At 43.3% G+C, this 57,117-nt stretch overlaps 1 protein-coding gene, 1 non-coding gene and 1 pseudogene across 3 annotated transcripts; all 3 read left to right on the top strand.

Annotated features, from left to right (window-relative positions):
* The first annotated feature begins 25,584 nt into the window (after window positions 1–25,584).
* Window positions 25,585–25,689, top strand: LOC119926061 (annotated as a pseudogene).
* Window positions 25,690–26,177: 488 nt separating this feature from the next.
* LOC119926072 lies at window positions 26,178–26,363 on the top strand. The gene has a single exon (XR_005449985.1). It is a non-coding gene; the product is annotated as a U2 spliceosomal RNA (small nuclear RNA).
* Window positions 26,364–31,264: 4,901 nt separating this feature from the next.
* SEC11C (SEC11 homolog C, signal peptidase complex subunit) lies at window positions 31,265–51,015 on the top strand. 2 transcript variants are annotated; one of them, XM_038743852.1, is made up of 6 exons: window positions 31,265–31,359; window positions 41,450–41,559; window positions 44,330–44,479; window positions 46,514–46,633; window positions 50,332–50,389; window positions 50,829–51,015. In XM_038743852.1, exons 1-6 carry the CDS (start codon window positions 31,318–31,320, stop codon window positions 50,880–50,882), a joined length of 534 nt encoding a protein of 177 aa, XP_038599780.1. In that variant the 5' UTR covers window positions 31,265–31,317; the 3' UTR covers window positions 50,883–51,015. The 2 variants fall into 2 exon arrangements, with proteins under 2 accessions (XP_038599780.1, XP_038599779.1); XM_038743851.1 differs by having other exon boundaries at window positions 31,303–31,368.
* Window positions 51,016–57,117: the final 6,102 nt, after the last annotated feature.

The following is a 57,117-nucleotide window of genomic DNA, read 5'->3' as shown; positions in this document are numbered from 1 at the left end:
CCAGAAAGGAGGGAAAATAAGGTGAGGAGATGAGAAGTTAGCCTCCCCTGGAAGAGATGAGAAGTTAGCCAGGGGAGGCTTCCTGGAGGAGATATGGTTTTAGTAGAGCTTTGAACGTAGAGGGAGTGGTTGTCTGTCAGCTACTGAAGGAGTGGGAGCTCCAGTTCGTAGGGAGTATATGATCAAAGGGCGCTGTACTCTCCCAAGTGCTTAGTACAGTGATCGGCATACAGTAAGTAATAATAATAATAATGATGATGGCATTTGTTAAGCGCTTACTATGTGCGAAGCACTGTTCTAAGTGCTGGGGGGGATACAAGGTGATCAGGTTGTCCCACGTAGGGCTCACAGTCTTAATCCCCATTTTAGAGATGAGGGAACTGAGGCTCAGAGAAGTTAAGTAACTTGCCCAAGGTCACACAGCTGACAAGTGGCGGAGCTGGGATTCAAACCCATGACCTCTGGCTCCCAAGCCCAGGCTCTTTCCACTGAGCCATGCTGTTTCTCTAAGTGCTCAATAAACATGATTTAATGAAAATGAATGACCGTGAGGGAGACAGAGCGAAGCCCACTAAATTGGTTGGTATTAGAGGAGTGATGATATAACTTCCTAGTAAGAGGTCAGGCTGGCAAAGTTATGGACATACTGATAAGTGGTTTTGACATTTCTAATTCCTGTTCATCACACTGGTGTGATTGCTGCTAGTCTACCAGCTGACTATAACTTTTCTGCATCACCTGAATTTTGCTTCCCTGTATCCTTAAACTGGGTTCTCCTCATTAATCAATCAGTCAATGAGCACTGTACTCAGTACTTGGGAGAGTATTCATTCATTCAGTCATATTTGTTGAGTGCTTACTGTATGCAGAGCACTGCACTAAGCATTTGGGAGACTACAATATAACAAAAAACAGCCACATTCCTTGCCCACAATAAGCTTACAGTACTATAGAGTAGGTAGACACAGTTCCTGTCCACAAGGAGCTTATAGACTAGAGGGAGAGACAAACATTAAAATAAATTACAAATGAATATGTACTTAAGTGCCATGGGAGTGGACTGAAAATCCAAGTGTTTAAGGAGGTTCAGACTCAAATGTATAAACAACACAGAAGGGAAGGCAAATGGGGGAAGTGAAGGGTTAATCAGGGAAGACCTCCTAGAGGAGATATGACTAATTGGGGCTTTGCAAATGAGGAGAGTGATGATCTGTCGGATATGAATGGGGAATGAGTTCCAGAATAGGGAATGAGTTCTAGGCCAGAGTCAGGATGTGGGCAAGGAGTTAGTGGCGAGAAAAATGAGATCGAGGTACAGTGTGTAGGTTGGCATTAGAGAAGAAAAGTGTGCAGGCTGAGTTGAAATAGACCAGTGAAGTAAGAAAGGATGGGGAGAGAGCCGATTGAGTGCATTAAAGCTGATGGTGAGGAGTTTCTGTTGCATCTGGAGATGGATAATGGTTTTTAATAATAATAATAATAATGGCATTTGTTAAGTGCTTACTATGTGCAAAGCACTATTCTAAGTGCTGGGGAGGATACAAGGCGATCAGGTTGTCCCACATGGGGCTCACAGTCTTCATCCCCATTTTACAGATGAGGTAACTGAGGCACAGAGAACTTAAGTGACTTGCCCAAAGTCACACAGCTGACAATTGGAGGAGCAGGGATTTGAACCCATGACCTCTGACTCCCAAGCCCATGCTCTTTCCACAAGAGAGAGCTGTCATTCACCAGTTCACCATATAGTGGATGTAGCTATCCTGCTGTTGTCCATTCCAACAATATCCAACCTTGGCTTCGCTGACTCTGTCCTCTCCTAGTTCTCCTCTTATCTCTCTAACCCTTCATTCTCAGTCTCCTTTGCAGGCTTCTCCTCTGCCTCCCATCCCCTAACTGGGGGTCTCCCAAGATTCAGTTCTGGGTTCCCTTCTATTCTCCATGTACATTCATTCCCTTGGAGAAATTCTCTCCCATGGCTTCACCTACCATCTCTATGCAGATGATACCCAAATCTACATCTCTTCCCTGATCTTTTTCCCTCTCTCCAGTCTCACATCTCCCCTTGCCTTCAAGACATCTCTACTTAGATGTCCTCTGTCACCTCACATTTAACATGTCCAAAACAGAGCTCCTTATCTTCCCACCCAAACCCAGTCCTCTCCCTGACTTTCCTGTCACTGTAAGATGGCACCACCATCCTTCCCGTCTCACAAGCCCAGAATCTTGATGTCATCCTTGACTCCTGTCTGTCATTCAACCCACATATTCAATCCATCACCAAATTCTGTCAGTTCCACCTTCACAACATCACTAAAATCCACCCTTTCCTCTCCATCCAACCTGCTACCACGTCAATACAATCACTCATCCTATTCAGCATGGCTCAGTGGAAAGAGTACGGGCTTTGGAGTCAGAGGTTATGGTTCAAATCCTGACTCCGCCAATCGTCAGCTAGTTGACTTTGGGCAAGTCACTTCACTTTTCTGGGCCTCAGTTCCCTCATCTGTAAAATGGGGATTAAGACTGTGAGCCCCATGGGGGACAATCTAATCACCTTGTATCCTCCCCAGCGCTTAGAACAATGCTTTGCACATAGTAAGCGCTTAACAAATGCCGTTAGTATTATTGTTATTATTCCACTTAGATTACTGCATCAGCCTCCTTGCTGACCTCCCAACCTCCTTTCTCTCCCCACTCCAGTCATCATCATCATCAATCGTATTTATTGAGCGCTTACTATGTGCAGAGCACTGTACTAAGCGCTTGGGAAGTACAAATTGGCAACATATAGAGACAGTCCCTACCTAACAGTGGGCTCACAGTCTAAAAGGGGGAGACAGAGAACAAAACCAAACATACTAACAAAATAAAATAAATAGAATAGATATGTACAAATAAATTAAATAAATAAATAGAGTAAAAAAATATGTACAAACATATATACATATATACAGGTGCTGTGGGGAAGGGAGGGAGGTAAGATGGGGGGATGGAGAGGGGGACGAGGGGGAGAGGAAGGAAGGGGCTCAGTCTGGGAAGGCATCCTGGAGGAGGTGAGCTCTCAGCAGGGCCTTGAAGGGAGGAAGAGAGCTACCTTGGCCGATGGGCAGAGGGAGGGCATTCCAGGCCCGGGGGATGACGTGGGCTGGGGGTCGATGGCGGGACAGGCGAGAGTGAGGTACAGTGAGGAGATCAGCGTGGAGGAGCGGAGGGTGCGGGGTGGGCTGTAGAAGGAGAGAAGGGAGGTGAGGTAGGAGGGGGCGAGGTGATGGACAGCCTTGAAGCCCAGGGTGAGGAGTTTCTGCCTGATGCGCAGATTGATTGGTAGCCACTGGAGATTTTTGAGGAGGGGAGTGATATGCCCAGAGCGTTTCTGGACAAAGATAATCCAGGCAGCAGCATGAAGTATGGATTGAAGTGGAGAGAGACACGAGGATGGGAGATCAGAGAGAAGGCTGATGCAGTAGTCCAGACCATACTTCATTCCGCTGCCTGAATCACCTTTCTACAAAATCATTCAGGACATGTCACGCCACTCTCCAAAAATCTCCAATGGTTGCCTAATCACCTCCATTTCAAACAAAAACTCCTCACCATTGGCTATAAAGCACTCCATTATCTCGCCCCCTCCTACCTCACCTTGCTTCTCTTTTTCTGCAACCCAGCCCACATACTTCGCTCCTCTAGTGCTGATCTTCTCACTGTGCCTCAGTCTCGCCTGTCTCATCGATGACCTCTGGTCCACGTCCTGCTCTGGCCTGGAATGCCCTTCCTCCTCAAATCTGACAGATAATTACTCTCCCCCCCTTCAAAGCCTTATTGAAGGCACATCTCCTCCAAGAGGCCTTCCCAGACTAAGCCTCACTTTTCCTCATCTCCCACTCTCGACTTGCTGCCTTTGCTCTTCCCTCCACCTTCCAGGCCCACAGCACTTAGGTATATATCTGTAATTTTATTTATTTGTATTGATGTCCTTCTCCCTCCCTCTAGACTGTGAGCTTTTTGTGGGCAGAGATCGTCACTGTTTATTGTTGTATTGTACTTTCCCAAGTATTACAATGTAAGTGCTTAATAAATTCAATTTAATGAATGAGGTACAGAGAAATTAAGTGACTTGCCCAAGGTCACACCTCAGTCAAGTGGTGGAGCTGGGATTAGAACCCAGGTCCTTCTGACTCCCAAGCCCATGCTCTATCTGCAGAGCACTGTAGTAAGTGATAAAACACTGGATTGGCAACCAAAGAAGACCTCCAACCCAGGAGGTCTTGAGAACTGGTCTGACAGTCACCTGTGTGTGTGTGCATAGGGTTAGTTGCTCAGGGGCATAAAAGCAGTCTTCAGGCTGGACGATCCCTGGAGGTCCTTTCCAGTTGTGCCATTTTAGGATGCATGAAGAATAGCAAAGACCCACAGGTCCAGGGACCCAAAAGAAAATAGGCCAAATCTAAGAAAAATCAGAAATAGATGTGCAGAAATGTTAATAAAAATTTAAAATATGACTCATGGCATTCTGACTGTGATTTTTCAAACTACATCTGCTTATTGCCTCCAGATGAATCATCATTATGACATTTTTAAGTTTGGGAAAGTTTAATGAAAATCTTTTATGTTGATTAAATGTATGAGCAGGTCTGAGGGGCTTTTAAACCATTCCCCAAGACACCTTTATTCCACCTATGATCACCATAAGTAATGATCAAGAAACTAAATTCAGTAAAATGATGCTTTTTGACTGACCAAAAGTGTACCTACCTTATTTCAGTGAAGAAAGCTCTAAATTAAGGCACATGGGCACTGAAACAGAAACCTCTTAGATTGTCAATTCCTTGAGGACAGGGATTAAGTTTACTAACTCTGTTATCTTCTCCCAAGCACTTAATATAACACTCTTAACAGGGCACATGCTCAGTAAATACTATTGATTGATAGATTGAGATACAGTTAGCCACATAGAGAACAACTGAAATATTTTACTCTGGACAACAATCTTAAGGATATAAGGTAAAATCTTATTAGTCCAAAATTAAAAGGATTAATCAGTCAGTGGTATTTTTTGAGCACTTACTATATGTTAGGCATTATCCTTGGCAGTTGGAAGAATACATTAGCACGACATATGTTCCCTTACGTCAAGGAGCTTACAACTGAATGGAGAAGACAGAAATGATTTACAGCTAGTGAGAGTAAGAGGAAGAAACAAGGTTAAAACTGGAAGTAGCGTGGCGTAGTGAGTAGCAGGATGGCTAAGTGGATAGAACACGGGCCTGGGAGTTAGAAGGTCATGGGTTCTAATCCCAGATCCATGACCTGTCTGTTGTATGACCTTGGGCAAGTCACTTCACTTCTCTGGGCTTCAGTTACATCATCTGTAAAATGGGGATTAAGACTGTGAGCCCCATGTAGGACAGGGACTGTGTCTACCCTGATTACCTTGTATCTACCCCAGTTCTTAGAACAGTGTTTGACGCATAGTAAGAGCTTAACAAGTACCATTATTATTGTTATTAATATTAAGTAGTACAATGACAGCTGACCAAATAACCAAATAGGCAAGTAAATATATTAATAAAGTAAATCTGTGCACTGAGGATAGGAATAAACCGCAAGGGTTTAGTGTGGTTTTGGTTTGATGTGATTGAGGTGTTATAAATTGACTGGGAAAGACTTCTGGAAGAGGTGGGATTTTAGGAGGGCTTGGAAGATGGGACTCAGGAACAGCAGTCTTCGAATCAGACAGTTGTGGATTATCCAATATTTTTAAGTGCATCTGATAATGGTGGGGTACTTTGGGATCAACAGCTTAGCCTCAGTCTTGAGACTTCAGGAACCAGAGCTCATTTTGAAGTGCACACATGGGGCTCACCGTCACGGTCTTAAGGGCCTTCTTACTTTGAGGGCTCCTTTCATGGCCAAACTGAGGGCAGCATAGGCTGATGCTGGCTTGTTTCACCATTAATTGATGAGCTGTTGCTTTGGAAGCCTCTGCTTTATCACCCCCATGGGCTAGCTATTTTTTCAGGATTCTTACTGATCCTGTCCATCTTACAGAGTGCCCCGAGTGGCTCTTTAGTCAGAAGCCTTCAGCCCTGATGACATAGCCCACCCGACTGAAATTTGTCTGATCTCATAATTCCCAGGGCAGTGCTCTTCCCACTAGACCTACAGCTAAACATGTGGTAGTTGGGAGCAGTAATTGCTTTGAATTATGTGCCGTTTTGAGTGAAATATTATCATCATAAATGGGATTATACTTGGGGTCATTAAACTAAGCAAAAGGATGGAGAGGAGACAAAGTATGAAAATTTTATCCTTATGTCCTCTATGGATGTGTTTGTTCAGATTCCTAATAAATAGGGAAGCAGCATGAACTAGTGGAAAGAGCACAGAACTGGGAGTCAGAGGACCTGGGTTCTAATCCTGACTCCACCACTTGCCTGCTAATTGACCCTGGATAAGTCTCTCAACTTCTCCATGCTTCAGTTTCCTCATCTGTGAATTTCTGGCATTTCATTACCTGTTCTCCTTCCTACACAGACTGTCTGACCAAATTAACTTGTCTCTATCCTAGTGCTTAGTACAGTGCTTGACACATAGAAAGGCCTTAACAAATACCATTTAAAAAGAATATAGTAAAAATCCCAGAAATGGCTTCTAAAGAAAACCAAGAAGTCCTGAAAACACATCTGAAATAAGTCTCGAGGAAGCAGGTAATTATGAATGCAGCTTTTCCTTTGATCTGCAGTCACTGAGCTGCATTTGGAATATGCCTCTTGAGAACTCTAATCTATATTTTTCCACCCAGTTTCCCATTGGAGTCACACACCCCAGAGCTGAGTTTCTCTGTTGTGCAGATAACAAAATGTCTTGTCTTTATGTAAACTCCCAAATGGCAAGGTAACTTTTAATTAATTTTTAGAAGTCCAAATAATTTGTTAGGGCACCTAAGAAAGATCTACAGTCCAGATATTTTAGTCAAATATTGAGAGAATGTGTAGATTTGTTTCTTTGATCAGAATACACATAACCTTTTACAATCCAGAGCCAGAGTCCCTGGGCAGTCAGAACACACAGAGAGATACAAGAACCTGCTGGCTCCCTTTACAGCAAAATAAAATCTCTCTAAGAACTGTACCTGGTTCAGTGGAATTGACATGGATACAACACACACATACACTCTCTCTCTCTCTCTCTCTCTCTCTCTCTCTCACTCTCTCTCTCTCTCTCTCTCTCTCTCTCTCCCTCTCTCTTTCCCCCTCTCCCTCTCAAACACAGTTTACCTGATGTGGTTATTCCTATTCAAAAGTTCATTGATAAAGACAACACCTCAAGACTTTTCTTGAAGACATGAGAGTATTTGGACATGGTAATGTGAATGTATAAACTGGACAGAGTTTATGACCTTTGAAGTAAATTCCAAATTGCCTTCATGGTTTCTAAAATTTACCACTAATATCCTTCACTTAACTGCCCCCATCTACCTCCCCACTTTGTCACCATGTGTTTCTCTCATATCAGCCTCCTTGTGTCCTCCTCTGAGAGATGACACAGAGGCTGAATCAATCAATTTATAGAGCCCTTTGAAGTGCTAAGCTCTTGAGAGAGAACAAAGTTAACGTGGCACATCTTCTTTGTCCATATCAGCTTGCAATTAATGCAGGAGACTGACAAAATTATTTGCAAATATTGCAAACAGGGGGAAGAATATAGCACAAAGCAATACAAATAAATCAAGATGAAATAGCCAAATAAATCACTGACTGTACAAATAAATATATAAACAAAAATATGCACATACACATGAATATTGTGGAGAGAAGTAAAATACCTAAGGGCTAAGGAGAGTGTTGTTTGATGCACCTAGAGAGTTGTCAATTAACCAGAAAAGACTTCCTGGAAGTGGAGGGGTTTTCAGAGGGCAAGAACTGTGATGTGGCTGATTTGTAGGACAGGAATTTCCAGGTGGGGGAAAACAGCATGAACTTGGGGGCGGAGGTGGGAGAGTTGAGAGTGAGGTAGAGCTAGAAGGTGAGGTTGGGAAGAGCATAGAATGTGTGATGGGGCTACCTTGTAAAGAGAGTCAATTTGTAAAATGGTTAGAGCTGGTGGAGAATAGTGGCTTAAATAGGGGTGCCCAGATTTCAGAATTTAGGTGGGGAGGTGGGAGAAGAGAAAGAAAAATAGTGAGGCAGAGTGAGGAAGAGAGGCAAAGAGCGAGAGCAAGCAGAGAGAAAAGGCAGGCTTGGACAGAGGGATGGGGAAGTTAGTAGCTTTAATGTAAAATTGAGTGCTTACTATGCAGTAAGCATGGTCACTGTCCCACTCAGTGTTCACAATCTAAGCTCAATATGTCCAAAACCGAACTCCTCATCTTTCCTCCCAAATCTCTCTTCTCCACCTAACTTTCCCATCACAGTTAACACAACCATCATCCTCCTTGCCTCTGAAACCCATGACCTTGGCACTATCCTTGACTTCTCCTTCTCTTTCAACCTCCATATTCAGGCGGTCACTAAATCCTTTCAGTTTTTCCTCCACGACATATCAAGGATCCTCCCTTTCCTCTTTGCATCAAGCAGAAACCCCCTACCATTGGTTTTAAAGCACTCAGTCAGCTCTGTCCTGCTCTCTTTTCCCACACTGCTCCAATTCACAACAGTCAATCCTCTCTCACTCTCCTATGCACTGTCTGGTTCTCATCTCCCCTGCCTCTAACCTCCTTCTCAGCCACAACTTTCTCTCCACCTGATCTACCAGATCAGAGCACTTCCCATGAGGCTTCCCCAATTAATTTCTGTTCTGCTGAGGTTACATTGCCCCATAACTACCACCTCAGCACTTGTGCTGTAACCATTCATTCATTCATTCAGTTGTATTTATTGAGCGCTTACTGTGCTTGGAAGAGTACAGTATAATAACAGTAGACATATAGCAACAGGGGGGCGACAGACATTAATAGGCATACATAAATAAATTGCAGTTATATTCAGTTATAAGCATATGTGTTGTGAACATATGCGCTTGTGTACTCACAACCACCAGTTGCGCTTCTGTACATTTAACTTAAGCATTCATTCAATCGTATTTATTGAGCGCTTACTGTGTGCAGAGCACTGTACTAAGCGCTTGGGAAGTACAAGTTGGCAACATATGGAGACGGTCCCTACCCAACAACGAGCTCACAGTCTAGAAGGGGGAGACAGACAACAAAACAAAACATGTGGACAGGTGTCAAGTCATCAGAATAAATACAAATAGAGCTAGATGCACATCATTAAGAAAACAAATAGAATAGTAAATATGTACAAGTAAAATAAATAGAGTAATAGATCTGTAGAAACATATATACAGGTGCTGTGGCTAAAATCCCTATCTCCTTTTCCTTCTCCCTTCTAACTGGGAAGAATTTTGGTGTTTGTCTCCCCCTCTGCTCCTTGAGGGCAGGGTCAAGTCTTCTAAATCTATTGTCATCCTCCAAGTACTTGGTAGACTTTCAGCAATAGTATTATTTATTGATTGATCGATAGTGGAAGTATACAGACATAGGTACCCTCCCCAGTGCCCTGGGTTCTGTGAGGCTGGGGTTGGTTGGTGCCGGCATGGATGGCCATGTCCCTCTTGAGAGACAGATGGGGGTGGCAGGCACACACACCGTGCATGTGTGTGTGCACAGGCACACCTGCAACACACAGTATCCACCAGGGAAGTCTCCACTGGAGACAGGTAAGACAGACGGCAATTCTTCCCCGAGGTACTTTTCTGCCACTCCTGCTCCAGGCGGACCTGTTGTTGTGTTGCCACCACAAGGGCTCTCTGAGACTTTCTGACCTTGGGGCATTGTCACAAAGAGGAGCCTCATGGAGCAGGAGCCCAGCTGGGGAAAGACTGACACAACAGCAGAAAAACAATGTGGGAAAGCATAAACTGGCTTTCCCCTCCCTCCTCGTCTTTGCCCCTGCTTAGGTTGTGGTGATGGCAGTGAGTTCAGCAGTGGGGAACCACAGCAGCCTCCCCGTTTTTCTCCAGGGGGACACCATATTCCCCGTGTTGACCTCAAGTCTCTGCCCTGCACTGCTCCTTGGAGGTCAAGGGAATGCTATATATTTAGCACCTTGAGGGCAGAAATCCTGGCTAACCACTCTATTGTACTCTTCTAATTGCTTAATACTATGCTTTGCACATAGTAAACACTTGATAAATACAACTGATTGAGAAATGGCCACAGAAGGCAAGGTTAGCCACAGCAGTAGCAAAGACTGTACCCCAGTCATGCTGCCCCTACTTAATGCCACTGCCACCCTCAATCAATCAATCATATTTATTGAGCACCTTCTTTGTGCAGAGCACTGTACTAAGAACTTAGGAAAGTATAGTGCAACAGAGTTGGGTGAGGAGATCCCTGCCCAAAAGGAGGGAGAGAGGACTCTCTCTCTTGCTCTCACACACACACATACAAATCCCCTACCCCAGTTCTAGATAGGGAAACACTGAAACAAGCTCTATAATACTAATAATTATTATTATTATGATAATAACAGTAGTGGTATGCTGGCTACATCAGGGAACATGTGCCCTCCTGCAGATGCAGATACCACCCAAAGCAGGTCCTGGTAGCCATAATTAGGATGTCAAGGTGGTAATTTGAAGAGCAGGAGGTCTGGTCACTTTTCCCAATCTCCTCATTCTATCTCCTCATATAGGAGTGGCTCTTTTTTCAAGAGCGCCCAACCCTGCTCCAGTTGTCTTCTTTGCTGAAATGTTTCCTCATCTCACCTTCCCCTCAAATCTGTCAATGGCTTCTGGTCTTGGGCCAGCTCAGAAGCTACTCACAGATCCATCATTCTTTTCTCTTCCCCTTGAATTTGGTCTTACTGTCCCATGATCCTGCTCCTTTTGTCATAAGTAAGGACTTGGGGGGCTGAAGAGGTGTTCCTGCTGAGAAGAAAGCTTTGGAGAAATGGGCCAGCACTGAGACTTTAAGCTCACAACCCTTAAAGGGAGGTTTTGGACAAGAGTCCACATTTCAGAATGTAAGCTCGTTGTGGGTAGGGAACGTGACTACCAACTCTGTTGTACTCTCCCAAGTGCTCAGTACAATAATCTAATCACAGCAAATGCTCAAAAAATGTGATTGCTCTTTTTCCCGTTCTTTTTTTTTAAGTGGTACCTGTTAAACACTTACTTTATGCCAAGCCCCATACTAACCACTTGGTTAGGTACAAGAAAATCAGATAGATAAAAGATAATCAGGTTGGATGAAGTCCCTGTCCCACATGGGACTCACAGGCTAAGTAGGAGGGAGGAGGATTTAATTCTCATTTTACAGATGAGAAGCAGCATGGCCAAATGGGTAGAGCACAGGCCTGGGAGCCAGAAGGACCTGGGTTCTAATCCTGTCTCTCCAACGTGCTGTATGACCTTGGGCAAGTCACTTAACTTCTCTGTGCCTCATTTACCTCGTCTGTAAAATGGAAATTATGATAGTGAGCCTCATGTGGACTGCAGACTGTGTCTAACCTGATTATCTTTTACCTACTCCAGCTCTTAGTACGGTTTCTGGCACACAGTAAGCACTTAACAAATACTAAAAAAGGAGGAAAGTGAGGCACAGAGAAGTTAAGTGACTTACCCAAGGTCACACAGGAGACAAGTGGGAGCGCCAGGATTTGGACCCAGGTCTTCTTACTTCCAGATCAGTGCTCTTTCCACTAGGCTGCATTGCTTCCCTATGGAACTAAGTCGCTTCCTGTCTGGAAGTTCAACAGTTAGGGAGGCAAATTCATTTTATGAGACCAACAGGGGACTGAGAGACTGAAATGGTGCTGTCACTGTCTAAAAGAGTGACGCACCTCCCTAAGCATCAAGCCTACAGCCCCGGAAAGAGTGGAGACATTATCATCACTGACATCAAGTATTTATTGAGTGCCCTCTGTGAACAAAGAACTTTATTAGGTGCTTTGGGGAATTAAAGAATGAAAACTGGACCTCACCCTCAAATAACTTGGACAAAGTGTTTTCAGTCCCTCAGTGGCATTTATTAAGTGTTTATGGTGTGCAGGATACTATTCTAAGCATTTCATTCATTCATTCAATCGTATTTATTGAGCACTTACTGTGTGCAGAGCACTTGGGAGTGTACAATTCAATACATTTGGTAGGCACAATACTTGTCCTTAAGGAGCTTGCAGTCTGGAAGAGGAGACAGACATTAAAAAAAGTTTCAAGTAAGGGAAGCATGTCGATGGGCCTTCCCTGACTAAGCTCTCCTTTTCTCTTCTCCCGCTCCCTTCTGCTTCACCTTGATTTGCTCCCTTTATTCATCCCCCCTCCCAGCCCCACATATGTACATATCTGTAATTTATTTATACTAATATCTGTCTCCCCCTCTAGACTGTAAACTCATCGTGGGCAGCGAATGTGTCTGTTATATTGTCATATTGTACTCTCTCAAGTGCTTAATACAGTGCTCTGCAGACAGTAAGTGTTCAATAAATATGATCGATTGACCATTTCCCAGGGCAGGGATCTCAAATGGACCCCTGGTCCCTCTGTTCCTCAAACCCCAACACCTTCCTGTTTCCCGGCTTCATGGTGTTCTGACTCCTCCCTTGCCTAAAGACTTACCTTGCTTAACTTCATAACTCACAAACCTGATGCACCGTCACTGCTGGCAAAAACATACCTTGGCAAATGCAAAACCACTAATGATGTCGAGTGACATTCTGCTCAGCATCTGTTCGGTAACTGATTCCCAGCTTCCATGAGCGAAGCTGACATGTTTATGAATCCATTCTCATACATCAGTCTGGAATCTTATTCAGGGCTGAAGAAGACCACTGCTATCCTGGGGCTAATGTTAAACTATGTACCTGGTACGTTTCCCACTTTGATTCATTGGTTTATTTAAATTCTACAGAGACTCTTTAGGGTGTCAAGAAATTTTAGAGGCTGTCCCCATGATACCTCTACCTCCCCACTCCATCTTGGCAGCCCTGTTCTTATCTGGGTTCTGTGTCAATTATTCTGTTTAAATGTTATTTAGGTTTCCTCTCTCGTAGTTCATCTCATGATTTTATAGCTATGAGCTTCTGATTCTCTCTTTCCCCACTCACTGCCTCTCTATCTCTTTCTCTGTCTTTCTGTGTCTCTCTCTGTTTCTGTCTCTCTCCGTCCATCCCTTCTGCGCTTTCTTCTCTGTGCTCTCCTGCACCCTCCCACTTATGGCTAAGCTGCTGCCTTTTTATGGTTATTTGTTAAAACACTTTCTATGTGCTAAACCCTATACGTAGCACTAGGGTAGATCCGATAGAAGCAGTCTGGATAGGGTCCCTGTGCAACATAGAGTTCAGGATATAAAGGGGAAAGGGAACAGATATTGAATCCCCATTTTACAGATGAGGAAACTGTGGCCCAGAGACATTAGGTGACGTTACCTAAATTCCCTCTTTCAAATTCACCCTGAAAAACAACCTATTTTGAGAAACTGAAATCCCTTAAGACTCTTGTTGCCTTAATTAGGTATCTTTAGCCATAAATCTATCCCCACAAGGTAAATCCACCCTAATTTTCTGAGCTCAGGTAATGTACTTTCCCCGGACATCTTTTCAGAGTTTTGGGGAGCCTAGCTTGCATTCTGCCCTCATCTCAGTGACGATCCATTGCCTTCCACAACAAACAAAGCCTCCTTCAAAATGCTCCATCAAGCTTCCCCATTTTACCTCTTAATCCTCTAAACTCACTACTGTCTAACTTGCACTCTTGCTCACTCTGTTTCCCCAACCTGGGACTTCCTCCCCTCCACCCCAAAGTTCCAGCCCTCAGGCCTTCCCACGTTCAAAGCCTTCTAAAACCCCACATTCCTCAGGAAGTGTTCCCAGATTAATTCCCAACACCCAAACCAACTCAATACAAAAGCTGCCTCTAATGCTTATATATTTTATCAATATCTACCCTCAGCACTGTTATATTACAGAGGCAGCGTGGCTCAGTGGAAAGAGCACGGGCTTTGGAGTTAGAGGTCATGGGTTCAAACCCCGGCTCTGCCAATTGTCGGCTGTGTGACTTTGGGCAAGTCACTTAACTTCTCTGTGCCTTGGTTACCCCATCTGTAAAATGGGGATTAAGACTGTGAGCCCCACGTGGGACAACCTGATCACCTTGTATGTACCCCAGCACTTAGAACAGTGCTTTGCACATAGTAAGCGCTTAACAAATACCAACATTATTATTATTATATAGGCAAATATAGCCTTCATTATGCATTATTTATTCTGCTTCCACTGTCTGTAACTATCTGCACATATGTCTTCCCCATTAAAGGGGAAGCTCTTTGTGGGATGAGAACATGCCTACTGTACCTTTCCATGAATTTAGTACGGAGAGGTCACTGCTCCCTCCTTCCCCCACAAAAACTCCTCGGACTCCAAGGGGCCCCCACTTTTCCCAGCCAGGAAGGTGAGGATGCAGCGGCAGGCTGTCCTCTGAACTTCTAAAAGGTTGGGAAGACTGCCTGTGGCTGTGGCTGTGGATGTTGGACTCAGTAACAAGGAGCCTGAAACACTGCTCCTCTATTTGCAGTTGTGTTTATCATTGTCCTCTTTTCTTTTCATCCTTCTTGATGTGTCTGTTGCTCATCCTCTCCATTTATTCTTAGATTGTCAGCACGTTGGGATCCAGAAGCCATGTCTTAATTCTCCCCCAACCCCCACAGGGTTGTTTTTCCCAAAGCAGTGTTCCGCACTTAATAAATAATAATAATAATAGTAGCATTTGTTCAGCGCTTATTATGTGCAAGGCACTGTTCTAAGTGCTGGGGAGTATACAAGGTGATCAGGTTGTCCCACATGGGGCTCACAGTCTTAATCCTCATTTTACAGATGAGGTAACTGAGGCACAGAGAATTAAGTGACTTGCCCAAAGTCACACAGCTGACAAGTGGCGGAGCTGGGATTAGAACCCATGACCTCTGACTCCCAAGCCCGTGCTCGTTCCACTGAGCCACGCTGCTTAGTACAACTCCAGTGTATTCTACTTAGTGGATACTCAATAATTGCTATTTACTGCAGGATTCAGAGATCTTGACTTGGATGTGAAATCGGGTTTCTGTTCCTCAGACTCAGATTCAGGCCTATTTTCAATACATTGTACTGGTTTGAGGACCATTTCAAGGTTATAGACGATCTAAAATGTTGCACAGTTAGGAGGGTGTGGACCTTCAGACAAACATATTGATACCAGTTCAAGCCCACGAGCTGATCAGTGACTCTCCAGCCCATTTCCTGAAAGAAAAATAGCTAGGTTTGACTTTTCAATCTCCTGTTAATCCACAGTCTCAGCTCAGGCTGTTCTAGCTCAGGGAGAAAATATAAATAGATCTAAGAAGAGCTTAGGTAAATTCACAGGTGATAGATCCATGAGTCCATGGTAGGTCAGCGGAAGCAGCATGGCCTCATGGATAGAATAAGGGCCTGGGAATTAGAAGGACCTAAATTCTAATCTGCCTCTGCCACTTGTCTGCTGTGTGACCTTGGGTAAGTCACTTAACTTCTCTGTGCCTCAGTTACCTCACCTGTAAAATTGAGATTAAGACTTTGAGCCCCATGTGGGACATGGACTTTGTCCAGTCCGTTAGCTTGTATCTACGTCAGCGCTTAGTAATAATCAATCAATCAATCAATCGTATTTATTGAGCACTTACTGTGTGCGGAGCACTTTACTAAGCGCTTGGGAAGTACAAGTTGGCAACATATAGAGACAGTTCCTACCCAACAGTGGGCTCACAGTCTAAAAGATAATAATAATAATAATGATGGCATTTATTAAGTGCTTACTATGTGCAAAGCACTGTTCTAAGCTCTGGGGAGGATACAAGGTGATCAGGTTGTCCCATGTGGGGCTCACAATCTTCATCCCCCTTTTTACAGATGAGGTAACTGAGGCACAGAGTAGTTAAGTGACTTGTCCAGAGTCACACAGCTGACAATTGGCAGAGCCAGGATTTGAACCCATGACCTCTGACTCCAAAGCCCGGGCTCTTTCCACTGAGCCACACTAGTACCATGTGTGGCACAGAGTAAGCACTTAACAAATACCATCCATTAGCAGTAAAAGCAAAAAGTATTAGAGAGGACTCTGAATTTCTGACTACAGTGTAGGATGTCCTGGAGGGCAGTCATTACGCTGTTCCTCTAAGTATTCTGTGCTGCCACTGCTGGAAGCAGAATTCAGGGCAGAATTCTGTCACTGCTCGTGTCCTTATGTTCTCATGGGATTAGGTGGCAGAAGAGCAGGAGGCCAGCTAAGCCCTGTTCTAGATCTGTTTGTATTTTCTTTTGACTTCCATGTCCCTACATCAGTTTAGCCCAGGAAAGGGACAAGGGAATTCTGGGCAAGTATGGTTCTCCAATTCCATACCTCTGGTTTCTGGGTTCACGGGTTTGGGAGTCAGAGGTCGTGGGTTCTAATCCCGGCTCTGCCATTTATCAGCTGTGTGACCTTGGGCAAGTCACTTAACTTCTCTGCGCCTCAGTTATTTCATCTGTGTAATGGGGATTAAGTCTGTTAGCCCCATGTGGGACAACCTGATTACCTCGTATCTATCCCAATGCTTAGAACAGTTCTTGGCACATAGTGAGCGCTTAATGCCATCATTATTATAGTGATAATATATATCCACGTGCCTCACCCATGTTGGGCTTTCTCTCTTTGTCTCTGTCTGCAAATGAGATTACCATTACCGAACCCCTTGCGGTAGCCAAGGTCTTGTCCGCCAAAAGCGAGAGTTTCATTTCTTAATAATGTACGGACTGGATACAGGCAAATAGGAAGGCTCTAAACCACCTCTCTTTTGAGGTGCCCTTATACTGGCCTGACCTCCAAAAGGAGACTTCTGGGGAATCACGGGAAATTTAGCTTCCAAGTTGGTGTGGCTCACAGTGTGGTTTTTAAATGTTTTCCACATTGCTTCTCCACTACCTACAAGTGTCACTCTCTTATTTTAAGCCCTCTGACCGAGGCACTGCAGGCCAATCATAATGCATTGTCCAGAAAGCTTGCAAAGTCAGCTTCTCACATTCAGTCATCTGGACTTAGGGCAAAACAGCAGCTGCCACCCAGGTCCTACACAGCGTGTCGCACCAGGCATGTGTGAAATGTAATGCAATTGCATCTTCTGCAATATTTTGAGGGAGAGCATCCATTTATTCATTCAATAAATTCGAGGGCTTACTGGGTGCAGAGCACTGTACTAAGTCCTTGGGAAGTACAGTTCAGCAACAAATGGAGACAATCCCTCCCCACAAAAGGCTCACAGTCTAGAATGGGAGAGACAGACATCAAAACAAGTAAACAGGCATCAGTAGCGTCATTACAAATAAATAGAATTATAGATATGCACACATCATTAATAAAAATAAATAGAATTATAATTATAAATATGTCACAGTCTAGAATGGGGGAGACAGACATCAAAACAAGTAAACAGGTATCAGTAGCATCATTACAAATAAATAGAATTATAGATATGCACACATCATTAATAAAAATAAATAGAATTATAATTATAAATATGTCAGTCTAGAATGGGGGAGACAGACATCAAAACAAGTAAACAGGTATCAGTAGCATCATTACAAATAAATAGAATTATAGATATGCACACATCATTAATAAAAATAAATAGAATTATAATTATAAATATGTACATAAAATAATAATAATAATGGCATTTGTTAAGCAGTTACTATGTGCAAAGCACTGTTCTAAGCGCCGGGGAGGTTACAAAGTGATCAGGTTACCCCATGGGGCGCTCACAGTCTTAATCCCCATTTTATAGATGAGGTAACTGAGTCCCAGAGAAGTTAAGTGACTTGCCCAAAGCCAAACGGCAGACAATTGGCAGAGCCAAGATTTGAACCCATGACCTCTGACTCCTAAACCCGGGCTTTTTCCATTGAGCCACAAGTGCCGTGGGGAGGGGCGGGTAGAACGAAGGGAGTGGGTCAGTGCAATGGGGAGGGGAGCAGAGGAAAAGGGGGCCTTAGTTTGGCTTAGAAAAGGGCTTAGTTCTGCACCACCATTACCTCTGGCCTCTGACTGAACTCTCTGGACATATCATTTCTAAGACTCGAGATATCATCTGGCTGATATGCCACTTAGTGTGTCACTGCCATTTTAGAGAAAGGTAGCAGCCCGGACACTTTCTAGAAGAGCAGAGTTGCAGCCCTCTTTGAGAGAAGCTGTGCAGCAGCCATCTGGAAGAAGAGCCAGGGACTGCTTATCTTTGAAAAATTCCAGTGACTACTATCCCTGAGAGGTCCAATACAGCCACCCAGTCCAACTGCCCAGTGCCCTGAAGGGACAGTTTACCTCACTTTTACTCTCCCATCAATTGATTGATTTCCCTCTGAAGCAGGCTGTAAAAGTATTGGGACACTTGTAGCATATGGATTAGCCAGGCTAGGTGTGGAATTGATATCACGTCACTGCAAGAGGCTGGGCAGGCTAAGGAAGGATGGAGGGAGGAGATGGTCTAACAGACCTACCTCATTCATTCATTCATTCAATCGTATTTATTGAGCACTTACTGTGTGCAGAGCACTGTACTAAGCACTTGAAAAGTACAATTCAGCCAAAGATAGAGACAATTCCTGCCCAACAACGGGCTCACAGTCTAGAAGGTGGGAGGGAGACAGACATTAACACAAGTAAACAGGGATCAATAGCAACAATATGAATAAACAGAATTATATATACTCACCATGTTGCCAACTTGTACTTCCCAAGTGCTTAGTACAGTGCTCTGCACACAGTAAGCGCTCAATAAATACGATTGATGATGATAAACAGAATACCTCAGTTTGGGGAAGTCAATGAAATGGAAGCTGAGCACAGGAGGGGTGGTTTCACAATCTGACAGTTGCTGGCATCAGCCCTTCCCATTTACCCACCTGCACTGTCCCCTGAAATAACTATCTTGCCTGCATTTCCCTGCTCTGATGCTCCTTTAGTTTACCTGGTCTGTTCTGTAGTGTGGCGAACAGCTGTATGGTTTTATTTTCTGTTATTGTTTATATGGGAGCTTGATTTTGCCCTTGGCTTTCAAAAGAAAGTGGAAAAGCCCTCCCCTTCTTATCCCTACCCAACCTTACAAAGCCAATCCGTGATGGCTTACCCAATGGACAAGGGCACGGTTATGACAGAGATATTCAGTTGGGACCAGAGACTACTATTTTCCCTACTAGCCATCTCACTATCTAAGCCACTGGGCACAGGAGGATCAGGCAGCAGAGTGTGGATGGCTCAGTGCATTCCGTCATCATGACCACAAGCACAACTCAAGCGCAGGTCCTGCTGGTGGTTAAGCCTACCCAGTGCTTAGAATAGTGATTGGCACATAGTAAACGCTTAACAAATACCACTGTTATTATTCCTCTCCCAATTACTGATGTCTGTGCAATGCTCACCCTCCAGACTGTAAGCCCTTTGTGGAGAGGGAACGTGCCTGCCAACTCTGTTGCATCATATGCTCCCAGTTGCTCAGTACAGAGCTCTGCATACACTAAGCACTCAGTAAATACCATTGATTGACTGAAGGGCAACAGGCCAGAAGAATTGAACTATTGTATTTTCATGGCTAAAGTCTGTAAGAGAATCTCTCCCCAAGTGGCTTAAACTCATGGATGACGTCTCTTTGTTGTCAGTGTCATCTTCAAACCTAGGGGCAACTATACATGGATATCAATATTGACCGTGACAACACCTTTGCCAATATCTGTCCACTGGAAATGGAATTTGCACCAAACCTCATGTAAGAAAATGTCATTGAAGGGCCTATTTGATGTTAAAAATGGATTTTTTTTGCATTATTTGAGTTTTTATTAGACTTGGAATAACTCAGACCAAGTGCTTTATGAAGCTAACATGCGATATGCAACATCACTGAAAAGATCATTTTAATTAAAAAACAACTGATGAATGTCCACCCCTGTAATTGCAAACTTTTAATTATCAGCCATTACTCTCCCAAACACAGTGGTCTAAATAACCCTGTCTGGGGGGGAAACTTTGCTTATGGGAGTAGCCAAAAATTCAATAGAGTGGCTATTGGCTCTGTCTGTTTTCCGGCACCAGTGTTCCTCACAGATGAGAGGATCTTTGAATGGTGATTGCTTTGGGAATCTAAAGGTCATCGATTTAGCTATATTTGAGGGAGCAGTCATTCCTGTGCTGTAGACGAAATAAAAAACAAAACAGGGAAATGGCTGAGGAATGATTAGCAATTCTGTCAGCGGCAGAATGAAAGCCAGACACTGACTTCCAATAAGAATGACTAAGGTACCTGGAGTCCTGAGTCAGACAGGCCTGCTAATGATGCCGGGTGTCAGCCTTCTTGAATCAATCACTCACTACTTTTTCAGCCTTTTGAATGTGGAGAATTTTCTAGACGGGGCTAGGCCCTGGTATCCACTAATCTATAGTGAATTTAACTTAAAGAGTTTTAGGGAAAAAACCAAGGAAAGACAAAGACATCAGGAAAGCAAGGCACTGAATGGTAAGATTTGGGAGAGGGGGCACCAAATCACAAGGGAGACAGGATGGTTGGAAGACAACAGGAGCTAATTGTGGGTAGGAAATGGTGCAATAGTATAGAGGAATGCAAATTAACACCTATTTGATAGTTTACTGCTCTCTCTACCTTCAAAACCCTCCTAAAATCACATGTCATCCAAGAGGCCTTCCCAGGCTAAGCCCTTTATTTCTTTTATCTGCCCTTCCCTCTGCATCCAACCATGCACTTGGATATTCATTCCAGCACCACAGTGTTTTTATAAAGATCCTTACACTGTACTATTTCACCTCTCTCTAATCCATTTTAATCAATTAGTGGTATTTATGGAATGTTTAATATGTGCAGAACACTGTTCTAAGCGCTTGGGAGAGTACAACAGAATTAGCAGACATATTCCTTGCCCATGGTGAGCTTATGGTCTAGAGGGAGAGAATGACTAAGTCATTTATAATTAATAATTCAAAGGTATGTACAGAAGGGTTGGGGGTGAGGCGACTAGTAAATGTCCAAAGGTCACAGATCCAAGTGCCTCGACCAGTCAGCACTTAGTACGGTGCCTCAGCACCTAGTACAGTGCCTGGCATATAGAAAGCACTTAGCAAATACTATTATTTTTTTATGATTATTGTTATTATTATTATTATTATTATTATTAATGCCTCTCTGCCCCTTTAGACTGTAAATTCCTTGAGGCCAGGGGCCAAGTCTACCGACTCTGTTGTATTATACTTTCCAAAGTGCTGAGTACAGAGTTGGTTACACAGTAAACACTCAATGTTATTGATTGAATGATTAATTGGGAGCACTTAAAATTCTTTGGGGGTGGGCTGCATCTTTTACTTCTAGCACATTTCTCTGCACCCAGTAACTGCACCATAAATGCTGTGGATGATGGTTATTCAAATGCCTAGGGAGTTTCTAAACTAATCATCAACTCTGGTTCTATTGACCTTTGTTCAAATGGAGATGATGGGGTTTTTTCAGGATCTCAAAATCCTCTTTATTGTGGTCATGACCTAAATCCCTTATTATCACAATAGCCTTTTTGCATGCCCCCTGATAAATTTTACTCTGTCTTTAATCCAGTCAATCAATCATATTTATTGAGCTCTTACTGTGTTTTGGGGAGAGTACAATATAACAGAATCGGTAGACACTCTCCCTGCCCACAATACACTTATAGTCTTGTCACAATACACTGACATTTTGATGTTTCTTTTTTTTTTTTTTTGGAAGTCCTGCTCAAGACCTGGCATGAACACTTGCCCAAATGTTTGTGGAGGTATTTTATCCCACTCTTCACTCACTGTCATTATTAACAAAATTAGTGTTACTATTATACTTAGTTATTATTATACTGCCTGGTGTGGTAAAGGATCAGACACCACCTTTTTACAATATAATGGGGGAGATGGGACAATCACAAAACCTTAAAATTTCAGTCACCCATATTGCCCCCCTTAAGTTGGTTCTTCTGCTCTCCTATTCTCCTTCCCTCTCCCCCTTTCCTCTTTCCCATCCCCCCTCCCTTTCCTCTTGAGTTGGTTCTTCTGCTTTCCTTTTCTCCTTTCCTCTCCCCCTTTCCTCTTTCCCATCTCCCTTCCCATTCCTCCTTCTCTCCCCTATGTCATGCCTCCCTTCCTTCCTCCCTTCCTCCCTCAATACTCTGGCACTGCCAGATGTTCTGTGGCAGGGATATCCAGTCTTTGGCCGGCGAGTCACAAACTAACGTTTTCGGTTGCTATGTGGTTCACATATCTTTGCCCCATTGTTAATTATTTCACCAGTGCCGCTGCTCCAGAACCCTTTGCGGCCAGGCCCCTGCCCACTTAACCTGGGCCAGTGGGGCCATGGAACCAATCCCCAGTCCTGACCTTGCTGTCTCTTGCTCACTTCTACTCCCCTCCCACCTCAGGGTACTATTCATCTGACTGTGGCTCTTGGACACGTTATGTTTTGGGTTTGTGGCTGGTCAGTTCCTGAGGTCACCCCTACTATACACAGTAAAGTAGCCCCAAGATCACATCCTTGCAAAGTCTGGCCAGCATCCCTGGCTCCACCATTACATGCAGCTTGAACTCCCTCCCATCTTTAGATTTAGCTCCACTGCCAATCCTCACACTTGTAAGTCACTCCCTCTTTTCCTCCTCCTCCTTTCTCCCATCCGCTCTCCCTGACCCTCCACTCTTCCTCTACTTCTTTCCAACTTTCTCCCTGCCCTCTCTTTCTTCCTTCCTTTCCCCCATCCCATCCCAACTTCCTCCCCATCCCCACTTCCCTTTCTCCCCACATCCTCTGTCTTTCTTCCCATCTCCTCCAATCAATCAAATCAATCAATGGTATTTATTGAACACTTATGATGCTCTGAGCCCTCTATAGGCACTTGAGAGAGAACAGTAGAGTTGATCCCACCTCCTCCATCTCTTTCTTCCCACCTCCTCCCTCCTTTTTTCCCATCTCCTCTTCACCTTTCTTCCTACCTCTTCTCTCCTTTTCTTCCCACTTCGTCTTCCTCCCTTATTGTTTTCCCTTTTTCCATTCATTCTCCCTTCCCCTCACTCTCTTTTCTCCCTTCATTCATTCATTCATTCAATCGTATTTATTGAGCGCTTACTGTGTGCAGAGCACTGTACTAAGCGCTTGGGAAGTACAAGTTGGCGACATATCTTCCTTCTCTTCACTCTGTTTATCCCTCTTTTCCTAATACAAATAGTGATGGTATTTGTTTATTAAGTGCTTACCATGTACCATGCACTGTGCTAAGTATGAGAAATGGTGGTATTTATTAAGTGTTACTGTGTACAAATCAGTGTACTAAACATTGTGAAAAAGTGTACCAGTTGGAATTAGTCCTGGACCCTGTCACTTGAGGGGCTTACAATCTATGACTAAAGGTTGGGGAGAGGGGCTGGAGACAGACACATCAGAGGCATTGAAACAATAAACATTAAAACAGCATAAGAGATGGCAAATACACAACATAAAATAAAAACAAAAGTCAGGAGCGGGCAGTGGCTGGAGGAACAGGATTTCTGGCTTCTCGTGATTCAGAGTGCACAGTATACCATAGCAACAGCTACTGTGGCCACTTGCTTTCTGAGGTTTTAAGGAGGCTTCATAGTTATCTTCTTTTTCACCAGGGAGGTGCAAAGCAGGATGAGATGTGTGGGGTCTACTTGGTGATGCAGAAGGGAGTTTATGACAGTTCCAGAGAGGCACACAGCATGCCAGGCGCCAGCAAAGAGTATCTCAGCCTCAGCTAAGCACTGGGGCAGATGCCAGATCATCAGATTGGACACAGTCCCTGTCCACACAGTGATTACAATCAATCGATGTATAGTTATTGACACTCTCTGTGTGCACAGCACTGTACTAAGCTCTTGGGGGAGTACAAGTCAACAGTATGCACATATGTAGATATATGTAATTGTATTTGTATTAATGTCTGTCTCCACCACTCTAGACTATGAGCTCATTATGGGCAGGGAATGCCACTGTTTATTGTTGTAGTGTACTTTCCCAAGCGCTTAGTACAGTGCTCTGCACACAGTAAGCACTCAATAAATGTGATTGAATTAATGAATTAATTCATTAATTAATTAATGAATACCAGACACATTCCCTGCCCAAAGCATGGAATCTACTCCACAGTCAGAGGCCTCCTATGGTCCTGGTCTCCTCGTTTATGGTCAGTCTTCTCATTCAGTCAATCAGTGGTATTTATTAGGTGCTTAGGGGGCTGAGCAGCGATTGCCACTCTTTATTGTTGTATTGTACTTTCCCAAGCACTTAGTACAGTGCAGCATGGCTTAGTGGAAAGAGTAAGGGCTTGGGAGTCAGAGGTCATGGGTTCTAATTCCGGCTCCGCCACTTGTCAGCTGTGTGACTTTGGGCAAGTCACTTAAATTCTCTATGCCTCAGTTTTCTCCTCTGTAAAATGTGGATGAAGACTGTGAGCCCCACGTGGGACAACTTGATCACCTTGTATCTACCCCAATGTTTAGAACAGTGCTTGGCACATAGAAAGCGCTTAACATTAGTAGTAGTAGTAGTAGTAGTAGCTAGAGAAGCAGCGTGGCTCAGTGGAAAGAGCCCGGGCTTTGGAGTCAGAGGTTGTGGGTTCCAATCCCAACTCCGTCACTTGTCAGCTGTGTGACTAGGCAAGACACTTCACTTCTCTGTGCCTCAGTTCCCTCATCTGTAAAATGGGGAAGAAGACTGTGAGCTCCCCGTGGGACAAGCTGATCACCTTGTATCTACCCCAGTGCTTAGAACAGTGCTTCGCACATAGAAAGTGCTTAACAAATATCATTATTATTATTAGTAGTAGTAGTTAGAGAAGCAGTATGGCTCAGTGAAGAGAGCCCGGGCTTTAGAGTCAGAGGTCGTGGGTTTAAATCCGGATCCACCACTTGTCAGCTGTGTGCCTCTGGGCAAGTCACTTCACTTCTCTGTGCCTCAGTTCCCTCATCTATAAAATGGGGATGAAGACTGTGAGCCCCCTGTGGGACAACCTGATCACCTTGTATCTACCCCAGTGCTTAGAACAGTGCTTGGCATATAGTAAACACTTAACAAATGCCATTGTTATTATTGTTATTATTATTATCATTTATTCTCTGTGCCTCAGTTCCCTCATCTATAAAATGGGGATGAAGATTGTGAGTCCCCCGTGGGACAATCGGATCACCTTGTAACCTCCCAAGCGCTTAACAAATACCATCATTAGTAGTAGTAGCAGTAGTAGTAAGCTACAGAAGCAGCGTGGCTCAGTGGAAAGAGCCCGGGTTTTGGAGTCAGAGGTCATAGGTTCAGATTCCGGCTCTGCCAACTGTAAACTGTGTGACTTTGGGCAAGTCACTTAACTTCTCTGTGGCTCAGTTATCTCATCTGTAAAAATGGGGATTAAAACTGTGAGCCCCCCGTGGGACAACCTGATCACCTCGTATCCTCCCCAGCACTTAGAACAGTGCCTGGCACATAATAAGTGCTTAATAAATGCCATCATTATTAATATCGCTTCTCGGCCTTTTGGCTAAGATCAAGCGTAGTATCTGTTCTTAGTTTAATATCTGATACGTCCTCTATCTGGGGACAATATATTAAATTGTCCTCCCCCTTCTAGACTGTGAGCCCGCTGTTGGGTAGGGACCGTCTCTATATGTTGCCAACTTGAACTTCCCAAGCACTTAGTGGGGAAGCAGCGTGGCTCAGTGGAAAGAGCCCGGGCTTTGGAGTCAGAGCTCATGGGTTCGAATCCCGGCTCCGCCACATGCCTGCTGTGTGACCTTGGGCAAGTCACTTAATTTCTCTGAGCCTCAGTTCTCTCAACTGTAAAATGGGAATTAAGACTGTGAACCCCACGTGGGACAACCTGATCACCTTGTATCCTCCCAGCGCTTAGAACAGTGCTTTATACATAGTAAGCGCTTAATAAATGCCATCATTATTATTATTATTCTCTGTGCCTCAGTTACCTCATCTGTAAAAATGGGGATTAAAGCTGTGAGCCCCCCCGTGGGACAACCTGATCACCTCGTATCCTTCCCAGTGCTTAGAACAGTGCTTTACACATAGCAGGCACTTAACAAATGCCATCATTATTAATATTGCTTCTCGGCCTTTTGGCTAAGATCAAGTGTAGTATCTGTTCTTATCAGTTTAATATCTGATACGTCCTCCCCATTTTAGACTGTGAGTCCGCTGTTGAGTAGGGACCGTCTCTATATGTTGCCAACTTGTCCTTCCCAAGCGCTTAGTACAGTGCTCTGCACACAGTAAGCGCTCAATAAATACGATTGAGGAGGCCTTCCCAGACTGAGCCCCCTCCTCCCACTCTCCATCCCCCCCGCCTTACCTCCTTCCCTTCCCCACAGCACCTGTATATATGTTTGTACATATTTATTACTCTATTTATTTTACTTGTACATATCTATTCTATTTATTTTATTTTGTTAATACATTTTGTTTTGTTCTCTGTCTCCCCCTTCTAGACTGTGAGCCCACTGTTGGGTAGGGACTGTCTCTATATGTTGCCAACTTGTCCTTCCCAAGCGCTTGGTACAGTGCTGTGCACACAGTAAGCGCTCAATAAATATGATTGATTGAATAAATCAATAATCAATTGATTATTATTATTATATATTATTATATTATATTATTATTATTATAAATAATAAATCAAGGCCCTACTGTGAGCTCACCTCCTCCAGGAGGCCTTCCCAGACTGAGCCCCTTCCTTCCTCTCCCCCTCGTCCCCCTCTCCATGCCCCCATCTTACCTCCTTCCCTTCCCCACAGCACCTGTATATCTGTATATATGTTTGTACATATTTATTACTCTATTTATTTATTTATTTATTTTACTTGTACATATCTATTCTATTTATTTTATTTTGTTAGTATGTTTGGTTTTGTTCTCTGTCTCCCCCTTCTAGACTGTGAGCCCACTGTTGGGTAGGGACCGTCTCTATATGTTGCCAACTTGTCCTTCCCAAGTGCTTGGTACAGTGCTCTGCACACAGTAAGCGCTCAATAAATACGATTGATTGATTGAATAAATACGAATGAATGAATTATTAGTAAGCGCTTAATAAGGTTAATGAATGAATGGAGCCATAAGTCCCGCCCCCTCCTAGCCAACAGCCAATGAGCAGGACACACGGCACGGTCGCTCGGAATTTGTAGGCGTCTCTCATTCAATCGTATTTATTGAGTGCTTACTGTGTGCAGAGCACTGTACTAAGCGCTTGGGAAGTGCAGAGTACTGTACTAAGCGCTTGGGAAGTACAAGTTGGCAACATCTAGAGACGGTCCCTACCCAACAGCGGGCTCACAGTCTGGAAGGGGGAGAGAGACACCAAAACAAAATATATTGACAAAATAAAAATAAATAGAATAGAAAACATTCATTCATTCATTCAATCGTATTTATTGAGCGCTTAACGGTTGTCATGTTTTAATGCACCCATTTTTCTGATCCGTCCCGTAGAAAGGTAAACGAACCCCCTCACGGTGGGGGTGGCTGAGGGGCCCTCCCACGCCGATATTTATTACTCTATTTATTCATTTATTTATTTTACTTGTACATATCTATTCTATTCATTTTATTTTGTTAGTATGTTTGGTTTTGTTCTCTGTCTCCCCCTTTTAGACTGTGAGCCCACTGTTGGGTAGGGACTGTCTCTATATGTTGCCAACTTGTACTTCCCAAGCGCTTAGTACAGTGCTCTGCGCTCAGTAAATACGATTGATTGATTGCCCTACTGAGAGCTCACCTCCTCCAGGAGGCCTTCCCAGACTGAGCCCCCTCCTTCCTCTTCCCCTCCTCCCCCTCTCCATCCCCCATCTTACCTCCTTCCCCTCCCCACACCACCTGTATATATGTATATATGTCTGTACGTTTGTATTACTTTATTTGTACATATTCATTCTATTTATTTTATTTTGTTAGTATGTTTGGTTTTGTTGTTTGTCTCCCCCTTCTAGACTGTAAGCCCGTTGTTGGGTAGGGACCGTCTCTATATGTTGCCAACTTGGACTTCCCAAGCGCTTAGTACAGTGCTCTGCACGCAGTAAGCGCTCAATAAATACGATTGATTGATTGATTCTGTTGTCCGTCTCCCCCTTCTAGACTGTGAGCCCGTTGTTGGGTAGGGACCGTCTCTATATGTTGCCAACTTGGACTTCCCAAGCGCTTAGTACAGTGCTCTGCGCTCAGTAAATACGATTGATTGATTGCCCTACTGAGAGCTCACCTCCTCCAGGAGGCCTTCCCAGACTGAGCCCCCTCCTTCCTCTTCCCCTCCTCCCCCTCTCCATCCCCCATCTTACCTCCTTCCCCTCCCCACACCACCTGTATATATGTATATATGTCTGTACGTTTGTATTACTTTATTTGTACATATTCATTCTATTTATTTTATTTTGTTAGTATGTTTGGTTTTGTTGTTTGTCTCCCCCTTCTAGACTGTAAGCCCGTTGTTGGGTAGGGACCGTCTCTATATGTTGCCAACTTGGACTTCCCAAGCGCTTAGTACAGTGCTCTGCACGCAGTAAGCGCTCAATAAATACGATTGATTGATTGATTCTGTTGTCCGTCTCCCCCTTCTAGACTGTGAGCCCGTTGTTGGGTAGGGACCGTCTCTATATGTTGCCAACTTGGACTTCCCAAGCGCTTAGTACAGTGCTCTGCGCTCAGTAAATACGATTGATTGATTGCCCTACTGAGAGCTCACCTCCTCCAGGAGGCCTTCCCAGACTGAGCCCCCTCCTTCCTCTTCCCCTCCTCCCCCTCTCCATCCCCCATCTTACCTCCTTCCCCTCCCCACACCACCTGTATATATGTATATATGTCTGTACGTTTGTATTACTTTATTTGTACATATTCATTCTATTTATTTTATTTTGTTAGTATGTTTGGTTTTGTTGTTTGTCTCCCCCTTCTAGACTGTAAGCCCGTTGTTGGGTAGGGACCGTCTCTATATGTTGCCAACTTGGACTTCCCAAGCGCTTAGTACAGTGCTCTGCACGCAGTAAGCGCTCAATAAATACGATTGATTGATTGATTCTGTTGTCCGTCTCCCCCTTCTAGACTGTGAGCCCGTTGTTGGGTAGGGACCGTCTCTATATGTTGCCAACTTGGACTTCCCAAGCGCTTAGTACAGTGCTCTGCACACAGTAAGCGCTCAATAAATAGGATTGATTGATTGATCGCTCAGTAAATACGATTGAATGAATGAATGAATGATTGAGATTATTACTCTATTATTACTCTATTTATTTATTTATTTTACTTGTACATATCTATTCTATTTATTTTATTTTATTTGTGTTAGTATGTTTGGTTTTGTTCTCTGTCTCCCCCTTTTATACTGTGAGCCCACTATTGGGTAGGGACCGTCTCTATATGTTGCCAACTTGGACTTCCCAAGCGCTTAGTACAGTGCTCTGCACACAGTAAGCGCCCAATAAATAGGATTGATTGATTGACTGATCGCTCAATAAATACCATTGAATGAATGAATGAATGATTGAGATTATTACTCTATTTATTAATATTACTCTATTTATTTATTTACGTATTTTGCTTGTACATATCTATTCTATTTATTTTATTTTATTTTATTTTTTGTTTGGTTTTGTTCTCTGTCTCCCCCTTTTAGACTGTGAGCCCACTATTGGGTAGGGACTGTCTCTATATGTTGCCGACTTGGACTTCCCAAGCGCTTAGTACAGTGCTCTGCACACAGTAAGCGCTCAATAAATAGGATTGATTGATTGATTGATTGATCGCTCAATAAATACGATTGAATGAATGAATGAATGATTGAGATTATTACTCTATTTATTATTACTCTATTTATTTATTTTACTTGTACATATCTATTCTATTTATTTTATTTTATTTTTTGTTAGTATGTTTGGTTTTGTTCTCTGTCTCCCCCTTTTAGACCGTGAGCCCACTATTGGGTAGGGACTGTCTCTATATGTTGCCAAACTTGGACTTCCCAAGCGCTTAGTACAGTGCTCTGCACACACTAAGCGCTCAACAAATAGGATTGATTGATTGATTGATCGCTCAATAAATACGATTGAATGAATGAATGAATGATTGAGATTATTACTCTATTTATTTATTATTACTCTATTTATTTATTTATTTATTTTGCTTGTACATATCTGTTCTATTTATTTTATTTTATTTTTTCTTAGTATGTTTGGTTTTGATCTCTGTCTCCCCCTTTTAGACTGTGAGCCCACTATTGGGTAGGGACTGTCTCTATATGTTGCCAAACTTGGACTTCCCAAGCGCTTAGTACAGTGCTCTGCACACACTAAGCGCTCAACAAATAGGATTGATTGATTGATTGATCGCTCAATAAATACGATTGAATGAATGAATGAATGATTGAGATTATTACTCTATTTATTTATTATTACTCTATTTATTTATTTATTTTGCTTGTACATATCTGTTCTATTTATTTTATTTTATTTTTTGTTAGTATGTTTGGTTTTGTTCTCTGTCTCCCCCTTTTAGACTGTGAGCCCACTATTGGGTAGGGACTGTCTCTAAATGTTGCCAAACTTGGACTTCCCAAGCGCTTAGTACAGTGCTCTGCACACAGTAAGCGCTCAATAAATAGGATTGATTGATTGATTGATCGCTCAATAAATACGATTGAATGAATGAATGAATGATTGAGATTATTACTCTATTTATTTATTATTACTCTATTTATTTATTTTGCTTGTACATATCTATTCTATTTATTTTATTTTATTTTTTGTTAGTATGTTTGGTTTTGTTCTCTGTCTCCACCTTTTAGACTGTGAGCCCACTGTTGGGTAGGGACTGTCTCCAGATGTTGCCAACTTGTACTTCCCAAGCGCTTAGTACAGTGCTCTGCACATAGTAAGCGCTCAATAAATACGATTGATGATGATGACTGTCTCTATATGTTGCCAACTTGGACTTCCCAAGCGCTTAGTACACTGCTCTGCACACAGCAAGCGCTCAATAAATACGATTGAATGAATGACTGAGTGAGGGCGCCCTCGCGTCCCCCCCGACCCCACGGAATTCTGGGAGTTGTAGTCCGGCCGCCCCGCGCAGGCGCCTTCCGTCAGGGCGGCGGGGGAGGGCCGCGGGACTACAACTCCCAGCGGCCCGAGGAGGGGCCTGTGTGCGCACGCGCCCTCGTCTCCCCAACGTGGGGAGCAAGGCCTCAGGCCTCAGGCCTCACCATGGACGTCTTCGGGGACCTGCGGAGGATGAACAAGCGGCAGGTAACGGGGGTGATTATGATTATTATTACTATTATTATTATTACGCATTCATTCAATCGTATTGAATCAATCGATCGTATTGATTGAGCGCTTACTTCCCCTTCTAGACTGTGAGCCCACTGTTGGGTAGGGACCGTTTCTATATGTTGCCAACTTGGACTTCCCAAGCGCTTAGTCCAGTGCTCTGCACACAGTAAGCGCTCAATCAATACGATTGATTGATTGATTGATACTGCGTGCAGAGCACTGTACCAAGCGCTTTGGCAACATATAGAGACGGTCCCTACCCAACAGCGGGCCCAATCAATCATCAATCAGTCGTATTTATTGAGCGCTTACTGTGTGCAGAGCACTGGACTAAGCGCTTGGGAAGTCCAAGTTGGCAACATATAGAGACGGTCCCTACCCAACAGTGGAATCAATCAATTAGTCGTACTTATTGAGCGCTTACTGTGTGCAGAGCACTGTACTAAGCGCTTGGGAAGTCCAAGTTGGCAACGTATAGAGACGGTCCCGACCCAACAGCGGGCTCAATCAGTCAATCAATCAATCGTATTTATTGAGCGCTTACTGTGGGCAGAGCACTGTACTAAGTGCTTGGGAAGCCCAAGTTGGCAACATATAGAGACGGACCCTACCCAACAGCGGGCTCAATCAATCGTATTTATTGAGCGCTTACTGTGCAGAGCACTGTAGTAGGCGCTTGGGAAGTACACGTTGGCAACATATAGAGACGGTCCCTACCCAACAGCGGGCTCAATCAATCAATCATTCAGTAGTATTTATTGAGCGCTTACTGTGTGCAGAGCACTGTACTAAACGCTTGGGAAGTACACGGCAGCATATAGAGACGGTCCCTACCCAACAGCGGGCTCAATCAATCATTCAATCGTATTTATTGAGCGCTTACTGTGTGCAGAGCACTGTACTAAGCGCTTGGGAAGTCCAAGTTGGCAACATATAGAGACGGTCCCTACCCAACAGCGGGCTCAATCAATCAATCATTCAATCGTATTTATTGAGCGCTTACTGTGTGCAGAGCACTGTACTAAGCGCTTGGGAAGTACACGTTGGCAACATATAGAGACGGTCCCGACCCAAAAGCGGGCTCAATCAATCAATCGATCAATCGTATTTATTGAGCGCTTACTGTGTGCACAGCACTGTAGCAAGGGCTTGGGAATTCCAAATTGGCAACATATGGAGATGGTCCCTACCCAACAGTGGGCTCACACTCTAGAATGGGGAGACAGACAACCAAACCAAACATATTAACAAAATAAAATAAATAGAATAGATATGTACAAGTAAAATAAATAAATAAATAAATAGAGTAATAAATATGTACAAACATATATACAGTTGCTGTGGGAAAGGGAAGGAGGTAAGACGGGGGGGATGGAAAGGGGGACGAGGGGGCTCAGTCTGGGAAGGGCTCACAGTCTAGAAGGGGCTCGTGAGAAGCAGCGTGCCTCAGTGGAAAGAACACGGGCTTTGGAGTCAGAGATCGTGAGTTTCAATCCCGACTCTGCCGCTTGCCAGCTGTGTGACTTTGGACAAGTCACTTAACTTCTCTGTGCCTCATTGACCTCATCTGGAAAATAAGGATCAAAACTGGGAGCCCCCTGTGGGACAACCTGATCACCTTGTAACCTCCCCAGCACTTTGAACAGTGCTTTGCACATAGCTTAATAAACGCCATTATTATTGTTATTATTATTTATTGAATGCTTACTGTATGCAGAGTGCTGGACTAAGCGCTTGGGAAGTACAAGTTGGCAACGTGTAGAGACGGTCCCTAATAATAATAATTGTGAGCCCACTGTTGGGTAGGGACCGTCTCCTGTGGGACAACTTGATCACCTTGTAACCTCCCCAGCGCTTAGAACAGTGCTTTGCACATAGTAAGCGCTTAATAAATGCCATTATTATTATTATTTATTGAGTGCTTACTGTGTGCAGAGCGCTGGACTAAGCGCTTGGAAAGGACAAGTCGGCAATGTGTAGAGACAGTCCCTAATAATAATAATTGTGAGCCCACTGTTGGGTAGGGACCATCTCTATATGTTGCCAACTTGTCCTTCCCAAGCGCTTAGTACAGTGCTCTGCACACAGTAAATGCTCAATAAATACGACTGAATGAATGAATAATGATGGTATTTATTAAGTGCTTACTATGTGCAAAGCACCGTTCTAAGCGCTGGGGAGGTTACAAGGTGCTTGGATTGTCCCAGGGGGGCTCACAGTTTTAACCCCCATTTTACAGATGAGGTAACTGAGGCACAGACAAGTTGTTATATATGTATATATGTTTGTACATATTTATTACTCTATTTATTTTATTTGTACATGTTTATTCTATTTATTTTATTTTGTTAATATGTTTTGTTCTCTGTCGTCCCCTTCTAGACTGTGAGCCCGCTGTTGGGTAGGGACCGTCTCTGTATGTTGCCAACTTGGACTTCCCAAGTGCATAGTACAGTGCTCTGCACACAGTAAGCGCTCAATAAATGTGATTGATTGAATGAATGAATGAAAGTGACTTGGCCAAAGTCACACAGCTGACAGTTGGCAGAGGCGGGATTTGAACCCATGACCTCTGACTCCAAAGCCTGGGCTCTTTCCACTGAGCCATGCTACAGCGGGCTCACAGTCTAGAAGGGGGAGACAGACAACAAAACAAAACATGGAGACAGGTGACAAAACACGTAGAAAGGTGTCAAAATAGAACAAATAGAATTATAGCTATATGCCCATCATTAACAAATAGAATAGTAAATATGTACAAGTAAAATAGAGTAGTAAATCTGTACAAATATATATATACAAGTGCTGTGGGGAGGGGAAGGTTTGAATCCCAGCTCTGCCACTTGTCAGCTGTGTGACCTTGGGCAAGTCACTTCACTTCTGTGGGCCTCAGTTCCCTCATCTGTAAAATGGGGATGAAGACTGTGAGCCCCACATGGGACAACCTGATCACCTTGTAATCCTCCCCAGCGCTTAGAACAGTGCTTTGCACATAGCGCTTAACAAATGCCATTATCATTAATATTATTATATTATAATACATTATAATATATTATAAGTAATATATAAATTATGTAAATATACATGCTACATGATATAATTATATTATTATAATTAATAATAATAATGGTATTTGTCGTGCACCTACTGCATGCCAAGCCCCGTTCCAAGCGCTGGGTCATCAGGTTGCCCCACGTGGGGCTCCCAGGCTTCATCGCCATTTTACAGATGAGGGAACTGAGGCCCAGTGAAGTGACTGGCCCAAAGTCCCACAGCTGGAAGCAACGTGGCTCAGTGGAAAGAGCCCAGGTTTTGGAGTTAGAGGTCATGGGTTCAAGTCCCGGCTCCACTAATTGTCAACTGTGTGACTTTGGGCAAGTCACTTAACTGCTCTGGGCCTCAGTTACCTCATATGTAAAATGGGAATTAAGACTGTGAGCCCCCCATGGGACAACCTGATCACCTTGTAACCTCCTCAGCGCTTAGAACAGTGCTTTGCACACAGTAAGCGCTTAACAAATACCATTATTATTATAAGTGGTGGAGGTGGGATTTGAACTCATGACCTCCGACTCCTCACTGGCCTTGTTCTTGCCCGTCCCGCCGTTGACCCCTGGTCTACGTCATCCCCCTGGCCTGGAATGCCCTCCCTCCACAAATCCGCCAAACTAGCCCTCTTCCTCCCTTCAAAGCCCTACTGAGAGCTCACCTCCTCCAGGAGGCCTTCCCAAACTGAACCCCCCTTTTCCTCTCCTCCTCCCCTCCCCATCGCCCCCACTCCCTCCCTCTGCCCTACCCCTTTCCCCTCCCCACAGCACTTGTGTATATGTGTACATATTTATTACTCTATTTTATTAATTATGTGTATATAGCTGTAATTCTGCTTGCACATAGTAAGCGCTTAATAAATGCTATCATTATTATTACTTATCTATTTTGATGGTATTGATGCCTGTCTACTTGTTTTGTTATCTGTCTCCCCCCTCTAGACTGTGAGCCCATTGTTGGGTAGGGATTGTCTCTATTGCTGAATTGTACTTTCCAAGCACTTAGTACAGTGCTCGGCACACAGTAAGCGCTCAATAAATACGATTGAATGAACGAATGAATTAATAAGCCATGCTGCTTCTCTATGATGGGGTGATTCATTCATTGTCTTATTTATTGAGTGCTTACTGATGGGGTCATGGGGGGTCTCCGGGGCATCGAAGCTTTGGGAGCACAGGCTCTGGGCAGGCAGTCTGTTTTGTTGTAGCATGCGCTCCCAAGCGCTTAGCACAGTGCTCTGCACGCAGTAATGGCTCAATAAATACGATGGACTAAGGGGAGAGGCCGCAGGAGAGGCCGCACCGGCCGGATTCCTAAGATCAATGTGATGCCGTCGGTTTGTCCTCCGTTGGAGCCCCGAGGGGTTCAATCCAAGCAATCAGCGGCATTTATTTATTGGCATTTACTGAGCACAGAGCACTGTACTGAGCGCCTGGAAGGAGTCCACTCCAACAGAGGTGGTAGACACGACCCTTACCCCTAACGAGCTTGCAGTCTGGAGGGGGAGAAAGACATTAAAATAAAGGACAGATAAGGAAAATATGAGTAAAAACTCTTTGGTCGATTTGAGGATGTGTACATAAGTAATGCGGCGCTGGGGTGAAGGTGAATGTCAATTATGTAAGGGGGTAATAATAATAATAGTAATAGTGGTATTTGTTAAGTACTTACTCTGTGTCAAGCACTGTATTAAGCGCTGGGGTGGACAGTCCCCGTCCCACGTGAGGCTCACAGTCTCAATCCCCATACTACAGATACGGTAACTGAGGCACAGAGAAGTTCATTCAGTTGTGTTTATTGAGCACTTACTGTGCGTGGAACACTATACTAAGCACTTGGAAAGTACAGTTTGACAGCAAATAGAGACAGTCCCTACCCAACAACGAGCTCACAGTCTAGAAAGTGACTTGTCCAAAGTCACGTAGCAGACATGTGGCAGAGCCGGGATTGGAACCCATGACCCTGTGACTCGCAGGCATCTGCGCTATCCACTATTTTTATCCTGCCTGCTTCCTCAGCATTATCCCTACTTTTATCCTGCCTGCTTCCTTAGCGTTATCCTTGACTCAAATCTCTCCTTCAGCCCGCACATCCGATCAGTCACCAAATCAAGTCGGTTCTACCATGACATTATTTCCAGAATCTGACGCTTCTTCTCCATCCAAATGATTATCATGATGATCCAAACACTTATGTCCTGTGCTGGATACTGCGTTAGCATCTAGACTGTGAGCTTGTTGTGAACAGGAATTGTCTCTTTATTGTTACGTTGTACTCTCCCAAGCTCTTAGTTCAGTGCTTTGCGCAGAGTAAGCGCTCAATAAATATAATTGAATTAGCCTCCTCACTGACTTCTCTTCCTCCAGCCTCTCCCCTCTCCAGGCTGTTGTTCAGTCTGCTGCCCAAATCGTTTTTCTAAAGTCATTCTGTGCCTGTTTTCCCACTCCTCAAATACTTCCAGTGGTTGACCATCTACATCAAGCAGAAATTCCTCGCCGTTGGCTTTAAGGCGCCCAGTCAACTCTCTCTCCTCCACCTAACTTTGTTCCCCTCTCACCATTCATTCAATCGTATTTATTTAGCGCTTACTGTGCAGAGCACCGTCCTGAGTGCTTGGAGAGTACAATTCGGCAGCAGAGACAATCCCTACCCAGTGGGCTTATAGTCTACAGCTCAGCCCTTCCACTTTGGTCCTGTGTAGAACCAACCAACTCACTGCCTGCTCTCACTTGCCAACCTCTTGATTACACCCTCCCTTCTGCCGGGGACTCGGCCCCCTTTCCCCTCTTCATATGTGACAAATCACCAATTTCCCCAACTTCAAACCCTACCAAAATCGTTTCTTCCTGGAAACTCCCCTGATCTCTCCTCTCCCCATCAATACAATAGTCAGCACAAAGTAAGCCCTCACATCTTTGCCCCCTTGCTGCCTGCTTCTAAGATGGCCCAAGTGTAATGTCTTCTGATCTTCCTGCCCACCCCTGTCTTGAACAGTTCAGCAGGTTCCCTCCCTGCATTGAAGCAATTGGTTTGGCTTGCCAGAAACCCTTGCACACATGAGTTTCTAATAACCAACAGCCATCCTGCATTAATACAGATTTTTGTCTCGTAGTGATCATAATTACTCTCACAATTCTAGCTGCTGTACTATGATCCGCCATCATGATCATCTAAGACAACAATAAGAAAGCACTTTTAAAGTGTACACAAGCGACTGTTGCACACTGTCTTTGCAAATTTAACAATCATGGTGTCTACCTGTTACAAGGTTGCAGTGTAATACCAGTGTGAACCAACAGCAGACTGGACAAATTTAGATAAAAACATAGACATTGGTCATTTTTCAAACTTCATACATTAATTATCGTGGCTTATACTGTACCTCGTTCTTGCCTGTCCTGCTGTTGACCCCCTGCCCACGTCCTCCCCCTGGCCTGGAATGCCCTCCCTTCACACATCTGCCAAGCTAGGGCTCTTCCTCCCTTCAAAGCCCTACTGAGAGCTCACCTCCTCCAAGAGGCCTTCCCAGACTGAGCCCCCTTTTTCCTCTCCTCCTTCCCATCCCCCCGCCCTACCTCCTTCTCTTCCCCACAGCACCTGTATATGCGTTTGTACAGATTTATTGCTCTATTTATTTTACTTGTACATTTGTTAATGATGTGCATTTAGCTTTAATTCTATTTATTCTGACGACTTGACACCTGTCCACATGTTTTGTTTTGTTGTCTGTCTCCCCCTTCTAGACTGTGAACCCTTTGTTGGGTAGGGACTGTCTATATGTCGCCAACTTGTACTTCCCAAGTGCTTAGTACAGTGCTGTGCACACAGTAAGCACTCAATATGATTGAATGAATGAATTTAAATCATCTCAGATCTCTATTTTTCCCCTTCAACACTACTTCCCCTTTCATCCATCTGGTATTATCACAGGCCTACTTAATTTTGCTACCTTGTATGCAAATAAGTCTGTTGGTTTTACTGTGTTAATTTCTTTTTCACTCCTGCTCATTTCCTCAGAGCAATAATGTGTCAGAGGTTCCCCAAAATAAATGTTCTTCCCCTGAGAAGACTTTGTCATTAGCAGTGTATCGCCAACAGAATACACATACACACGCACAAACACACAGATCAGATAAATATTAATGGAAGAAATAATTGTGAGCTTCATTCATTAATATTTGAGTGCTTACTGTGTGCAGAGAACTAACTGCACGATCAAAATAAAAGGCATTGTTCCTGTCCTCGAGGAATTACAAATCTAATGATGGAAACAGGCAATCAGTCATATTGCATGCTTTCTGTGTACAGAGCACTGTTGTAAGTGTTTGGGAGAGTACAGTATAACGGAGTTGGTTATTTATTGCCCACAACAAGCTTACAGTTTGGAGGGGGATGGAGATATTAATATAAAAAATATATTACAGATATGTACATAAGTGTTGTTGGGCTGTGTATGGTGAATAGGATGCAAATCCAAATGCAAAAGTGTCAGAAGGGAGAGGGAGAAGAGGAAATGAGGGCTTAATTGGGGAAGGCCTCTTGGAGTAGATTTTTTTTATAAGATTTTGAAGGTGGGGAGAGTGATCATCTGTCAGATATGAAAAGGGAGGGCAAAACTGCATTCGAACCTTGTGAACAGGGGAAAAAATATAAGTACTATTGACATTAGCGAAGGTATGAGGGAAAATGAAAAAAATGAATAGCATACGTAACTTCTTATTGAGCCTTCTGCAGGTCATTATGGCAGTCTAGAACTCTCCTAACACCACTGTACTAAATACTTGGGGGAGTACAATGTAAAGAGTTGATAGACCCGATCCTTGCCCACAGTGTATGCATAAGAGCTGTGCATATGACTATATGGAATGATATGGCTTCACCCTCCTGGTCACAGAAGCCCAGATACTTGGCGTTAATTTTGGCTCCTCTCAGGCTCGATCCTGCTGGGCTTCCTTTCACAAGCTTTCAATCTCAGACAACACATCAGTCTTCATGCCGGTCTCCCTTCCTCCATCCTCTCCCCTCAAGTCTTTCCTGTATTCTACTGCCCTGTTTATCATTCCACTCTTCAAAAATCTCCATTGACTACTTATTTCCCTCTGACCGTTAGCTTCAAGGATTTTCCTCAGATCTCTCTTTAATGTCCACAACTCCCCAACTCATACTCTGTTTTTCATGAGTTAACCTTCTTGCTGCACCTCATTTTGACTTCCCTGCCTCTGACCCACAGCTCACTTCCTGCTTACTCCCTCCATTTCAAATCTGCCAGTGTACAGTCCGCCCCTCCCTAGAGTCCTTCTGAAATCTCCTCCACCATGAGGGATACTCCACTATCTGAGGTGAGGTTGCCCAGCCTGGAAAACTACTGGTTAGACTTGTTTCAGAGTCAGAAGGACCTGCTCTCTAATCCAACCTCTGCCACTTGTCTGCTCTGTGACCTTAGGCAAGTCACTTAACTTCTGTTCTCATCTGTAAAACGGGGATAAAGACAGAGTTGAGTAAGAAGGTGCAACGTCAAGGGGAACATGTAGTAGGAGATGAGAAGAGACAGTAAGAGGTAGACTGCTAGGGGAGCCAGTGGGTGGGGAGGGGCTTCATGGCTCTGTCAAAAACCCCAGGGAGGCCGAATTAGCACTCCTCTCGTGGCAGAACTCCTGAGCCCAAGCCACCTCTTCTCCACAACAGTGAGGCCTGCTCCTTCTGGAAATATTGTCAAAGAAGCCAATTCTTAAACTTCCAGATACCAGGATTCTGGAAAGTTTTAAAAGGGAGTGTAGAGTCTAGAAAATGTCAAAATAGTACGTGGCGTGGGCACGCAAGCGTCTTAGAGAATCTTCTTTAGTAAAGGAACTTCTTCTTTAGTAAATACCTCATTATTATTATTCATAATTATTAATAATGACATTTATTAAGCGCTTACTATGTCCAAAGCACTGTTCTAAGCGCTGGGGAGGTTACAAGGTGATCGGGTTATCCTATGGGGGACTCACAGTCTTAATCCCCATTTTACAGATGAGGTAACTTAGAGAGAAGTTAAGTGACTTGCCCTAAGTCACACAGCTGACAATTGGTGGAGCCAGGATTTGAACCCATGACCTCTGACTCCAAAGCCCGTGCTCTTTCCACTGAGCCACGCTTGGCCAAATATCCACTTGCCTTCATATCTGTAAATCATTTTAGTGTCTCAACTAGATTATAAACTCCTCGAGAGTAGAGATCAAATCTCTTGACTCTGTTGTGCTCTCCCAATCCATTGGTATTGAGCACCCTCTTCCTTCAGAGCATTGCACTCTGCTCTTGGGAGAGTCTGAGAGAATTGGTATTCATGATCTTTGCCCTCAAGGAACATACTAGCTTGCTTAGTACATTTTGTTCTCAGTGCTTAATAAGTATTATTGGTTGACAGGCAGGTACACATTTGTGAAATCCTAAAACATTACATTGGACCCGAAGTTTTCCGTTTGGAGTCGCAAGGAATTTTAATGTTAAATATGTATACCGGCTTCCTCTTTTCCTCTTCAACGCAATTGACACAAGCTAAAAGAGGAGAACAAACTTGGTTATTTACTCTTTGGTAAATTTAAGATTTATGATCAAATTTAGATATTCAAGATATTTGCAATGCATAATAGGAACACAGCATGGAATAGTGCGTATACTAGGTAAAACACCACTAAAACTAGAGAAGAATGCATGAGTTAACCAGAAGATGGGAAGATGTTCCACATTCTTCTTTAGGCTTAGTAATAATAATAATAATTATGGTATTAAGCTCTTACTATGTACCAGGCACTGTACTAAATGCAGTGATGGATACAGGCAAATCAGATTGGACAGCCTCTGTCCCACATTGGGCTCACAGTCTCAATCCCCATTTTACAGATGAGGTCGCTGAGGCACGGAGAAGTGAAGTGATTTGCCCAAGGTCACACAGCAGACATGTATTTTACATTGTTTTTTCTATTCTGCTATCTGAATTCATTTTGATTTAACTCTTTTTTTTCTTTTCCCCCAGCTATATTACCAAGTTTTAAACTTTGCCATGATCGTGTCTTCTGCGCTCATGATATGGAAAGGTTTGATAGTCCTCACTGGAAGTGAAAGCCCAATTGTTGTGGTACTGAGGTAAGTCTCAATCACTTCTTTGTTTCATTGTCGGAATACCGTGAATGTCCCCCTTATAGCAGCAGTGTTGGCATGAATGGAAAGGGCTAGTTATGCTTCCTTTCTTCTGGAGGTTGGTAAAATTCGGCAGTTTTGCTCATCACAAAGAAAAGTGGTTATTAATTTATAATGCAAATTGGATAAGAGTGTAGTTTCAGCTTCAAAAATTATAGAACAATGAGACTTTGGAAGGAATGGTTCTTATTGTTTCTAGCTTTCAATGCAAAAATGGTATTGTTCTCTCAATAGACCTAATCACATGTTGATGCTAAACTACAAATAAATGTGAGAAATGTGTGTCTAAAGAGGATTTCTAAGAGAACAATTTGAAAGGCAGTTCTTCAGTGGGCTTGAAATGGAAACTACTTGCACCATTAAATAGTGTAATAAGCTTTTATTCTCGTGGTGGAAAAAGTGGCTTTGAAATATAGAACTTTTATTTGCTTAACTTTTTTGAAAACTTTTTTTTAATATGCTTTCTCCTAAAGTCTATATTCCCACTTTGCCCGATCCCTAAGTTTTCTTGCAAAAGACTTCTACCACAGTATGTTGAGGTGAAGGTAATTTTAGGAAAGGAGTGTGTACATAGGTATATTGTATAAGAATTTTAACTGAAGGCTGCATTAATAATTATAGGTATTGTGGTATTTGGGGGTTTTATAGTGGCATTTGTTAAGCTCTTACTATGGGCCAAGCACTGTACAAAGCACTTTGTAGATACAGCTAATGAGGTTGAGCACAGTCCATGTCCCACATGGGGCTCACAGTCTTAATCCCTATTTGACAGGTGAGGTAACTGAGATACAGAGGAGTGAAGTGACTTGCCCGAGGTCACACAGCAGACAAGTGGCGGAGCTGGGATTAGAACCCAGGTCCTGTTGACTCCCAGGCTGTACCCTATCCATTAGGCCGCACTGCTTCTTTGTTAAAGCCTATGTATCAAGCACTGTTCTGAACACTGGGGTAGATACAGGGTAACCAGGTCCCACTTGGGGCTCACAATCTAAGTAGGAGAGAGAACAACTACTGCATCCCCATTTAACAGTTGAGAAAACTGAGGCACAGAGAAGTTGTGACCTGCCCGAGGCTCCACAGCAGGCAAGTTGCAGTGTCAGGATTAGAACCCAAGTTCTGACTCACATTATTAACAGTAATACTGAGAACTGTGGTATTTAAGTGCTTACTATGTGCCAAACACTGTTCTAAGCCCTGAGGTAGATAGTATCGAACTAACACAATCACGTAGGAGTAAAGGGGAGCTGAGTAAAAAGAAATGCAATCACATAGGATCACCATGGTCTCAGCACCACCGTTTGCCTCTGTCTGCACTGTTCCTGGGCTGACTATATGCCCTCTTCTCTCAGGACTGTGCAGATTTTTGCCAACCGTCAGCCAATTTTAGGGAAAAAATCTACAAATGTTCTGGAATTGGGGCTGGTGGGGAACCCACATACCGTACCTCAACTAATCAATCAATCAGATGTATCTATTGAGTGCTTATTATGTGTAGGGCACTGTACTAAGTGCTTGGGAGAGTACAACACACAAATTCTCTACCCACAATGAACTTACAATCTAGAGATGAAGACAGGCATTAATGTAAATGAGTATATTACAGATATGTGCATCCAACTTGTACTTCCCAAGCGCTTAGTACACTGCTCTGCACACAGTAAGCGCTCAATAAATATGATTGAATGAATGAGTGAATGAATTAATTCGTACTGTGAGTCTGCGGGGAGGGAGGTGGATGGTACATTAAGGGAGCAAGTCAGGGCAACACAGAGAGGAGTGGGAAAAGAGGAAATGAGGGCTTAGTGAAGGCATCTTGAGGGAGATGTGCCTTCAGTAAGGCTTTGAAGATGGTGAAAGCAGTTGCCTGTCAGATATGAAAAGGGAGGACATTCCTTCAATAGTCTTTCTACCCTGCCTCCCCTCAGTAAACGCTCACATTTCCAGCAGTTCCATGTTCAGGCCTGAATGTATTTTCTCTTGGCCCATATAGCTTTTTATATTAAAGGCACACCTCCTCTAAGAAGCCTTCCCTAACTAGGCCCTCCTCTCCTCTTTTCCCACTCCCTTTTATGTCACCCTGACTTGCTCCCTTAGTTCATCCTCCCTTCCATCCCCGCAGCACATATGTATGGATCTGTAATTTATTTATTTATGTATATTAATGTCTGTCTCCCCCACTAGGTTGTGAGCTTGTTGTGGGCAGGGAATGTGTCTGTTGTTGTATTGTACTCTCCCAAGATCTTATTACAGTGCTTTGCACACAGTAAGTGCTCAATAAATGCCATTGAATGAATGAATAAATGTAGTGTTCTGGGTTGAGCATCACATATATGCTACTGAGCCTTTTGGGGCCAAAAGACTGCTTCCACAGCCCCCAACTACTACAAAGAGACCCTCAGACCAGCTTGAAGCCCATGGGTGTCAGATGACTCCTGTAGTGGCTTAGATCCATTACAGGCTTACTGCTCTCATTTTTACATTCTGAGGAAAAAGCCACTTATACCACTGATGGGCAGGGAACGTTTCTGCTAATTATGTTGTATTGTACTCTCCCAAGCGCTCAGTAAATGCCATTGATTGATGGGCTTTATAGACTGGATTGTGTAATGAACTTAGTGTTAACTTAATGTTTAACTTTTGTGCCTTATTCTGCTACGGGCAGGACAGCACCTTCAGACCACAATGTCACTTGGCTTATTTTTCTGCTTCTTTTCAGCGGGAGTATGGAACCAGCATTTCACAGAGGAGATCTTCTGTTTTTAACAAATTTCCGGGAAGACCCCATCAGAGCTGGTGAAATAGTTGTTTTCAAAGTTGAAGGCAGAGATATTCCAATCGTTCATAGAGTCATCAAAGTTCACGAAAAGTAATGAAACTTTACTTGTCAATTTTGTTTTGCCATTTCTTGTCAGGTAATAGTCATTATCATTGTTACACTAGAACCTAAAATAATCTCCCCTTTGTAAGGTAAATCTCATTTTGCTTGTATTTGGTAAATTGTGTACTTCAGATTACAATTATTAATCCCCTTGAACAGAAGACTCACTCTTTCTAAAGTACAAAGCAGATAGCAAACTCTGCTTCCCTTTTATATTTCTTTCAAATGTGTGATGGGGAAGCCAAGTCATTTAGTCCAAATGGGGAAGGCAGTGACCCCAAAATGAGCAGCACACATCCCTTTTCAAAATCCCTGCGCTGGTCACTTACCTGCCACTGACTGATAAAGCAGCATGAATGACCCGTAGTTACCTGTAAGAACTATGGAATTAACTTTGTTCCTAGGGTATGGTGTATGGGGTAAAATTATGGAACATGACTGGGTATAATTACAAAAATAATAATGGTACTTTTTAAGAGCTTACTATGTACCAAGGACTGTTCTAAGGTTGGCCGCCATTCCTGTGCCACATGGGGCTCCCACTTTGAATCCCCATTTTTCAGATGAGGTAACTGAGGCCCAGTGAAGTTAATGGACTTGCCCCAGGTCACACAGCAGACAAGTGGTGGAGCTGGGATCAGAACCCAGGTCCCTCTGATTCCCAGAGCCGTGTTCTATCCACTAAGCCACGCTTATATGTTGTCTGTTTTCTACACTTTCTCTGTTATTCCCCGAGTGGTAATGCAGTTAACATACTAATCTAAGTACCCATATGTCTCTTTGGTGCAGAATGTTCCAGTTCAGCAGCCTGTGGTCTGTAGTTAATGTACAAATACTGTTGACTGAGCAGTAGTAAGGAGATATGTTTAAATGCCGGAGGCTGAGATTGGTGTGTGTTCCAATTTTTTCTAGCTAAAGGTAGATGAAAACTTCCACACGTGATGCAATGGTAAAGAATAATTTCCACCAATTTGTATAAGTATTCAAAAACTACCACTTCTCCCCTTCCTCATCTTGATTTCTTTAGCAAATCATCCCTAAAGTCAACTTGATGCTATTTGACGCAGATTCAGGTCCTTGGGGAGGTTTTCATATTTTATCTAATCATGTTATTCCCTTTTTTTCATTTGTTTTATTAAAAAGAACCCTCTTCACAGTCATATTCTGTTTCCCCAGCATCTTATAGACTGTCCAAATGTCTGTTCAGGCTGCATATGATTAGTCCCATTTGGAGTTCTGCTCTCCTAACAATCCTGGGTTTATATCAGTGTGCTCCATAATAAAGGATGTGATCCAGGAACATATTTTATCCTGATATATAAAAAGTAAACTTGACGAAGCTGAGAACCCACTTAGGTTTGAGTGGCTCAGTCTGTATGTCAGTCTGGTCTCTCAGTCCAACTTCCAAAATGGAATCCGTTCCCCTAGAACACAAGGATTACATTTTTGGAAACTTCACATGCTACACAACTGTACCAAGATTCTCTTCTTCCAACCTCAGAGTCTATCCAGATAGATGCAGCACCGTGGTTTAGTGGCTCTGTCCCTGGTCTGCTGGGTGACTGTTGGCAAGTCACTTAGCTTCTCTGTGCCTCAGTTTCCTCATCTGTCAAATGGGGATTCAGTACATATTCTTCTTCCCTCTTAGATTGTGAGCCCTTTGTGAGAGAGGGACTGTGTCCAACTTGATTATTTTGTATCTACCCTAGGCTTACTGCAGTGCTTAACAGAAATACCTTCATTATTATTATAGGTGCACAGCCTTGTTATTATTGCTTTTGTTTTTGCCTCTGCTTGACTCTCCCTCCTGTAGTCGAGACTGGAGGAGTACTGAAAACTCTCCAGGTGTGACCCTGAGAGAGGGATATGAAATACTACTACATAGTATTTCACTTACATGGTAGTGTATGTGTACATTAAGATATATATGCTAATATAAAGTTGAAATACTACATACTAGTTAAATGTAATGGTTTTGAACTAAAATGGTTTGAGTTAATTTGCTGTGATTTTTCCTTCTAGGGACAATGGAAACATCAAATTCTTAACTAAAGGAGATAATAATGAAGTCGATGATAGAGGCTTGTACAAGGAAGGTCAGAACTGGCTAGAAAAGAAGGATGTTGTTGGAAGAGCAAGGGGGTAAGAAACTCGTTTTTAAAATTGGTTGTCATTAAGTAGAATCTAAATTGAGGCCCATTTACACTGATAAAACGTATACTCTTTCTAGAGATATGGAAAATGAGAACCAAACACAAATGTATACTGTCTTCATCTTAACTGTTTAAATCCTACAATTTGAAGAAAAAATTAGCCTTTGTGTTTGGGGAAGGAGGTCTTTTCATCCAGTAACTTAAAATGTGAGGTCAGGAGGGAAAAAAACTCCACAAATTTCCAACTGTTTTCAGTTTGGTAGGGGGATCAAAGTGATTGGCATGTATTGGAAATACACAATAGGAAGAAACCTCAAGGGTCTTATAGTCCACCTCCTTGCTTCAGGGCAAGAGCATTACCCATTAAGATGAAGAACTGTTTTCTGAAAAAGATCAATTCCACTCTATGTTTAGCAGATCTGTCCATTTTAGTAAGACAAAGCTATTAGTCAAAGTAAGAACTTTAGATTTTCTGTGGACTTTATACATATGGCATAGAAATGAATTTTATAATTAAATTGATTTTAATGTGATTATAATTTTATAATTTAATAAGTTACTAATATCATACCCGCCCTTATTCTAAATTGGCCCTTCTCAAACTTAATTAATCACTGGCTCCACGTATTGACTTTCACTGGAGCCGTGGATAACTGAAGTCAATAATCCTCTTCATCTAAACTCCGCTGCTTTGCCTGAAAACCCCAACTGGAATGGCAAGCGTGTTTACAAAACATTCTATCTATCTATAGAGAGAATGTGAGAGCTATCTCTTTCTCTCTTATTTATATATGTGTGAGTGTGTGTGGGTGTATGTTTGTATGTCTTAGACTTTATCCACTTGGTTATGGCTAGCAGCTTAGTGATTCATATGAAAAGGGTTTTTAGCTTGCATTCCTTTCTTGCTCCCTGACTAAAGAATTTAGCAGTTGAACAGACCCTTTTGGCCCATTTATTTTGGGGACACTGATGCTGTATTAGGTAGAGGAAAAACTTTGGTGTATACAGGAAGTCTTTAAACTTATGACATAATTAGTTCCTGAGAAACTGCCTTAGATCAGTGTCAGTTTTCCCATACTCAATCAATCAATGGTATTTGAGCCCTTACTGTGTGCAGAGTACTGGACTAAGCATTTTACAGTACAACAGAGTTGGTAGACTCTTTCCCTGCCCTTAACTAAGCTTACAGGCTAGAGAAAATCATGTTATGACCCAAGGTACCCAATTAATACTACTAATAATAATGTTGGTATTTGTTAAGTGCTTACTATGGGCCGGGCACTGCTCTAAGCACTGGGGAAGATATAGGGTAATCAGGTTGTCCCATGTGGGGCTCACAGTCTTAATCCCCATTTTACAGATGAGGTAACTGAGGCATCAAGAAGATAAGTGACTTGCCCAAAGTCACACAGCTGACAAGTGGAGTAGTTGGGATTAGAACCCAAGACCTCTGACTCCTAAACCTGGGCTTTTTCCACTAAGCAAGGCTGCTTCTCAGCCACACAATTATAGATGTGATTATAAGCACAGTACCCCGTTTATTGTGAAGAGCAATCATAGAAAGTTTTTAAATGCAATACAAAATATAGCATTTATCGTGCACTTACTTTACACAGAACACTACTACCCTGCATATTACCTCTCTACATATGTGCCATAGCATATGGGCAAATCTTAAGTGTTTTTTCCTCCCACCCAGTCAGCTCCATCCATGAAGCTATTTAAGTTAGATTTCCAGAAGGGACTTCTACTTCAAGAGGTTGGATCTCTCTTCGTATAAGTGTCTGTGGACACTTGTCTTTGGTCTCCCTTTCTCGTAAATTTCTGAGAAGCAGCTGTATGAGTTGGGGACATAGCCTTCAAACAGGTGTGGGCCCATTTGGCCAGTTGGAGTGCCTTCACCAGCACTTGTATTGTCAAGACTTTATAAGGAGTCTCTCGGGCAATGGGGGCATCTTCTTCCTCTGCCACTTTTATTGTTGCAGTTCAGTGAGGTCCTCCTTAGTCAGCTCTTTAGAATATAATGCTGTGTTTAAGTTGAGCACTTGTCCCATTTCAGCAACATTTTAGGCTATGTCTTCGGCAGTGTCTGCAAAGTCTTAGAAGTCAGTTTGAAAACCAGGACACAATTTTATCCAAACACCATTCAGATTGGCTTGTTTCTGGCATAGGTGCCAACCTTTTTTTATTCTGAGCATGAGGGGAATGGGATGGGCGTCAAAGAGCTAATAGCCCAGAAAGTCATCATTCTGTGTATGTTTGACCCCTACAGGAAACTTTCAGGTCATTTCAGAGATGAATAAGTCTTTAAATCTGGCAAAGAACTTTGAGGGGAGAGGGGGTGGGGGGCATGGGTGTTCCCATTCGCTTCCTTGGCCCTTTTGGAGTGGGCATCATGATTTAAGTACACTCATGCCTCCCTCATCTTCTTAACTGCCTGGTGAATGTTGTGGCCCTTTTGGAATTCTTTCCAAGTTGGTTCCCTTCCTTCTCAGTTGCCAGGATGGTCTGGGCATATGACACCAGGCCTGGACAGATGTAACTACCTTTGTCCATTGGCTGCAGAAATATCACTTTAATGCTGGCATAGTAAGATGTTCAGGAGCAGTGGCGAGGGTTAACAGTGCTTCAGGCTCAGGAATGGCTGAAACATCATTTTGTCAGGAATTACTGCAGTAAACCAGTGTTCAAAAATGATGCTTTTGATCCGTGCCTTGGGGTTGGATTTCCATACCACTGGGCTTAATATCTTCGAATATCAATCCTGACTTGCTCCCTTTGCTCTTTTCCCCTCCCAGCCCCACAGCACTTAAGTATATATCTGTCATTTTATTTATTTGTATTGATGTCTGTCTCCCCGCCTCTAATAATAATGATGGTATTTATTAAGCGCTTATTATGTGCCAAGCACTGTTCTACGCACTTGGGTAGATATAAGGTAATCAGATTGTCCCACAGGGGGCTCACAGTCTTCATCCCCATTAAGTTGGACAGGGACTGTCCAATCCAGTTATCTTGTATCTACCCAGGTATTTAGTACAGTGCCTGGCTTATAGTAAATGCTTAACAAATACCACTTATCATTATTATTATTATTAAAGTCCCTGCAGCATTGGGGTCAAACAAACAAGTGAGCTGATGCGTGGGGGGTTTGCTTGGCAGCCCCCCGGTCATCAGCTGACAATAAGGGAGGAAGAAAGGAACTCCAGGATCCCTCCTGTAATCTCCAAGTCTCCCCACATCCTGGGTCCTGAGGCCCCAGAGAGTGGGCTGCCAGAAGCCCTTTTATGCCAAGGGAGGGGCAGGAGTGCTGTAGTATTTGCCTTAAGCCCATGTCTGTGGGATCTGATGTCGTAAAAAAACCTAGCACTGGGTGTCAATTCCAAGATGGCACAAGTGGTATTTGTCATAATTTGAACAGTCATAAATCAAGGACCTCCTGTGTTCAGGTAGCCAGGAGAAAATTAAAATGAGATTCTTCCCTTCTTTAAAGCGCCTTACAAATCCCTTTGGATCACTTTAGATCTTTTGGGTTTTTTTTAATACTATCCAGAGGCGACTAGTCTTTATACACAGGTTTAACAGTGTCTCAAAAGGAAAGCGAATCTTAGTCTGAGTCTAGAGTGGCTGGCTTCATACTGTACATCATTTTCACAAGGTATGTCGTATTTGTTTTCCCCCATTTAGATTCTTACCGTACGTTGGGATGGTGACCATAATAATGAACGATTATCCAAAATTTAAGGTAAGGGCTCATGATTCTCTGCACATTTAAGGGTCGGGGAGCGCTCAAAGTCTGAAAGAAAACATTTTGTCTCAATTTGTGTTTGGCTAGAAAAAAACAATTTGGTTGCATAAAGAAAAGGAAAATGCTTAACTGCTCATCTTTAAAGGGAAATTTAAAGAAAATTGTTTCATTATTAAACTTCGCCTAGAAGATGGACACAGACTTCTTTTATAGCAAGAGCATCGGGTAGGTAGCCCAACATCACATTCAAGACACTCTAGTTGCAGCACAGCTGACTTTGGGAGTGAGAGAGGGGAGACATCTGCACCCTTACTAGCTCTGTCCTAGAATAGGAGGTCTCCAATTAAGTTTAGCATCTGTATGCTTTTTTAAATTATTATTATTTCCAGGCTTTGCAAAAGAAGCACTGTAATTTCTGTGTGTTTCTTCTTTATAGTATGCTCTTCTGGCTGTAATGGGTGCATACGTGTTACTGAAACGTGAATCCTAAGATGAGAAGCCTGGTTCCAGATCAAAATGAATGCTACTGAAAAATTTAATATATTGGAAACGTTCCACTTTCTAAAGAAATGATAATGTGCAAATGGTTTGCTTTGTCCAAATAAATGGGTAAAGAGAAAACATTTTGGTTTCTTTTGTGATTATCTGGCATGAATCTGTCCCATTGATAAGCCCCACACAAAGAACAGTGTCAGGCTGTACATCACTGGGAACAAGGACCTTGCATCAAGTATATCTGTGTTTTGATTGAATTTGATAAGGCAGCATGCCCCCAAAATGGGGACCCGTAACTGTAGTGGTAGAGATTAAGTTAATTGCATAGGGGGTAGATGGCTTGAAGATTACACTGTGACACTAATGCAAATTTTTATAGTATTGCTATATCCACCACCTTTGGAATATTTTACACCCTTGTCCCTCATTGTTGTACTGTATTATAACCTTAGTAACACTAGTAATTATGGTATTTAAGCACTTACTACATGCCAGGCATTGTACTAAGTGCTGGTGTGGATACAAGCAAATTGGATTGAACACAGTCCCCGTCCCATGTGGGCTCACACTAAGAGGTCGTAGATTGTAAGCCTTCCAAGGGATAGGGGCTGTGTCTAACTCCACCTTTGTATTCTCTCCCAGCCTTCAGTACAGTTCTCTGCACACAATAAATGTTTAAATATCCATTCCTTCATTCAATCGTCTTGAGTGCTTATTGTGTGCAGAACACAGTACTAAACGCTTGGGAAGTACAAATTGGCAACATATAGAGACAGTCCCTACCCAACAACAGGCTCACAGTCTAGAAATACTAAAGAAATACAAATACTATTACCACTTCCAATTCTACAGGTCTGCAACTTCACAGTATTTATCGTAGGTGGTAGTTAGCTTCTAACTGTATGGAGCTAGGGCAAGATCCCTCAATCACATTTATTTAATGCTTACTGTGTGCAGAGTACCATACTAAGCACTTGAGAGTGTACAGTATAATAGAATAAGACACATTCCCTGCCCACAAGGATTTTACAGTCTAGATAATAATAACTGTGCTACTACTTGTGCTATGTGCCAAACACAGGGATAGATTTAAAGATACTCAGGTTGGTCACACAGTTTAAGGGAGAACAGTTTTGAGTCACTATTTTGCAGATAAGGAAACAGAGGCCCAGAAGTTGACTAAGATGTTAGAGAAAACTCTGGGACCCAATTATGGAAAAAAAAAAAAAACAGCGGTAATCCTGCATTAGGACTCATATCCCTGGGCAGTAATTTGCTTACCTTTCGGCAGAGGAGCTCGTGACAGCACATCATTCACAGATTTAGCTTTTGATTAGTGTTCACAAAGATAAACCAAAATTCCCGATTTGCTTGTATCCACCCGATCGCTTAGTACAGTGCCCGGCACATAGTAAGAGCTTTAACAAATACTATCATTATTATTAATAATAATCATTATTGCTCTCCCAAGTTCAGTGCACACCGTAAGCACTCAATAAATACAATTGACTGACTGACTGGCTCGGGCCTGGGGGTCCCGGCCAGGTTGGGGGCAGGGGCGGCCAGGACTTGCGGGCCCTGCCTCCATACAGACCTGTGTTGGAAGACTAGGCAGTGTGGACCACCGGGGGTGGGGGGCGATCCCTGCCCCGCTCCTTGCCTGGTAACTTGGTGCTGTGGTCCAGCTCCGTGGACAGGGTGGTTCTGGAAGCGGAGTTGGGAGCGGGCGGCAGCAGCGGTATACACTGTAGGCCGTAAAAGAAGCAGAAAGCCTTGCGTGCGGGAGAAAGCGGGGACAGGAGAGACCAGTTAGCAGCGGCCGAGAAACCAACAAAAAAGGTGCGCAAACGCCCAAACAGCCAGGCCAAGCCGGCAAAGCAAGAGCCTTCGCTACTGAGCCCACTTTTTCCTCTCCTCCTTCCCCTCCCCACAGCAGCTGGATATATGTTTGTACAGATTTATTACTCTATTTTACTTGGACATATTTACTATTCTATTTATTTTGTTAATGATGTGCATCTAGCTTTATTTCTATTTAGTCCGATGACTTGACACCTGTCCACATGTTTTGTTTTATTGTCTGTCTCCCCCTTCTAGACTGTGAGCCCATTGTTGGGTAGGGACCGTCTATGTTGCCGACTTGTACTTCCCAAGTGCTTAGTACAGTGCTCTGCACACAGTAAGCGCTCAGTAAATACGACAATGAATGAACCTGGGAGATAAGCATTTTAAATATAAAAATGGTAGTTACACTTTGTCCAAACATACATCTTGCAAAGTTATCATCACCGTCATTAGCATTTAGAAGTGCCAACTGTTTGCAGAACCCCGTACTAAGGTGGTTGAGAACATGCAATAGGAATTTCAGTCCCCATCTCCAAAAAGTTTACAATCCATTGCTAGTACCGGACTATAGCGAGTATCCCCTGCATGCAAGGCACTAGGCTATTGGAAAAGTATAGGTGTGTCCCATGTTCCAAATCACAATATGGAAAATCCAATCAATCAATGGCATTTATCGAGTACTTGCTATACTAAGCGTTGGAAGAGTACAATATAACAGAGTTGGTAGATAGGTTCCCTGTCCATATTCTGAATGGGGAGACAGACACTAATATAAATAAATTAAATCAGAGATCTGTACATTAAGTGCGATGGGGCTGAGGAAGGGGTGCAAATCGTAGTGAAAGAGGAGAAAATGAGAGTTTAGATGGGGAAGGCCTCTTAGATGAGGTGTGCTCTTAGTAAGGGTTTTAATAAATCCAGAGATATATCATGAATTAATTGCCCAGAAGCAGAGCTGTAAACCCAGCCCAACATTGTGTCCAGGCAGCACAAGGAGGTCAGTGCCTAGACTGTAAGCTTGTCATGGTTAGTGAACATGTTTACTGACTCTCTTATATTGTACTCTCCCAAGCACTTAGTATGGTGCTCTGCACTTAGTGAGCGCTCATTTAAATACCTCTGGTTGATTGCTTTCAGCCCCGTTCGTCTCCTCACCCTCTCGAGTAATTTTTCAGTCATCTGCATCCCACATCCTCTAATATGGGACAGGATTTTTAAACCCACCTTAGGTTACGTGGACTGCCACTGCCGAAATCCACAGAGAGCCTCCCCACGCCTGCTTAAAGCTGTGAGAGCTCAGCCGCTGCTGCCGAGAACAATGATGACTGGGAAGCTCATAATGCATGCTAAGCGCTGGGGTAGAGGCAAGATAATCAAGTTAGATACAGTCTCACCCAAATTTTTTAAATGGCATTTATTAAACACTTACTCTGCCAAACACTGGTCCAAGCGCTGGGTAGATACAAGTTAATCAGGCTGGATACAGTCCCTGTCCCACACAGGGCTTGCAGTCCAAGTGAGAGGGAGAACAGAGATTGAATCCTTGTTTTGCAGTTGAGGAAACCGAGGCACAGATGTTATTAATAATAGTATTTGTTAAGCGCTTACTATGTGGCAGGCATATAGCACATATATGCTTAGTATATGCTAAGTTATGCCAGGCACTGTACTAAGCACGGGGATAGATACAAGCAAATCGGGGTGGAAACAGTCCCTGTCGCCCATGAGGCTCACAGTCTTTATCCCCATTTTACAGATGAGGTAATCGAGGCCCAGAGAAGTTAAATTACTTGCCCAAGGTCATGGCAGAACTGGGGTTGGAACCCAGGTCCTCCAAGTCCCAGATCCTTGCTCTTTTCTATTTGGCCACACTGCTTCCCTAAACCACAGGAGTGTTCACCATGGCTGCTTAAGGCCACTGCGACTGGTGCGAATGTGGTTTTTCCCAGTTCTGTGCCAGATACACAATGTGGCTTGTCTCACCATGATGACTGGCAGCTCTGCCCCTTTCAGTTGTCATGTGTAGCCCCACTTCCCCTTCCTGGGCCCAGGAATGGAGACCTGGACAGGAGCGAGGGACAGCTGGGCCGTGGAAGTGGCCACCCTTCTCTCCCTCTTCCTTCCCCTCCCACTTCATCCTGGCAGGTGGGCGGGGTGATGGATTAAACAGGGCTGGAAAAGGAACAGATGGGCAAAGCACAAAAATAGTAAAATACTGGAGTTGGAGGAAGAGAGAGCTGAATTTGGGGTTCAGGGTACAACGATGCCCGTAAGAATAAGAGGGGAAAAAACAAGGGGGAGGTGGGGAAGGGGTTACAATGTAATTTTTACTCACCTTTCGGCGCAGCTGTGTCAGGGTTGGATCTGAAAGGAATAAATACATGGCATTGAGTGTGGAAAAATGTTCCCCACAATACAGCCATGTTTTCAAGGAACATATTCATTCATTCAGTTGTATTTATTGAGCGCTTACTGTGTGCACAGCACTGTACTAAGCGCTTGGGAAGTACAAGTTGGCAACATATAGAGACGGTCCCTACCCAACAGTGGGCTCACAGTCTAGAAGGGGGAGACAGAGAACAAAACAAAACATATTAACAAAATAAAATTAATAGAATAAATATGTACAAATAAAATAGAGTAATAAATACATACAAACATATGTACGTATATACATATATATATGCTCCTCTGCCACTCACCTCCTCACTGTGCCTCATTCTCGCCTGTCCCGCTGTCGACCCCTGGCCCACGTCCTTCCCCTGGCCTGGAACGTATCGCGGGGTAAGCCTGCAAAACACAAAGAAGGGACATATTCCCTGCCCACACCAAGCTTACATTCTACTGGGGGAGATAAGCATAGAAATATTTACAAATGGAGTAAAGAATAAACATCTGTGCTGAAGATGAGTTTAAATCCGTAAGTGCTGGAGGTGGCCCTTCAGTAGAGACTTCCTGCATTCTGTTAAGCACATTATGGAAGCACAATAAAAATCAACAATGTCTGGAAGATGAATTCCTCAGAATGTTGCCTCCCATAAGCTCCTCTCATGCCAGAACTGGGGAAGACATTTGAATCAGTATGACAAGCTTCCATGAGGCATACTGGGAAAGAGACACAGTGATGGAAAGTAATTGTGGTACAAATTACAGCTACAAGCAACATAAAATGGTTATTAAAAAGTAAGTAACCTCTCTGAAAACAATTTCAAATATGTTCTTGCTGACTTGTTGACAACTGACGTATTCATTCAGACTTGAATTTAAAAGCTTATGAGGGAGGAGACAATCCATTGAGGGCTGGATCAGCTGACAGTGTAGTAAGAATAGCAGAAAACAAAAGCAAAGCGTTAATTCTGCATCAGCCTCTCCTGTCCAACAGTTAGTGAGAGGAGTCAAATCCTTGAATGTGTAAAGAAGCAGCTAGCTTTGCTCTCAGGAGCTGTTTCTCTATTTAGGCCAATTAGTCAGACAATTCTGAGTGGCTCCTGGTTCCATTCCTCCTCCCAAGACCCTTGACAGTGTTTACAGTCTCCCAAATAAACTCTGTGGTACAACCACAGGCTGGTTTAGGAGAAGTACTATGCCCTAATGAGAAGAGCCAAGGCCTAAGGAGTCAAAGGACCTGGGTTCTAATCCCAGCTCAGCCACTTACCTTGGGCATGTCATTTAACTTCTCAGTGCATCAATTTCATCATCTGTAAAATGAGGATTCAATACCTGTTCTCCTTCCTAATAATAGTAATTGCAGTATTTGTTAAGTGCTTACTATGTGTCAGGCACCGTGATACAAGCAAATAGGGTTGGACACAGTCTCTGTCCCATGTGGGGCTCACGGTCTCTATCCCCATTTTACAGATGAGGGAATTTAGGAATAGAGAAGTGAAGTGACTTGTCTGAGGTCACACAGAGACAAGTGGTGGAGTAGGGATTAGAACCTCTATCCATTATACCATGCTGCTTCTAAGACTGTAAGCCCCATGTGGGACAGGGACTGTAACTGACCTGATTTACCTGTGTTTACCCCAGCGCTAGGTATAGTGCTTGGCACAGAATAAGTGCTAATGAACACCACGCTTATTTATAATAAGATTCTGGACATAATTATATGAGAGTAGTTGGGAAGTGCCATGTGCCCATCTGTCCTTATCTGGTAACTTGTAGCATGAAATGGATCTTAAGCCATATTCATTCCTTCATATAATCAAATTTAAGTGCTTACTGTGCACAGAGCACTGTACTAAACACTTGGAAGAGTACAATGTAACAAAAAAACAGGCACCTTCCCTGCCCACAGTCAGCTTATAGCCTAGAAGGGGAGACATACATTAATATAAATAAATCACAGATATGTACATAAATGTTGTAGGGGAAAGTGAAGATGG

This window comes from Tachyglossus aculeatus, chromosome 3 (assembly GCF_015852505.1).
Source record: "Tachyglossus aculeatus isolate mTacAcu1 chromosome 3, mTacAcu1.pri, whole genome shotgun sequence".
In the NCBI taxonomy this organism is placed as follows: Eukaryota; Metazoa; Chordata; class Mammalia; order Monotremata; family Tachyglossidae; genus Tachyglossus; species Tachyglossus aculeatus.
This window is presented reverse-complemented; position numbering and strand designations above follow the sequence as displayed.

Bases quoted from the DNA above. Each gene is read 5' to 3' on its own strand.
- SEC11C (XM_038743851.1), top strand. From the start codon at position 31,318: ATGGACGTCTTCGGGGACCTGCGGAGGATGAACAAGCGGCAGGTAACG. The intron at 31,369-41,449 runs GTGATTATGATT...CTTTTCCCCCAG, and splicing joins ACAAGCGGCAGGTAACGGGG to CTATATTACCAAGTTTTAAA. The intron at 44,480-46,513 runs GTAATGAAACTT...TTTTCCTTCTAG, and splicing joins GTCATCAAAGTTCACGAAAA to GGACAATGGAAACATCAAAT.